Source organism: Mesoplodon bidens (genome assembly GCF_964165515.1).
Source record: "Mesoplodon bidens genome assembly, chromosome: X".
Taxonomy (NCBI): domain Eukaryota; kingdom Metazoa; phylum Chordata; class Mammalia; order Artiodactyla; family Ziphiidae; genus Mesoplodon; species Mesoplodon bidens.
This window is the reverse complement of record NC_138163.1, coordinates 1,219,778-1,276,505: the sequence shown is the minus strand read 5'-3', so window position 1 is coordinate 1,276,505 and position 56,728 is coordinate 1,219,778. Positions and strand designations below refer to the sequence as shown.

At 55.2% G+C, this 56,728-nt stretch overlaps 2 protein-coding genes across 4 annotated transcripts; one reads left to right on the top strand and one right to left on the bottom strand.

Moving 5' to 3' along the window:
* Positions 1 to 14,644: 14,644 nt before the first annotated feature.
* HAUS7 (HAUS augmin like complex subunit 7) lies at positions 14,645 to 34,440 on the bottom strand. 3 transcript variants are annotated; one of them, XM_081222388.1, is made up of 11 exons: positions 33,925 to 34,018; positions 33,097 to 33,212; positions 29,011 to 29,078; positions 26,484 to 26,545; positions 23,265 to 23,356; positions 22,687 to 22,845; positions 22,476 to 22,572; positions 21,848 to 22,072; positions 21,262 to 21,360; positions 20,674 to 20,788; positions 14,645 to 16,244 (listed from the first exon to the last, which is right to left on the bottom strand). In XM_081222388.1, the coding sequence occupies exons 2-11, from the start codon at positions 33,105 to 33,107 to the stop codon at positions 16,174 to 16,176; spliced, it is 999 nt and encodes a 332-aa protein (XP_081078514.1). In that variant the 5' UTR covers positions 33,108 to 33,212; positions 33,925 to 34,018; the 3' UTR covers positions 14,645 to 16,173. The 3 variants fall into 3 exon arrangements, with proteins under 3 accessions (XP_081078514.1, XP_081078512.1, XP_081078513.1); XM_081222386.1 differs by lacking the exon at positions 33,925 to 34,018 and adding an exon at positions 34,216 to 34,440 and having other exon boundaries at positions 15,671 to 16,244; XM_081222387.1 differs by lacking the exons at positions 21,262 to 21,360; positions 33,925 to 34,018 and adding an exon at positions 34,216 to 34,436 and having other exon boundaries at positions 15,687 to 16,244.
* A 12,657-nt stretch (positions 34,441 to 47,097) lies between these two features.
* LOC308608692 (extracellular matrix protein 2-like) lies at positions 47,098 to 52,154 on the top strand. The gene is made up of 5 exons (XM_081221978.1): positions 47,098 to 47,252; positions 48,388 to 48,545; positions 49,021 to 49,160; positions 50,961 to 51,287; positions 51,834 to 52,154. The coding sequence occupies exons 1-5, from the start codon at positions 47,123 to 47,125 to the stop codon at positions 52,012 to 52,014; spliced, it is 936 nt and encodes a 311-aa protein (XP_081078104.1). The 5' UTR covers positions 47,098 to 47,122; the 3' UTR covers positions 52,015 to 52,154.
* Positions 52,155 to 56,728: the final 4,574 nt, after the last annotated feature.

Below are 56,728 nucleotides of genomic sequence, written 5' to 3'. Positions count from 1 at the left end.
GAGAAGATGAGGAAGAGTGGAAGGTCAATTTGGGAAGGCTCTTTACTGGGTGTTGAGGAAGCACTCCCTTTCTCTAACCAGAGCACCTAGACTCCTCTGCACCCCTCCCCTCCCCCCACGTATCTTCAAGGGTAGTGCTTTGTGATGTCACAGCCACCCCAGCGCTACCATTGGCTGACCAATCAAAGCTGATGGGTGTGGCTCTTCATTGTCCTGGCAGGGTATATATAGAGAGGCCAGGAGCCTTGGAGTAGAGCACACTGTTGCTACTGACATGGCAGAGGAAACTACAGTCCCCCAGGAGCCTAACCGTGATGCACGGACAAACACCGAGAGGTCAGAGCAACAAACACCGGGGGGCCAACGCAGAAGGGAGAGGGTGAATTCTCCACTCCAGGGCTATAAGATGGAAGAGGTCAGATTACCCGACTCACGTGCCTCCTCTTCATCCCCCACCCAAGACTTACCCAGCCCTTCCCTGGCACAAACCCCTTCTCAATCCACACCCATTCTCTCAAAGTTCTCCTTCCCATCCTCTTTCCCCAAATCAATATCTTTCTGTATCACTTTGTTTTCCGACCAGATTCAGGAGGTGGTCGAGTTAACAAAATCAGTCCGTCGTCAGAATTCGGGAAGAGGTTCTACACAGAAGAAGTCAAAGATGCTAGCGTTATACTACCGGCGGAGTACAACAATGACTAAAGAGCCAGAGGAGGATGAAAACGTCCCAGAGGGCTCTTCCAGCAGTTCATAAAGTGCTGCCCTGGGTCTATCAGGTGACTGAGACCTTGCTGTCTCTGTTGTCTCTCCAGAGAAAGCACTGGAGACATGGTCACCTGTGTAGAGACCAAATAAAAAAGCCCTCAGCTATTGATGTACAAGCTGTTGTAGAAAGATGTGTGTGTATCTCTGTCTGTTCTTCGGTGATGGGGACTGAAGGAAGGCAGGAAGGGGCAGGCGTGTGAGAAGGGAGGGAGGTAGTATCCTGCCAGTTTGGGGCCCAGACCAGCCAGTCCATAGTTAGCCAGACACCGGGAATAAGGACTGGGTGAGGACTGAGCTCTGAAGACAGATTTCTTCCTGAACACTTTATCCTGCTGGTGAGGAGGAAATGGACTTGGTGTTTCCGTGTGTGTTTGGGAGGTCCCAGATGGGGAGAGGGGTGCTGTATGGGTGGTGGCAGTGTGTGTCATAATCTGATTCCACTTTTGATGTTTGACAATTGACAGTTTTGAAGCCTCATTAATTCCCCTTCCCCTTCTGGCCCACATCTGGCCACACTTTATGTTCATCCACTCCCAGCCAGGGAGTAGGTGAACATAAAATAGAAACAGATATGCCTAACCTGAACCATCCGAATTATTTCCGTGCCTAACTTTTCCATAGCCAAGACATCCATTACCCTAAAATATCCTCTAGTGCACGTGGAGAACCTGACCCAATAAGTAATAAAGTTAAGTCTCTGGCCCTTATAATCAGCTTGAAAACTATGGGACCCTATGGACCTTTCCCCCTAGTTAAAATAATACATTTCACCTCAGTGTTTAAGAAAAGGTTCAATCTAAATGAAAGCACGGTTTTCACAGATTGAAACCCATTATATAAGACCTGTTTAGAGAAGGTGTGGTTATCCCCACTTCTGCTGCATTTAACAGCCAAGTTTTACTTGTTCTTAAACCCGGGAAAACAGGACCGGTGCCTCAGTGTGAATTCGTACCCTTGGCGTCATGGCCCCACCTATTGAAATGACTGATTCCACCCAATAATAAATAAGTAACTGGTAAATACTTTGCAGTTAGAGCAAAGTATTTGGCTAGCATGTTCTATTCAGTGCCTAGTTCAACAACCTCTCAGCTGCAGTTAACCTTCACCTTTAAAGGGACACAATACACCTTCACCTGGGTACTCAATGGGCTCAGTCTCCACGCCTGCCATCTCACATAGTCTTCACAGGCAATATTTTAACCAGCTCTAACTTTTTTCGGGTACACAGTTATGACATCACACTAATGACATCCTCCTTTGAGGAGATTCACATGAGACACATAGTACAGGGCCCCACCACTTCAGTTAAGCTCCTGAAAATTATTTAGTAAGTTGAGGGCTGCTCCAGTCCTGACAGTGTCAAGAAACAGCTTTTAGTCTTCTTAGGACCCACATTGTTAAAACAAGCCCAACATGTTTTCGACATGTTTGGATTCTGGAGGCAACACTCCTCATTTACAAAGCTTTTTTTTTTGTTCTGTAACTTGCAAATAGGCCCAACTTGAATGAGACCCCCTGTAAAAAGATACTAGAATCTGCCTGAATGGCCATAGAACAGGCATTCCTCTTACGGCCCCCCGGGATTCCTTCACTCTGGGAGCTTTAGCAACCTTCTCTCATATATCTTGGAGTCCCTCTACCATCAGTGATGGCCGTTAGTTGCATGGGCTTCTGATACAAGGAACTACCTTCCTTGGCCCAATGCTGTATGCCATTAGTGTAGCAATTGGTGGGTACATACTGGACTTTCCTGGAAATATAGACTATCTCAGGTCCTGAACCTGTGACCCTCAGTATACAGCTGCCCGTTAGGCCTTTGATCATGGAAACAGCACCCTGCAAGCCCAGCACAGCTAGTGAGGCCTCCTTGCTACAGGATGGAGCTGAACCTGGGCTCTCTGCATACCCTACTTTCAGGAGAGGGTAACGTCCCCTGTGCTGGGTCCCTTGCCGGATGCCACAGTGCTAGAGGAGGTCATCTCTTAGAACACTTGGATACCTGGGGAGCCCCTTAGGCTCAACACAGTGAATACCAAAGGGGGTTCATTCACTTAACCAGTGGCATTGCCACTGTCACACTTAATGGAGCTTGCTTGACTCTTGCTTCTTTTCATCTCTTAATCAGAATGTTCCTGATAAAGGACAGGACACAGGATCAGCTCAGTTGGCCAAACTTTAGCCAGTTATCTTAGCACTTGGCCATGTCTTAGCCAACAATTGGCCTCATCTTCACATTTTTATAGATCTTTGGGCCACTGCCAGCGGTCTGACCATCTGTTCTGGCCAATGAAAACAACTCCTTCTCCAAGGTTGCCTCATTTGGGGTAAAGAACTCATAGAATCTCTTGCCTCACGGATACCCAAAATATAAATCAAGGTCACACATCTTCTGCACATATTAAAGCCACAATACAATGTCTCACCATAGCACTCTTTACCTTCTTTGAAGTTCTGCACATTGATAGAGAGACTAAGGCACTCATTTCACTTCTCAGAATATATAGTACTAGCTCTTGATAGTACTAGATATTCAATGGAACGTTCACCTTTCTTATTGGTCTCATGCTGCAGGTGCCATAATGGCTTACATAAACAAGTCCAAATTAAATTAAATAAACCACGCAATGTTTTAGTTATCAGACAAACACCATGGGTAAGTTGTCATTGAGACTGATCCCATTTTTTTCAGTTTTATTGAGGTATAATGGATAAATAAAAATTGTATATACTTAAGGTGTAGAACTTGATGTTTCGATTATTTCTATATCTATTCCTATATCTATAGAATGAAAGAATCACAACCATCTAATTACCCATCACTTCACAGTTACCAGTTTTTTCTTTTTTCTTTTTTTGGTCTAACTGCATTTTTGATGCATAACTCATTATGTGAGTAATAATCCTTTTCATACCTTCTTGGTATATGTGTGGCATCATTAGTCTTGACATTCAAACCAAATTTTGGGTGAGGGATGTACATTCCACTTCTGTGAGGTGACAACAAGCTCACATATCCATAAATATATATATATATGTAGATATACTCATAGGCATATGAGTATGACACTTTAAAATGATACCAGTATTTCAGGAAACAAATATGTCCTGAGTGCCTAGTAGGTGTCAGATATTACTCTTGGTTCTGGAATTAGAGTGAAGAACATGAAATCAATAGTTCCTGTCCTCAAGTAACTTCTGTTTTCATGGGCAAAGGGGTCGTTCTTGTTGTTGGTGTGGGGAACCTTCTCTAAGGAGCTGATATTTGAATCAAGATCTGAATAATGAGGTCGAGTCAGCTGTGTGAAGACTTTGAAGAAGAGCATTTTAGGTAGACTAGCAAGTAGCAATGCCGTGAGGCCAGAACGAGAACAGTGTGTTGAGGAAGAGCAGAAGGGTGAGTGGCTGGAGTGCAGTCAGAGAGGGGCAGAGCAGAGATTGATGACCGAGACTGGAGAGGCTGGCAGAGAAGTGGTCACATAGGGACCTGCAGGGTAAGAACTCGGATTTTATCTTACGTGCAGTGGAGGGCCACTGGACGGTTTGATAAAGGAAAGTGATGTCGTCTGATGTATGTTTTAGAAAGTTCACTGGATGTTGTGAACTGTGTAGGACCAGAGGGGTGACAGGCTGTTGGGACAATACAGGTGTGATATGATGATGGCTGGGACTAGGCTTTAGCAGGGGGAATATAACTTAGTGTCTAGTTGAGCAGTTGGGAGCATAGGATTTAAAGTCCGATCTCAATTTACAGCTTCACCACCTAAAAGCTATTTGACCTTGAGTACGTTTTTTAACTCCTGTAAGACTTAGTTTCCTCATCTGTAAAAAGGGAATGATAGTAACATGTATCTAGATCTTAGAGCCATGCTGGGATTAAATGAGGTAATTTATGTAAAACACCTGACATTATATTAGGCCAATAATAAGCATTTGATTAAATGGCTTCTGTTGTTATCATCTATGATATAACTACATACATGCATAATCCTTGCTTCTTTCTCCCCCACTCCCCAAAAGCTAGTGTGTCTTATGTTAACTGCTGCTAACCCATGAGTACTGAACCCTTGTGTTTTCCTTGAAGACACAGTATTTTGGGGCACCTTACCTCAATGGTCAAGCATTCTGGTACCTTGAGATACTTTATAATGTGTCTGTATATGGCTTATGATGAATTTATTCAGTAAGTGGCAGTAGTGTCTGATTTCTAACATTCTCTTCTTTCTACCTAATGAATCATTGCTTGAATACCTATCCCCTTTTCTCCAACCTCTTCCACAGGTCCTAAATGAACAGCAACCCATATTTCTTCCCCAACTGCAAACCTAATGTACTGAACTTAGTCAGATTGCTTTGACAGTTGCTTCCTTTCATTAAACGCAGCTTTGAGTTCTTCTTCCCTCAGAAAAACCTGCTTGCATGTTTCAAAGCAGGTTCTCATTTTATTAGTTCCTGATCAGGACTCTTCCAAAGTCTCTTGTTCCATTTGCCCATCTTCCACACATTACCATCATTTGAGACTATAAATAATAAACTGTTTACTTCCTCCTCCACATTCTTGATGAATGAAATAGGACTAGATGTTGATTCCTTCCTCTTTGAAGGGATTGCTTTCCCTTCCCCACCTAAGGCTGGTGAGTGATGAAAGCATCCTCAGTCTTTAAGGCTAAGCTCAAATGGTTCTTTCCCTCTGAAGCCTCTCTACCACCAATGCCTGCAGAGTTCATTGCCCCTATGGTCCTACAAATTCTTATATTAAAGCAATAGCCATATTGTATTAGAATGGTTCATTTATATGTTTGTCTTGTTGTAATATACAACAAGAAGGAGCATATTTCATTCATCTCTGTAATCCCAACCACTTTAACACACCTGACACAATGTCACGGTTGCTGCTCAATGTAGTTTGATGAACTGCTGGAGGACTGAACAATCAAATCATTCTGTAGATACTGGGTCATTTCCTTAACCTGCTCTATAATGTTTGCTTTAGAAAATGTTAAACTTAAAATCATGTAAAATTTTTATTTTGAAAACCTCAAAGTACAAGAAAGAAAGTTAAAAAAAAGATCCCTAAACACTAAAAACTCAAAACACTCTCTATGATATGCACACTTTCAGCAACTATCTCTTTGTACATGGCTTTACACATATGTAATTTACATGTGCATTTACATAAAGCAATTATATATAAATGTTGAGAATTATATATATATATATATTCATACATATACATAAATATTGAGAAAGACTGTACATCTATAGGATTTTTACACTTCATTAGCCACTCCTCCACTGGATAAGCAGTGTTAAAAGCCTGGTGTGAATCTTTGCATATCTTTGTCTATGTTCATAAATAAGGTAACATACATATGTATGCATAAAAACATATAGGGGCACTATTTTACTCTTTACTGCACGTAGTTTTTCTCACTTAGAAACATTTCAGAGAAATGTTTTCCACATCGTCTGGTATAGACTTAACACACTTTTTAAACTAGTTATGTAAAGTGCAATGGTTTGAGTGAAAGACAACTTATTAAACCATTCCTCTATTGAGGACATTCAAGTTGATTCCAGTTTTTTGGCTACTAGAAAAAACGTTGCAATTAATCTGAATATATACGTAAAATTTATCTTGTTCATATTCACTGTTATATACCCGTGCTTTTATCTTCTATGGAAGAAGGCCCCGGAAATGGAATTGCTAAGTTAAAGTTTATGTAAATTCTTAATTTTAATAGGGGTTGCCAGATTGACTTCCAAATGGCTTTAATATACTGCACATTTCCCTCGGCAAATGTATGAGATAACATATTAACCTCCACAACTCTCCAGCAATGTGTGATAACATGTTTAATGGTCTTAAAGTGATATTTCCTTGTTAATTTAATTTCAATATGCCTGATTGCTAGTAAAGTTGAGTAATTTCACTTGTTTATTGGCAAGGGGGTTTTCTGCCTCCTTGAACAGCCCTTTTTACCCTTTTTAACCACTTTCAATTAGGGTGTTTGTCTTTTCTTATTAATGTGTAGGAAATTTTTTATATGTTGGATATTGAACCCTTTATCTGTCGTGTGTCTTACAAATATATGTTCCTCTATTATTTGTCTTCTGGTTTTATTTACCTTTACGTTTGCCATATGATTACATTTTAAGTTTTAAGCACTCAAATATGTCAGTCATTTCTCTAGAGTGTCTAGGTTTTCCAGCTTGCACAGAAATTTTTCTTGACTCCTAGATTATACATACGTTTTCAAAAATATATATATTTTACTTCAACATTTTTATCTTTAGATCATACAGAACTTCATGTTGTGTGAGAGAGGAGTCCAAATTTATTTTATCCTTTTTAATACATATAAATAATAAATGTATGCAGTACTACTAAGAAGAAAATAGAGTCAAAAAACCAAACAAAGCCCACTTTATTTTGGATACAAATCCAGCCCTGAAACTTACTAGCTGTTGCCCTGAGAAAGTCATTTAATTTATGTGAACCTCTTTCCCCATTTGTAAAAGGGAGATAATAATGTCAACATGACAGAAGTTTTATGAGAATTAATGTATGTCAAACACAGTGACTGGCATATAGAGTCAGAGGTCAACAAAGATAGCTATAATGACTGTTGTTTAACTCCCTCTGAAATGCTTTCGCCTTGAACACGCTTAGGAATGCTGATAGGCCCCATCGTGTCTTGCTTCATGGCTCACTTTGGTTTTGCATCTTTAATGGAGTTTTTATTATACAGTGCTCCTAAGGTAAAAAAAAAAAAAGAAAAACATTACAGGAAGTTGGCCTCAAAGATATTATCAACCAGGTAGAGTGCTACTGAGGTGAACATTAGAGGACAGACTAAGGTGGCCTAGATCCACCTCACACAGAAATACATCCTTTCACAAAGGGAAAAGATCTGCTAGAAGCTCCTGCTTCTAGAAAAATAAGACAAGGATGTTAATAAATGTGATGACTTGGGGGAAGGTGGCAAACATATTTGAGGCTCCGAATTTCCAGAGAGTATTTGAGAGAACACTTTGCTCTATATGGCCCAGGGAAATTAACCAAAAGCTCCCTAACTTGGGTGCCCCTCATGCGCCAGATACCATCACTGACAGAACTGGAATTTATAGTCAATACTAAGTGCCCTTATAGATCATTTTTCATTTCATAGGAAGGAGAAATAACTTTCCTAAGCAGTTAGGAAAGTTATTTATTTATTTATTTTGAACAAACACACTTTTTTTTTTAACATCTTTACTAGAGTATGATTGCTTTACAATGGTGTATTAGTTTCTGCTCTATAACAAAGTGAATCAGCTATACATATACGTATATACCCATATCCCCTCCCTCTTGCGTCTCCCTCCCTCCCACCCTCCCTATCCCACCCCTCTAGGTGGTCAAAAAGCACTGAGCTGATCTCCCTGTGCTATGTGGCTGCTTCCCACTAGCTATCTGTTTTACATTTGGTAGTGTATATATGTCCATGCCACTCTCTCACTTTGTCCCAGCTTACCCTTCCCCCTCCCCGTGTCCTCAAGCCCATTCTCTATTAGGTCTGCGTCTTTATTCCCGTCTTGCCCCTAGGTTCCTCATGACCATTTTTTTTTAAGATTCCAAATATATGTGTTAGCATACGGTATTTGTTTTTCTCTTTCTGACTTACTTCACCCTGTATGACAGACTCTAGGTCCATCCACCTCACTACAAATAACTCAGTTTCGTTCCTTTTTATGGCTGAGTAATATTCCATTGTATACATGTGCCACATCTTCTTTATCCATTCATCTGTTGATGGACACTTAGGTTCTTTCCAAGTCCTGGCTGTTGTAAATAGAGCTGCAATGAACATTGTGGTACATGACTCTTTTTGAATTATGGTTTTCTCAGGATATATGCCCAGTAGTGGGATTGCTGCGTCGTATGGTAGTTCTATTTTTAGTTTGTTAAGGAACCTCCATACTGTTCTCCTTAGTGACTGTATCAATTTACATTCCCACCAACAGTGTATGAGGGTTCCCTTTTCTCCACACCCTCTCTAAGAATTTGTCCATTTCTTCCAGGTTGTCCATTTATTGTTTGTAGATTTTTTGATGATGGCCATTCTGACCGGTGTGAGATGATACCGCATTGTAGTTTTGATTTGCATTTCTCTAATGATTAACGATGTTGAGCATTCTTTCATGTGTTTGTTGGCAATCTGTATATCTTCTTTGGAGAAATGTCTCTTTAGGTCTTCTGCCCATTTTTGGATTGGGTTGTTTGTTTTTTTGATATTGAGCTGCATGAGCTGCTTGTAAATTTTGGAGATTAATCCTTTGTCAGTTGCTTCATTTGCAAATAGTTTCTCCCATTCTGAGGGTTGTCTTTTCATCTTGTTTATGGTTTCGTTTGCTGTGCAAAAGCTTTGAAGTTTCATTCGGTCCCGTGTGTTTATTTTTGTTTTTGTTTCCATTCCTTTAGGAGGTGGGTCAAAAAAGATCTTACTGTGATTTATCTCAAAGAGTGTTCTTCTTATATGTCCTCTAAGAGTTTTAGTGTGTCTGGCCTTACATTAAGGTCTTTAATCCATTTTGAGTTTATTTTTGTGTATGGTATTAGGGAGTGTTCTAATTTCATTCTTTTCCAGGTAGCTGTCCAGCTTTCCCAGCACCACTTGTTGAAGAGGCTGTCTTTTCTCCATTGTATACTCTAGCCTCCTTTATCAAAATAAGGTGACCATATGTACATGGGTTTATCTCTGGACGTTTTTGGGTGGAACGTCCTATAAATATCAATTAAGTCCATCTTGTTTAATGTATCATTTAAAGCTTGTGTTTCCTTATTTTTTTTCATTTTGGATGATCTGTCCATTGTTGAAAGTGGGGTGTTAAAGTCACCTACTATGATTGTGTTACTGTCGATTTCCCCTTTTATGGCTGTTAGTATTTGTCTTATGTATTGAGGTGCTCCTATGTTGGGTGCATAAATATTTACAATTGTTATATCTTCTTCTTGGATCGATCCCTTGATCATTATGTAGTGTCCTTCTTTGTCTCTTGTAAGTCTTTATTTTAAAGTCTATTTTTTTCTGATATGAGAATTGCTGCCCCAGCTTTCTTTTGATTTTCATTTGCATGGAATATCTTTTTCCATCCCCTCACTTTCAGTCTGTATGTGTCCCTAGGTCTGAAGTGGGTCTCTTGTAGACAGCATATATACAGGTCTTGTTTTTGTATCCATTCAGCCAGTCTGTGTCTTTTGGTGGGAGCATTTAATCCATTGACATTTAAGGTAATTATCGATATGTATGCTCCTATTACCATTTTCTTAATTGTTTTGCATTTGTTATTGTAAGTCTTTTCCTTCTCTTGTGTTTCCTGCCTAGAGAAGTTCCTTTAGCATTTGCTGTAAAGCTGGTTTGGTCCTGCTGAATTCTCTTAGCTTTTGCTTGTCTGTAAAGGTTTTAATTTCTCTGTCAAATCTGAATGAGATCCTTGCTGGGTAGAGTAATCTTGGTTGTAGGTTTTTCCCTTTCATCACTTTAAATATGTCCTGCCACTCCCTTCTGGTTTGCAGAATTTCTGCTCAAAGTTCAGCTGTTAACATTATGGGGATTCCCTTCTATGTTATTTGTTGTTTTTCCCTTGCTGCTTTTAATATTTTTTCTTTGTATTTACTTTTTGATAGTTTGACTACTATGTGTCTTGGCGTGTTTCTCCTTGGATTTATCCTGTATGGGACTCTCTGTGCTTCCTGGACTTGATTAACTATTCCCTTTCCCATATTAGGGAAGTTTTCAACTATAATCTCTTCAAATATTTTCTCAGTCCCTTCCTTTTTCTCTTTTTCTTTGGGAACCCCTATAATTTGAATGTTGGTACGTTTAATCGTGTCCCAGAGGTCTCTGAGACTGTCCTCAATTCTTTTCATTCTTTTTTCTTTATTCTGCTCTCCAGTAGTTATTCCCACTATTTTATCTTCCAGGTCACTTATCCGTTCTTCTGCCTCATTTATTCTGCTATTGATCCCTTCTAGAGAATGTGTAATTTCATTTATTGTGTTGTTCATGATTGTTTGTTTGCTCTTTAGTTCTTCTAGGTCCTTGTTAAACTTTTCTTGTATTTTCTCCATTCTATTTCCAAGATTTTGGATCATCTTTACTATCATTATTCTGAATTCTTTTTCAGGTAGACTGCCTATTTCCTCTTCATTTGTTAGGTCTGGTGCGTTTTTACCTTGCTCCTTCATCTGCTGTGTGTTTTTCTGTCTTTTCATTTTGCTTATCTTACTGTGTTTGGGGTCTCCTTTTCGCAGGCTACAGGTTCGTAGTTCCCGTTGTTTTTGGTGTCTACCTCCAGTGGCTAAGGTTGGTTCAGTGGGTTGTGTAGGCTTCCTGGTGGAGGGGACTAGTGCCTGTGTTCTGCTCAGTGAGTCTGGATCTTTTCTTTTTGGTAGGCAGGTCCATGTCTGGTGGTGTCTTTTGGGGTGTCTGTGACCTTATTATGATTTTAGGCAGCCTCTCTGCTAATGGGTGGAGTTGTGTTCCTTTCTTGGTAGTTGTTTGGCATAAGGTATCCAGCACTGTAGCTTGCTGGTTGTTTAGTGGAGCTGGGTCTTGGTGTTGAGATGGAGATCTCTGGGAGATTTTCACCATTTGATATTACATGGAGCTGGGAAGTCTCTGGTGGACCAATATCCTGAACTTGCCTCTCCCACCTCAGAGGAACAGCCCAGACACTTGGCTGGAGCACCAAGAGTCTGTCATGCACACGGCTCAGAATAAAAGGGAGAAAAAAAGAAAGAAAGAAAGAAAGAAAGAAAGAAAGAAAAATATAAAATTAAATTAAATTAAATTTTATAAAAGTTATTAAAATAAAGAACAAAAATTTATTATTAAAAATTTTTAAGTAATTTAAGAAAACAGAAAGAAGAGAAAAACCAAACGAAGAAACAAATTCACCAATGATAACAAGCACTGAAAACTATACTAAAAAAAAAACAAAAACGGACAGACAGAACCCTAGGACAAATGGTAAAAGCAAAGCTATACAGACAAAATCACACACAGAAGCATACGCATACACACTCACAAAAAGAGAAAAAGGGGGGAAATGTATATATATCTTTGCTCCCGAAGTCCACCTCCTCTAGGGATGATTCGTTGTCTATTCAGGTATTCCACAGGTGCAGGGTACATCAAGTTGATTGTGGAGCTTTAATCCGCTGCTCCTGAGGCTGCTGGGAGAGATTGCCCTTTCTCTTCTTTGTTCGCACAGCTCCCGGGGTTCAGCTTTGGATTTGACCCCGCCTCTGCGTGTAGGTCTCCTGAGGGCGTCTGTTCTTCACTCAGACAGGACGGGGTTAAAGGAGCCGCTGATTCGGGGGCTCTGGTTCACTCAGGCCGGGGGGGAGGGAGGAGCACGGAGGCGGGGCGAGCCTGCGGCGTCAGAGGCCGGCGTGACGTTGCACCAGCCAGAGGCGCGCCGTGCGCTCTCCCGGGGAAGCCGTCCCTGGATCCCGGGACCCCGGCAGCGGCGGGCTGCACAGGCTCCCGGAAGGGAGGTGTGGACAGTGACCTGCGCTCGCACACAGGCCTCTTGGTGGCGGCAGCAGCAGCCTTAGCGTCTCATGCCCGTCTCTGGGGTCCGCGCTTTCAGCCGCGACTCGCGCCCGTCTCTGGATCTCCTTTAAGTGGCGTTCTGAATCCCCTCTCCTCGCACACCAGGAAACAAAGAGGTAAGAAAAAGTCTCTTGCCTTTTCGGCAGGTCCAGACTTTTCCCCGGACTCCCTCCCGGCCAGCCGTGGCGCACTAACCCCCTTCAGGCTGTGTTCACACTGCCAACCCCAGTCCTCTCCCTGCGCTCCGACCGAAGCCCGAGCCTCAGCCCCCTGCCCCCGCCCGCCCCGGCGGGTGAGCAGACAAGCCTCTCGGGCTGGTGAGTGCCGGTCGGCACCGATCCTCTGTGCCGGAATCTCTCCGCTTTGCCCTCCTCACCCCTGTTGCTGCGCTCTCCTCCGTGGCTCCGAAACTGCCCCCCTCCGCCACCTGCAGTCTCCGCCAGTGAAGGGGCTTCTAGTGTGTGGAAACCTTTCCTCCTTCACGGCTCCCTCCCACTGGTGCAGGTCCCGTTCCTATTCTTTTGTCTCTGTTTTCTCTTTTTTCTTTTGCCCTACCCAGCTACGTGGGGAGTTTCTTGCCTTTTGGGAGGTCTGAGGTCTTCTGCCAGCGTTCACTGGGTGTTCTATAGGAGCAGTTCCACGTGTAGATGTATTTCTGATGTATCTGTGGGAGGAAGGCGATCTCCACGTCCTACCCTTCCGACGTCTTGAAGTTCCCTCCAGTCTATTTTAGAACGTTTTCAACACCTCAGAAAGAAACCCTTGTATCTTGTAGCTATTAAGCTATTAATCCCCTATGCTCCCAGCAACTTCTGCCTCAGCCTTAAGCAATTATTGATCTATTTTGTATCTATAGATTTGCCTGTTCTGAGCATTTCATATGAATAGAATCACATAATGTGTGGTCTTTTGTGACTGACTTCTTTCACTTAGCATAATGTTTTTAAGGTTCAGCCATGTTGTAGCAGATATTAGTTGTTCATTCCTTTTGATGTCTGAATAATATTCTGTTGTATGGATCTGCCACATTTTGCTTAGCCATTCATCAGTTGATGGGCCTTTGGGTTGTTTCCATCTTTGAGTATTATGAATATTGCTGCTGTGAATATTTATGTACAAGTTTTTGTATGGACATACATTTTCATTTATCTTGGGAATATACCTACCAGTGGGTCATACAGTAACACTGTTTCACCAAACTTTTCCAAAGCAGCTATACCATCTTACATTCTCACTAACAGTGTATGATGGTTCTGATTTCTCTAAATCCCCACCAACAGTTATGATTATCTTTTTGGTTCTAGCCATCCGAATGGGTATGAAATGGTATCTTTCTGTGGTTTTGATTTGTGTTTTCCTGATGAATAATGATGTCAAGCATCTCTAATGTGCTTGCTGGCCATTTGTATATCTTCCTTGGAGAAATGTCTATTTAGATCTTCTGCCCATTTTAAAAGTTGGGTTATTTACCTTCTTCTCACTGGCATGTAGGAGTTCTTTATATATTCTGAATAAAAATCCCTTATGATACATGATTTACAAATATTTTCTCCCATTCTGTAGGTTGTTGTGATCTATTCTTTACATGAATTACTTGAGTTGATCTTTGCAACAGCTGTATGAGATATTATCCTTCTCTTTTTTTTTTTTTTAGAGATCAGAAAACAGGCTCAGAGTGGTTAAGTACCTATCCTAACTCACAATGCTAGCATGGGATGGTTCCAGGATTTGCGCTTAGATCTCTATTGGAATTTCAGTTAAAGTTCTCCATCCTCTTGCCTTGATGCTCATATATACGGTTTGTATTTGATGAAGGAAATTGAATCTTAGGATTGTATTGCCCTGTCTGTTCTTCACTCCTAGACATTCCAGTGGATAAACACTGAAAATGAAAACACTTTGGCAATACTCCTCAAATTGATTCTCTGGGGACGATGCTGATTCCCAGCAGGAAGGTGTAGCCACAAGGCTCCTGAGGTTGGTTGAATTGATGTTCTGAGTCTGGATTTATAAGCATGGGGAATTGTTCTTTTAAAAGACAATGACCAAGAGAACCCTTTTTTTGTAGATGTATTTCTGATGTATTTGTGGGGAGGAAGGTGATCTCCACGTCTTATTCCTCGGCCATCTTGAAGGTCCCTCTCTATATATTATTATCTTTGGGACTCTCTTCACTTCAATGCAGATAGAGTGTTCTGTGCACAGTTCTAGGTACCTGTTATTCATCAAAAAACAATACAGAATCTAATTTTCTGTCTTCATTGATTTTATAGTTTTATAGGCCCTGCCTCCCAGTCTGACTTAGGTTCAACACCCAGCCCCAGGCTGGGGCATCTCCCACAGGAGCATCTCCAAGGCACAGCTCCCCCCGTCACTAGGGAGCCAGTTGCCCCTGGTGAAGCTGAACTGAGCTGTAAGGACAGGCCTTGGTGCGGGCTTATCTTCCACCAGGAATGGGAGATGGTATATGTTTCTCTGATATAATGACCCAGAACTTCTCAGGAGCCTTTAGCGGAGGCTGCCAGGGAAGGAGCAAGGGAAGCAAGGCAGGCGGGAGCAGTCCTCCACCGAGCCCTGTGAGAGCGGCGGCGGGGGCAGCCCGGAGGCAGCCCCAGCCCCAGCCCCTCCGACCCCAGGCTCCGGGGCCTTCCCAGCCCGAATGGCTCAGTCAAGGGTGAAGGACACAGTCAGAACAGGAGGGGAATGAGAAGGCCCTCCGTGATCCAGGAAGGTGACATCATCCCCGGGACCTCCTCCCGAGGCAAGACATGTCAGCACTTGGCAGTGGGCACTCACAGGTCCAGTCTCCTGCCGCAGGTCCTCCAGAGTCCCCTGGTCTGGAAGCTGTCAGTGAACCTGGACTGTGGTGCCCAGGGGCCTGCCCGTCCTCCCTCCTCCCACGGCAGCCATCTGGGGGATGCCCCAGGCAGGCAGGGGACCAGGCCCGGGGGCTCTGGCAGCCCAGGTGGGAAGGGGCCTGGCGCCCAGCCCCTGGAGGCTCCTTGTCTACAGCAGCCACAGGGGCCTGGGGGAAACAAAGGTGCAGATGCAGGGGCAGGACAGCGTGGGCACAAGTGAGGCGGCGACCAAGCGCTGAGGGAGGCCCCTCCCACACCGCCTTCTGCCTGCCGCTGGGCTGAGGGAGGCGGGGCCCCACCAGCTGTGCCCGCTCTTGACGGGAGGGAGGTGGCTATGAAGGGCGCCCTGTAGAGAACAGCTTGCTGGCCAACCAGTCAGGCCACCGGCAAAAATCCCCCAGGCCAGTGCCGGGTGACCTGGCGAGGAAGGAGGAAGAAGCACACGCTCCACTGGCCGCGACCCAGATGCAGTGGGCGCCAGCGGCCAGGCCGTGGGGCAGCAAGGAGACCTCACAGGGCATCCCCAAGGCCGGCCCCAGGTGGGCAGCAGAACAGGGTGGGGGGCCGGGCGGGGAACTCTGGTGGCATTCAGCCAGGGGTCGTGACGAGGCACCACCAAGCTTAACAGGCAGTGGCGGCAGCTCGTGGGACAGGCAGGATGGGGCAGACAACTAAGCAGCCCAGGTCGTGATACAACAAAAACTAACACACCATTGTAAAGCAATTATACTTCAAGAAAGGTGTTATAAAACAAAAAAGGTAGGCTGGAGGCAACTTCTTAGAACCTGAGCATTCTTTTGTCCCCAGCTCACACCGCCCCGCCCCACCTCCGGCCCCTCGTCACAGCCCCCCCCAAATCGCTGAAGGCACGGAGCATGTGGAGGGCAGCCCGGGGAACATGGGGGCTGACCGCTGCCTGGCTCTTCGGGGCAGAGCGCCCTGCTCCCAGGCTACTGCAGGCCATTGGGCAGGCCATCGTTGAAGACCTTGTATTTCCAGATTACCCGTTCCATTCTGATGGCTGCAGAGAAAAGAAAGTAGCAAAGTCAATCCAGCACTTCCCAGCCCGTCTCTCCACTGGCCTTCCTCAGGCCCCAGGCCCCCCCACCCCCCTGAGCCAGGAGCCGTGAAGGGAGCCAGGGGCTGGTGAGCACGGCTGGAAGCCCCCGTGGGCGCCAGGCCGAGCCCCAGGCCGGGGTCCACTCGCTTGGCCGCGTCCCTGCCCACCCCTGTCCCCGGAGCCCAGGAGCGAGGGGCTGTTCTGATTTTGATGCTGTGTGGATTTTAGTCAGACCAGCAACCGGTGCACACCCGTCCTCTGCCCTCCCACACGGCAATGTCGGCAACTGGCATTTGGTCGCGCCCACCCAAGGGTGACTCTGAAGTCAGGAATCATGCAGTGGGCCTCAGCCACCCTCCCTACTCACCATCGACACTCCCTCTGGGGACGATCACATCTCTCCACAGATAGGATTTGGGGGTGTCATTTGCCTTTACTAAATCCTTAGATTTTCCCAACCTCTAGACGCCCCAGCCCCGCTCTGCTCCTGGGGCTCCCCCGACCCCAGGCGCATCCTCAGGTCACACGTCTCTCCTTTGTTCCAGGCCCTCGTCGCTGCCTTGCCTTCTCTTGGCTCAGGGCTTGGCTGAGTCGTGTTGTCTCTGGAAGCCTGGGCCCTGCTGCTGAGTCCCTGCTACTCCAGATTGCAGGAGACTAGGCCTGAGGATGTGTCTTCGGGGTCCGTCTGCTCTGTACTCAGCCCTCAGCTCTGCGACCTCCGCCCTCCTCCTTCCTTCCTTTCTCTGCATCAGGCCTCTGTGCTGCTTTTCTTTGTCCTTGTTTTGTTTATCTGCCCCCTTTCTCTCTATTCTCAAGATCTGTTGCCTCATCCGTTTTCTACTCTTTGCATGGTTTTCCTGAACACTTTGACAAGCATTCTTAACTCCTAAGACTGCCTGCTTGCATTTCTCCTTGTTGGTTCTTCCTAGTTTCCTAGGTATGTTTGGACAAGATACTATGTTAATTCAACTTGGTTGGAAAGTTCTGTTATCTGAATGACCCATTAGGCCTACTTTTCCAGGTCTTTCTTCTCTCTTCTGTGGTGTTGGTCCAGGCTGGGGAGAGGAGGCCTGGGTAGCAGGAGCAGGCAGCGACCAGCCCTCACGCCGTGGACCCTCAGAGGCCAGAAAGAGGTGGGTTTCACCTGGCCACCAGCCATGTCAGGAGCCCGAGCTTGCCATTCATGTCAATCATTTTCCTCACAGAAGAGCAGGCTAGTCTCCCTGGGAGCGCCAATCTGTACAGACCTGCTCTGCTTACACCCTCTGCTTCCAGCCCACCTGCCACTGTCCCCTCCCTGGGACTGCCGGCCACACAGCCCTGGGACTATGGTGGTTCCACCAGGCAGCCTGGCCCCTGCATTGCTCCTTCAGGCTGTCCTCTTGGTTGCAGCTTTTCCCCCCCATTGCATCCATCAAATTGACTCCATGGACTTTCCTGCTTCCAGAAACCTGTTTGTTTTCAAAATTCATTGATATTTTGATGGCCTGGGAGGCAGAAGGGGCTTTGGGTCCGCCCAGTCGAGCCGGTGACGGGTGAATGATGATGGGATGAGCTGCCCACCCACATTGCCAAGGCCCTGCCCACACACTGAGGCCACGGCTCTGGGTGCCAGCCCTGTAGGTGCACCTGGTCCCCTCACTCAAGCCCCTCACTTCAGGCGTGGGGACGTGCGACCAACATAGCCTGGCTACTGACACCCAGATGGGTGGCCTAGCTTCTTATACCGGGAGGTGAAGTAGCACAGACACACGGACCTCCCACAGTGGCGGGCCTGAGGCCGCAGAGACCAAGGCCCTTACTCTCTCAGGTAGATTACAAGGGAAACGCCAAGGCCCTTCCAACTGGCCCCTGGTGTGGAGTTGCCAGGGGTCATTTCTCTGCTGTGTCTATAGCCCAAGAACGAGTCTCAAGCAACACGAGGAAGCGACACAGACCACAGCTGGGCTGGAGGGCTGAACGAGAACAGGGCGCTCCCCGCTTTGGTGCAGCGCTTGCGCTCAAGACTCTCTGGATTCCGGGGCAAGCAGACACTTCTCTGCAGGCACAACACAGAGGGGAAGCGGAGAGGTTCACACAGCTCAGACGGGAAAGGCGAAGGCTGCCGCTGTGCTGTGAGCCCGGGGCAGGTGGCACGCCGTGGAGAGCACTCGGGGTCATTAATGTCCTAATGAGAGCATGGGCTGCAAGCACAGTACTAACAACTACACACACAGGGGTGAGAGTCACAGCAGCAGCGGTGATGAGGAGAAATGTTAGGAAGGATGTTTAAATGGAGGTTTCTGCTGCAGTTCAGTCAGAAAGGAGAGACACTCCTGGGTGCCCAGGTACACATGTGGCGAGTGTGTGCACGAGGCCAAGAGCGGCGAGAAGGCCAGCGAATTCACGCAGACAGCCCCCCAAGGGAGGGCTCGGGGCTATGTGGCCTGAAGCCAGTCCTTGGGGGTGCACTGGATGGGGGGGATTGACAGGCAGATGCTGGAGTCGCCGTTGCCTCAGGCAGTGGGTAAGAGTTGGGGCAAACAGTAGACCAACCAGAAGGCGCAGAAGGGGAGGATGGGAAAGGAGATGCCCACGAGGGCTCTGCAGAGCTCTGACAGTCCTGGGAATCTAGAAGGCCACGCGCACGCCCGGGGCTGTGCGGGCCCCCAGGAGAGCCCTGAGAAGGCCCTGAGCCGGTGCCTCTGCTCGGCCTCTAAGAGGGTGGGAGCAACGAGAAGTGCGGAGTGTGGACGAGAAACACGAAGCTGCACACTCAAGTGGCTCAAAAAACTCCAAATGAGAGAGACGCAAAGCGACCCGCACCGAGACACACTATAATCAGACTGCCAAAAGCCGAAGGGCAAGAGAGATCGGAGAATGGAAGACAGAGGGGACTGTGCAAGGGCCTCAGCTACGTGCTGATGGATGTCAGCAGGTCACAGACCCCCACGTGGGCGGTGGGAGCACAGGGAGAAAATTCTCAGCGGGCAGGGACAGCGCTTGGCCGCGGGCAGGCAGAGGCGGTGGGAGTCTCTAGCGTGCGAGGCGTGTTCCATTTCTTAGCCGGGGTTGTGGTTACACAAGTACTGGCTTTAAAGTCATTGGAACTGGATTGAAAGGGAAATATGCAACTTTTCACTTTTCTCTCTCTAAGACTCAGAGAGAGAAAGGGCTATTTTTCTTATCACAAAAGAACAAAAACCTTTTCTGAGTGTTTTTTTACATAAGAAAAATAGACTTACTCAGAAAAAAAGTTTAAAATTAAATTCAGATACAACTTTGCCCCTATCCAACAGCAGAAAGGTTGGAAGGTTCAAAGCCAGCGCTGACGAGGATCAGTAAGATGGAGACCGCTGGCCTCACAACAGTGAGAAGCCTGGCCTCACTGACAAGACGGTGGGAACCCCGCCGCCAGGACGGAAGCACAAATGTCGAAACATGTTCACTGCAACCTTTTTTAAACATTGACAATCAGGGGAGAAACTCTCTGCGTGATACATGTTCACTGGGGAATATGTGAAGGCTGCAGAGCAGGATGAAGAAAGACTAAATGAACTAAAACGCCTCTGACTCCAACACAGAGCAAGCCAACGTCCGTGTTCTAGCTGAAGTCCTACGAGGGATTCTTCTACATTTTTTTCCCTTTAGATAAGTGAAATCATACCGTATATTTCATTTTTAACCTGCATTTTCCTTTTAACATTACATGATACACATTTGCTCATGTCACTGTAACCAAGTTTTGAAACAACCAATACCGTCCCACCATATTCATATACCAGTATTTACCCAAGCATTACCCAAGGGTAAAACCTTGGGTTGTTTCCATTGGTCACTATTGTAAATCCTGCGACAGCATCATGTGTAACAGTATAAAACTGAAAATGACCTACAGGGTCAGTAGTAGAAAACATTAAGTAAATTATAGCAAATACCTGAAAGGAAGTGTTTGATGATTAAAAATGTGACTTCGAGAACATGGGAAAACGCTTAAAATGAGATCCAAGGGAAAGAATATAACAGTGTTCACATGTTGTAATTCTACTCACCTTACACAAAGAAATAAAAAATGATGAGAGGAAACGGAATAGAGGGAAACAGACCAAAATATTAACACCGACCATCTCTGGGCCACCACATTATGTAATGTTTTTAGTTTACCTGTGCACGTCTTTACATTATCCCAATTTCCTACAGTTAATGTTTTGATTTTATAGTCCGTCAGAAGCGTTTTCAAGGGAAGGAAAACCTTACGCATCGGGAAAAAAAGAAAAAATGCAAGGGGCCCATCCCCAAGTGCGGGTCGAGCACAGAAGGAGGCAGGCACTAACCCGACGTGCACTGCGAAGGCCGTGTCCCTGACCACCAAACGGGGGACCAGAGCCACAGAAAAGTGGCGACCACATACCTAGACTCATCACAGAATTGTTGCTGCCCCAACAGATCTGCTTGCCCTGCTGCTGCTTCGCCATCTGCACGGCTTTCACCGAGGTGTCAGTGACCTCCACGACCGCTTTCAACAGCTGGGAGGGAGGGAGGGAGGGAGGGAGGGAAGGAGGGGACTTGTGGGCTTGAGTGCTGGTGGTCTGACCCACAGAAGGCATCTCCTGCTTCCCAGCCAGCTTGATGCTGAACACCTGCATCCACCCACCAGCCCAGGTTGAGGGCAGGCCTCCCAGCTGGAGAGTCACCCATCAGAGCTCCCCAGACTAACTCCCTCCCCCCTGGCCCGGCGGGGACGCCACACTATCACGGACCCCATCCCACACTGAGGCCACGCAAAGCCAGGGTCACGGTGGGAAAAACACTGCCCCAAGGTAAAAGGGCATTTCTGATGGGAGAGGACGGTGCCCTAACTCAGGCTGTTGGTAGAATCGCAAAGGACAAGCTGGTCAGAGGTTTGGAAGTCGAGGAGCTTTTTTGTTAAAAAACCAAGGCCAGCATCATGGCAGCCCTGAGCAAATGTCAGACTTCCACGCATGGCAACTGTACTCACAGTCATAACCAAACCTAGCATTCCAGGCCAGCCTCTGGGGATCTGAGTGAATACTGATGTAGTCAGCGCAGCAGCGTGAGGCCACTTTTTCTCATCTGTCTAAACCGGGTCAAGGGCACAGACAGGCAAACATCTGTCTACCTGTCTGGCATAGTTCTTGGCCACACAAGAACGAACAGGCTGTGATACATTTGGGTGTTTCGTGAACACAGAGTGAGGCCAATACAGGGACAGAAGCTGGAGGCGGGACGAGGGTCTCCCACATTCAGGTAGGACCCAGTGCAGGCCGTGCACAAACCTCTTCTGCACCCGGGGTCTTGGCTCAGTTGGCACTCTCCTGAAGGCAGGGGGACCCACAGGGGAACATCCCCATCAGCCCTCATCCCCTCCATGGCACCGCAACAGGCGCCTGCCCCAACTCGCCCAAAGTCCCAGACTGAGGCCTAGGGCCCAGAGCCCAGAGCTCAGCGCGCCACCCACTCGCAGGGAGTCCAAGCCTGTCCAAGCCTCTCCAAGCCCTCAGGTCCCTCACTGGGGGCTAGAGTGGCACCTGGGAGGGAGAGGGAGGGGTGAGGGTGATGCTTACTTGGCTGCATGAGGTCAGAGTCTGGTACACGGCCTGGATGATGGGGCCGCACGGGCGGAGGCTGGGGCCTGGGCGCTGGCAGCACTCTCCCAGCTCATCGTCATAGACTTGCAGGAAAGCCACGATGAGCTGCCGCAAATCAGAGATGGCCAGGCGCAGCTTCTGGTCTAGGGTGCTGGCGTCGGCCCCGCCCACAGCGGCTCCTTGCTTGTGCTGTGCAAAGCACTGCAAAGCCAGAGGCGGAGGGTCCCTTGAGGCTGCCCTGCCTGTCACAGGGCACCAGGTCCCTAACCCACTTTGTGACAGACAGAAGACCAGAGGCCTGCATGGGCCTCAACGTCCTCCTCGCGACCTCAGTAACGAGGCTGGGTCCAGGGCTGTGGGGAGGGCCACACGCCGAAAGCCCACCCGAGGACGGTCCTGTCCACTCCTCAAAAAGCCTCCCCACTCCTGCCTTCACGGAGCCTGAGCACCCATCACATTCTAGAAACTGGTGGGCATCCATCACCTCGCTTAGGCCTCCCAACACACTCATCGTAAAGACGGGGTGTCTGAGGCTGGGGTGGGCGACATGCCCCACCTTAGGACACGTAGCGGGGCCCCTGCGCCCCTACGGCCAGCGCCTCACCTCCATCCTGAGCGACTGCAGCTTCGAGGCACGCTCCTGCAGCTGCCTGGCCAGCTCTGCCACCCTGTCCTCCTCTGACTCGATGGAGGAGCTGGACCTGCAGGGAGAGAAGGGGGGACACTTCTGTCCTGTGCCATCACGGGCACTGGGGCACCTGTGGGCCACACACAGAAGGCTCTGTCCCAGGTAACAGACGGAGTGGGGCGTGTACCTCTGCCAGGCATTGCTCTGCTTGTCGAGAAGTGGCTGCACGCCCAGGGGCCACGCATCACACTCGGGGCTCAGGAGCATCTGCAGGCGGGGGCTCAAGAAGAACTCCCCCAGCAGCGCCTCATTCTTCTCCCTGGTGTCCTCGAAATGCTCCTTCACACTGCAAAGGCAGCCCCGGGGCCACGCCGTCACCGGCCAGAGACCCAAGAGGCCAGATGAGACCGGGCAGAGAGGCCAGGAGAAGGCATCTCCTCCAGTCTCCGAGAGCCCACCCACGTGCAGAGACGCCGCGGGTGCCCACCCTCCGCCGGGGTCAGCCCGTGTTCTCCGAGGCCCACACCACACCTTCATGCCGACAGCCTGGCACCTCGGGCAGCACCCCGGGGTGGGGGTGGGGCTTCCTGCCTAGGCTTGCGGCCCACAGCTCCTGGGCCAGGGAGCAGCCGCCTCTACGGGAGCGGGGAGCGGAGCCGCAGCCGGAGATGTGCCCAGGGCTGGGCCCCTAGCCCCGCCAGCTCCAGATGGAGGACCAAGGGCGCCCACCAGCCATTCCAGGGAGGGCCCGTCCCGAGCCTTTACCTGCGGCAGCTGGAGCCTCCGACAGTCAGGTTCCGGACCACGTCCAGCAGCTGGTCCATGAAGCACAGCTGCTTCTGGGCACAGGCCTGGCCCTGGGCAGGGAGGGCCACATGCACTCACTGGCCAGGCATGCCACGTGCCCCCAGCCCGCAGCTGGCCGCACCGGGCCACTAGCAACCTGGCCCCTACCCAGCAGCGTCGTGGACTGGCTTGGGGCCCCTGGCACAGCAAGACAGGCCATGGCTGTGGCCTGCACCGAACCCACTCCTTGCAGGGAACAAGGACTCGTCCCCAAGGGGCGGCAAGCAGCCAGGCCTTACAGCCAGGCTTCCCAAGCGGCAGCTGACTCAGCCCCCTACCCCAAAGGCGGCTGGGACTCCCAGCAGGGAGCTGTCCGGCCAGGAGCTCAACTCCTTCCTCCTTCCAGAAAGGGGAGAAGGCTCACGGCTGATCCCCATGAGGTAAATACAACCTGAGGGGCCCAGCCTGCTCCCGAGAGCCCTGCATAAGCAAGGATGCTGGGAGGCAAGCTGGGCCCGGCTCTCCGCTCGAGCTCCTCGCTGGCCTGCCCTGACACACCACTGTTCTGGGGAATGCACCAGAATCATGCGCTCAGCCAGCATCACTGGTGACTCAGTATAAAGCCCTCCAAGAAGCACCTGCATTTAAAGTGGGCTGAGAGTTCGGTGCTTTGTGTCCACCTAGAGGGGTGGGAGAGGGAGGGTGGGAGGGAGACGCAAGAGGGAGGACATGTGGGGATATAAGTATACGTATAGCTGATGCACTTTGTTGTAAAGCAGAAACTAACACACCATTGTAAAGCAATTATACTCCAATAAAGATGTTAAAAATAAGTAAATAAATAAAGTGGGCTGAGAGGGAGAGGGCTGAGAGGCTCCTGGTGGCATCTCAGGCCGGGCAGCCCTGTGTGGGGAGCAGATCTGGGGACAGGGCCACATTCTGCTATCATGTTTGCAGCTCAGTTCCCCGTTCACGAGTCTCATGGCTGCGGCTGCCTGGCACTCCCGGCAAGCCTGGCTCTCGGCTGGGTAGCCACGTTGACAGGACCAGTGCCTCTGGAAGCTTCTGGCATCTCCATCTCCTTGCCCTCGGCCTGCCACTGGCTGCTCATCACTACCTCTTGTTGACGCATTCTCCCAACCTGCCCAAACAACACTGAGCCTGAATGATACACCTGAGGGGCAGCCTGGGAATAGGAGGTGGGAGGTGGGAGGTGGGAGGTGGGAGGTGGGACAGTGTCTAGACAGCGGAAATCCTGGGCTGAAACATGAGACCAAGTGCCACTCAGCATCTCACAAAGCCTTGACCAGCGGCCAGGGTTGCGTGCCGTCCCCTCCTCAACAGACCTGGCTCCAGGAGACCCCTCCCGAGCCCAGGAAAGGGAAAGTGCCCCTCACAGCCTGTACACTGAAAGCTACAAAACATCTCTAAGAAAAAGAAAACCTAAATACGTGGAAACACAGCCCATGCTCAAGGAGAGAAAGAGTTAATATGGTTGACGGCAATACCTGCCAAAGTGGTCTACAGATTCAACACAATCTTCAAAATCCCAATTGGATTTTTTGCACAAATTGACAAGCTGATTCTAAAGTTCATATGCAAATTCAAGGGGCCCCTAATAGCCAAAACAACCTTGAAAAAGAGCAAAGTTGGAGGATTCACATGTCACAATTTACTACAAAGCTACAGTCATCAAGGCAGTGTGGTACTGCCATGAGGACAGACATATAAATCAATGGAATAGAATAGAGAATCCAGAAATAAACCCTCACTTTTACGTTAACTGATTTTCCACAAGGATGCCGAGGTCTTTTCAATGGTGCTGGGAAAACTGCACAGCCACATGCAAAAGAATGAAGTTGGATACATACCTTACACCACACATAAAACTAACTCAAAATGGGTCAAAGACCTAAATATAAGAGCTAAAACTATAAAACGCTTAGAAGAAAACACAGGTGTCAATCTTAACGACTGGATTTGGCAATAGATTCTTATATATGAAACCAAAAGCACAAGCAACAAAAGAAAAATAGATAAATTGGATTTCAACAATGCTAAAAACTTTTGTGCTCCAAAGGACACATGGAGAAAGTGAAAAGACAATCCACCGAATGGGAGAAAATATTTGTAAATCAAATATTTGATGTGACTTATATCCAAGATATATAAAGAATTCCTACAACTCAATAATAAAAAGACAACCCAATTAAAAAGTGGGTGACAGAAGTGAATAGAGACTTTTCTCCAAAAAAGATATATAAATGGCTAATAAGCACATGAAAAGGTGTTTATCATCATTAGTCATCAGGGAAACGCAAATCAAAACCGCGAGGAGACAGCCCTTCACACCCACCAGGATGGCTGGTGTCAGAAAGATGGACAAGAACAAGTGCTGGTGAGGATGTGGAGAAACTGGAACCCTCGTACATTGCTGGTGAGGATGTAGGATGGCACAGCCACTTTGGAAAGCAGTTTGGCGGTTCCTCAAAAAGTTAAACGTATTCGAAAAATTCAAAAAGTTAAACAATTCCACTCCTAGCTATATACCCAAGAGAACTGAAAACATGTCTTCTGTCAAAAACGTATAAAGAATAGTCACAGCATTGTTTATAATAGCCAAAATGCAAAAATAATTCTTTCAAATATTCTTTTTAAATTTTATGGGTAGGTGGCAGGGTTTCTTTGATATGGGGGTGGATTAGGCCTGCCTCTGCATGGAAACCCACGGGTGGGCAGCACGTGGGGGAAAGTGCATGGGCTCAGGAGCCAGAAGCCTGGGTTTGAGGCCAGGCTCTGTCACTGGGTAACCTTGAGAGACTTGTCTGTCACCTTCCCCATGAGATGGGGCTAAGACAAGTACCTCCTGCCAAGTGTGGGTGTGACAATTACTGGCATGGAAAGTACTTACCATGGTGTCGGTGTGTATGAAGTCATCCACCAAGGACAGGATGTGCTCTCTGTCCCTTCGGGCATCAGAAGCCAAAGATCCTTCTCAGCCTCCTCAGCCACCCTCCCCTCTCGGCCCTAGAGATGGCGGGGGTCTACCCAAAGGAATCCTATGGGTTCCTGCCCCAGGGGGCTAAGAAGCGGGGACTGTGGGCGCTAGCTCCTGGGCCTGAGGGAAGAAAGCCCTCCCATGCCTACCCCAGCGTCACCGAGGCCCCCAGCCCATGGGGACAGAGGGCCTTCTGTTACCTTCAGGAGCTCGTGGTCATCCAGCCCACACAACATCAGCTCATGGCCCAGTTTCACCATCTCTGTTGGAACACAAGGATCCAGTTACCGCAGACACCCACCCAAACAGGCAAGGACACCACACACCCATGCAGGGTGCCGAGTGCTTCCCTGGTAAGGGTGCTCCTGCTCTAGCGTCAGCAGGCCCAGCACCCATGAGGCTGGGCTGGGCCTGGAAGACCCAGGTAAACAAGGACGCAGGTGGAAGACACCCCAGGTGCCAGGACTGCGTCTTGCTGTGTGACCTATACCCAGTCACTGCCCTTCTCTGGGGGCCAGTTTCCTCACCTGAAATAAGAGGTCGCATTCAATGCTCTTCCAGCTGCCTGAGGAGCCCACAGAGGCCAGGGAACCTTCCAAACATGCTGTGTGCCACGGTTTCAGAGACCTCACCAAGCCAAAGCAAAAGGAATCGTCTCCCATCTGTCAATGTCCTACACACCTTTCATGCCATCATGGCCCTTCATTTTGCTGGCAACCCTAGGAGGTGGCAACCCTTTCATTTCACAGGTTGGGAAACTGAGTCCCTGCATGGTGCAAGGAATGCTCGGCCATGTCTTCCAGGGAGCCCTGGGCATTTTCTGAGTAACCATCTGGTATACAAAGGAAGGCCAGAACTTGGAGCCAGAAAGCCTGGGGTCAATGCTAGCTCCATACCCCCTCCCCCCAGCCCTGCAGCAGCCTGGGTCAATGCTAGCTCCATACCCCCTCCCCCCAGCCCTGCAGCAATGTCCTTACCCTCACAGCTCCCACCCTCATGTGCCTCAGTGGCAGAACACACATCTGCTTTGGAAGGTTTGGTGCTAGAAGCAAGCAGAGCATCTATGTGAAAGCATCAGTCATCCTGGAGACACGGTACAAATGCCAGTTATACCCCCAGCACATGTGCTCAGCCCACATCCCTTCACCCCAAATCCTGGCGTACTCCCTGGCCCCCCTCTCACTTAGCCCACATCCGAGTCTCATCATGGCCGGACTCGTGCCCTGTTAAACGCAAAGGCAGGCTGCAGCCCTCCTCAGAATGAAGGCCAACACCCTTCTGCGGCCCACAAGGCCTGGCCTGATCTGGCCCTGTGGCCCCTCTGACCTCATCCCACCCCTTGCCCTCACTCTACACTCGACGTCAGCCACCCCAGCCTCCTGGCTGCTCCTCCAAGCTGCCAGCCACACACAAGCCTACCTCAGGCCCCTTGCACTTGCTGTTCTCTTGCCCTGAACACTAATCTTCCTGATACCTGCCTGGCTCCCTTCCTCCCTTCCTGCACGGCTCTGTTTTTTTTAAACAAAGGCCTTCCCCAGCCACCTTGTGTCAACAGCTCCACCCTTCTCTCTCCCAACCCACCCGAGCACCACCTTGCCTTCACCCGTCACGGCGCTTCTCACCATCTGATACACTGAGAATTTGGCCGCCTTCTGTGCATCACCCGTCTCCCCCAGCTAGCAAGTGAGCTCCTAAAACAGTGCCGGGTGCACAGTGGGTGCTCCATAAATACCTGTCACGTGAATTTGGGACTTCTACTTCCCCTACCTGTCCCGGTTTCTCCCAATTATACTCTTTCACAAGCACTCGTGTCTACCACCTGCTCTGCCACTCAGCGCACTCCCGTGGGGTGGGCAAGGCTGAGCACCCACACTTTACAGAAGAGGAAACTGAGGCTGGGAACGGCAAGGGCCAGGGTCGGCACCCATGCGTGTATGTGTGTTAGAGGATTCAGGTGTGGCCTGATGACCAGGCTCGCCCGGCCTCAACACGGTCCCATCAGGAGGAACGTGCCAGACATGACAGTGCTGGGGAGAAGGGCAGCGCCTCTGTGCAGCCCAGGCCGGCCCCGCAGGCTCCAAGACACGACCCCTGTTCTTCTGGCCCATTGCAGCCTCGGGGACAACTCTCCCCAGATAACTAACTTGACAGTGCCAGCAGCGGCACGGGTCAGGAATCTGGGGTCCAGCTAACCCACCCTGGAGCTGGGGTGGGGGAGGGAACACAGGCCCCTGGAAAGATGGACCTTTGGAAACACTGTTGTGTGGGCAAAGAGCCAGCCGCCATCTTGAGGACTGCAATGCACTCCCCTTTACCTAATGTTCACTGCTGGGTTAAGGACAGTTTCTGCCAAAAAAGGATCAAAAAGAAGCGGTTCCAAGATAAGGCCCCAGAGACCCGCAGAGAGCTGCCCAGCATGCTCCCAGGAATGTCTCGTGTCACGTGCACACACACACACCAGTGCCACGTGGACGGGCCACTGGTGGCGTCGGCAACAATGGCTGTCTCTGCCCCCAGCACCTCAGTGGATGGGCTGGCAGGGTCTCCTTCACGTGTGCAAGGGGGGGCGGATCCTAGCAGGCTCTAGTAATATCCACGGAGTGCGCACCATCCAGAAGAAAACACCAGTCCAATGGGAAATTCGCAACCTGCTAAGGAGGCTGTGCACCGGGTGAGAATGGCCCCGAATCCACTGTTCAACAGCAGGCTCCCACAGCGGAGACCCACCTTGGATCTTCACCTCGGCTGAGGCCCCCTTAGGTGAGCTGAACCTGTCTTGCCAGGAGGGACAGACCCTGCAGGGAAAGAGCAAAACCAGTCAGGCCTGGGTGGGCTGCAGGGGCCCCTCACACCCCTCCTTACTCATGCTCCTAAAAGTGAATCTCTGTACCTAGGTGCTAAATGCCACTGGAACACTTACTTTAAAATGGCTAATCTTATGATTTCAACTCCATAAATTATCAGAGAAACAAAAAACCAAAATATTTCTGAAAGCTTACCTCAGAAATGTGAATGTGAATACTGAAATTAAAATTCTCACAATAAAAGAGATGAAATGACTGCCCAAGAGAAAACACTGAATTCCTCAGAGCACTAAGCTCTTTATCAGGGGCTGGCTTTCCTTGAAATCATGGCGCAGGTCTGTTTGGAGGATGTCCGAGAAGGCCCTCCTTGCTCTGGCGTCCTTGCGGGCCTGGCTTGGGCCCCCTCTCGCACCTCTACGTGTGTGTCTGCCCTTCTCCGCCTGCAGCGCTTTCTTCCCGTCCAAGCCAAGCACACCGAGTTGGCTCCAACTCACCATGAAGCCCACAGCTGACATCACTGCCCCAGGGAAGCCAGGGGCGGGCTGGACATGCCTGCAGCCAGCTTGGCATCCCTCCGTCGCTGCGGGGCCTGGGAGCTGTCTTTCCACTGCGCTCTCACCTCCCAGACTTCAGGCTCACCGAGGCCAGGAGCTGACTTTCTGTTCTGTATTTCTAGGCCCTAACATGGCAGCCAGCACTGAAATGGTGGCCAGTGGGCATTAACGAATGGATGACCACAGCCCCATGTCACGGAATAATCTGCCATTAGTAAATGCCCGTGCTTAGCTCTTTTAACAGCGGGAATGTTTTTAAACTAACATAAGTTAACAGGAGATGATGCTACCCCAGGTCACAGCTTTGAGCCATTCAAGGGCTCCTAGCATGGACTCTGGGGTCACAGTCCCAACCTCCCAAGTGGGGAAGCAGCAATCGCAGCTGTCCCCCTTGGCTTGGTGGAGCCCGAGCCTTGATGATACCACACAGATAAACGGGACGGTGGCCACCTGTAACCATCCTGCCTTAAGATGCCAAGCTGATGGGCAGAACCATTTCCAGACACAGACCACATCCAAAGGCAGTAAGGGGTGCAATATACCGGCAGGCGTCACAAGCGACACACAGCACAGGCTTCCCACTGTGTCTCTTCCATGAGAGGGGCGCAGTCTGAGCACCGCGTCCCCAGCCCCAAGCTCCACGCCTGACACAGCACCGAGGCCATGGGAACTTCGCTCCAGCTGCTTGCCAGGGAGCCCCAGGATGACTGGGGCCAGGACCCCGCCCTGCTATGGCAGTATGGGGGACCAAGCCTCAGCCCCAGGGACCTGCTGACTCACTCATCATGGTCGGAGAGGGCAGGGTCAGTGTTCGATGGAAAAGGCTCACTGTTCCTTCCCTGGGGCCATGCCTCCGAACGCCTGCATCCCAGGTCACACCTGCCGCAACTATGCTGGGGCCCTGGGAGCTAGTGGAGCCACCCTGACCCGACCTGAGGCACCAGCCCCCGCTCCCTTGCAGGACTGCAGGGAAGAGGGGGCGGGACAGCCACCCATTCTGCCAAAGAGGGCGGGAGGAGGAGCCCCTGCTGTGTGAAAAGCTAGGAGGCTGGCCCTGGGCCTGGTTGCCAGGCAACATTCCCACTCACAAAGCACCAGAGAGCAGAGAGCACTCAGTGATCCATCAGGCTGGACCTCAGCAAACCACTTCAACACGCTAAAGAATAAATCCCCGAAAGCCTGAGTGATCTCACTCACAAAGGGCTTTCATTAAACTTGATTTTCCTGAAGCAGCAGGGAGCAGGGCAGAAACTAACGGTGCTCAAGGCCTTGAACGCAAGTACAGTTCAGGAGCCAAGGGAACCCATGCGCCTTAACCTCAGCAATCTAGGGGCCCCACGGCTCTGCCCCGCCCGTGCTGAGGGCCAGCTTGGCATAGAGGACCCCAAGAGCCACCACGCCCAGCCCCCTAGCCAATGCTGCGTGCAGTTTCCAGGTTCCGCCCAGACAGGGGTGAATAGGCGGCCCTAAAGGAGGCTGAAGTGGTGAAGCCACGTGCAAAGCCAGCAGGAAATTGGGAGAAACTGGACTCTGTGCAATCCTCTGGCCATCGAAAGGCCTACGGCACTTTTGCCAGCTTGGGATCATAAAAAGCAACTGGACATTCCCTGGTTGCTTCTTAAAAGGATTCTGTTTCTTGTATTTAAAAAAGCACTAAAAGCATTTGAGGACTGCAGCCAGAGGCTCTCACCCATGCCCCCTCTGGCCAGCAGAGGGACCCAGTCCCCAGCTTCCACCTGGGCCAGGCAACTCTGGCCTCCCTCCCACGAGAGCCTCTCTAAGACCTGACTCTGGCCTCCCTCCTCCTGGGAGCGTGTTCAAGATCCCCGAACTAGCCCAGGCCATCCCCACTACTACCTCTCCTCCCAGGTTCCTGGACCAGGCGCTGGTACCTCCAGGGCCAACAGTGCCTGTCACGAGAGCCATTGCCATTACAAGCCAGGCTCCTGCCATCTTTTCCCAGGGCTGTTGCAGCAGCCTCCGTATTGGTCTCCCTGCCTCCAGCCTCTCCCCTCCAAATCCATCCACCACAGGACTCCCAAGTCACCCTGCCAAAAATGCCAATTTCAGTATGTCACTCCCTGGGTCCCGTGCCCGTCCTGCCCAGAGCCTAAAGTTCAAAGGCCTTCACGTGGCTTGGAAGGCTCCACGTGAGCTGCCCTGGGCTGCCATTCAGGCCACTGCTGCCCGGCTCTCCCTCCCACACCTTGACTCCCCACTCCTGTGGAAACGAGTGCCCACCATGACTCGTTCCCTCCCAGATCAAATGCTACCTCCTCCCTGCCAAGGTCCACAGCACTCAAGACTGCAGAGGTGCGCCCAACACTGGGATCAGTGCCTGAGCCTCTGTGGCCACTGAAGTCCCAGCTCCTTGAGGACACCCATCCGTGTCTGAGGCATCTAGAATGGAATTCCGGTAAGCATGTGTCTGTGTGCCTACTTGTCACCCCACAGCCTGGAGCATGTCTTTTTTTTTTTTCTTTTTGCGGTACGCGGGCCTCTCACTGTTGTGGCCTCTCCCGTTGTGGAGCACAGGCTCCGGACGCGCAGGCTCAGCGGCCATGGCTCACGGGCCCAGCCGCTCCGCGGCATGTGGGATCTTCCCGGACTGGGGCACGAACCTGTGTCCCCTGCATCGGCAGGTGGACTCTCAACCACTGCGCCACCAGGGAAGCCCTGGAGCATGTCTTAAGTATGTTCAACGCTGCACTGCAACCTGGGGCTGATGGCGGGGGTGGGGGTCCCACATGGTGCCTGCCCTCCAGCAGCTCCCAGTGCTCTGGAGAGCCAGACAGGACAGCAGGCCAAGACCCAACCAACAGGCTGAGGGCTCTGGCAGGGGTGCGCTCAAAAGGCTGTGGGTGTCCAGAGGAAGGAGGAATACGTTTTGCCCTGGGAACTGGAGACTTCCTAAAAGGAGACAGGATGTGTGAGCTGGGTCTTTGAAGGCTGTATAGGAGTATGTGTGACATGCAGACACCTGGGCAGGCTTTGCTTCCCTTGCACGGTGCCAGGCACACACACCCAGCTGCACCTTGACCCAAAGGACTGGGAAATGGGGTCTTGGCCCTGCCTGCCACTTCTCGGTGGCAAGACCTGAGACAGTTCTCAACTCCAGCCTGACGCTCAGCTTCCCAGTCTGAAAATGAAAGGACTGAAGTACATCATTTCCCAGGTCCCTGCCCGCTCTGAAACTAGTAGTTACAGCAAGAAAAAACGCTCAGAAGCCAAGCTCAGCTTCTGTGAGGCGGCAAACAGAGGAGCTGAAGCACTGCCCGGGGCACTTTCTTCCCAGATCTGAGCACGGCTTCACTTCTTATCTAGGCAGCTGCTCTCACAGTGACGGGGGATGGAGGACAGCTCCTCAGATAAAGAACAAACCCCATCTTCCCCCCAGTGGGTTGAGTGGTGCCCGTGTACCCCAGGGGTGGGGGAGGAAGAAACCAGGCTGTTACCGTGCACACATCCACTCCAGGATTTCCAAGCGGTACTTCGAGGGGCTACACAGCAGTTCCTGAATGGTCTTTGGTTCTGTGATATAAAGACCCTGGAGGAAGGGGCAGCTGAGGTCCTAAGCAAGGAAAGGGAAAGCCAGGAAGCTTTAGAAAGCCAACATCAGCGAAGGGCTGAAACGCACATCTGCAAAAACGCTCTCAGCGCACCTCCGTTCACGCACGTTCCCGGCCGCCCAGCACCCACCAGGCGGGTCACACACACCCCACCACCCCCGCCGGGCGCGCCCGGCACACTGGCAGCGCTGTCGATCGCGCCCAGAGTTCAGTCCCCCTCATCCGCGGCTCCGGCCGCGCGCCACTCCGCCTCCTTTACGGACGCCCCCTCGGAGCGCAAGCGGTAGTTTGACGTGGTAGCAACTAGGGGCTTCGGAGAGATTCCGATGCCGGCTCCAGGCTGGGCGCAAAGGTAAAGAGGAGGGAAAGGGCCGACGGGGCCGATCGCGGACGGGAGGGAGGTGTCGCGGGGCAGGGGAGAGGAGAGGGGGTGAGGGGAGAGCCGGGACGGGGTGGGAGAGGGGAGAGCCGGGACGGGGTGGGAGAGGGGAGAGCCGGGACTGGGTGGGAGAGGGGAGGGGCGCGCGGGTAGCGGCCCCGGGACCGCTGCCTGACCTCGCGGGGCGGGCCTCCTCACCACCGCTGTCACGGGCATTGGCCGCTGACTCGGAGGGGGAGGCATGGACCCCGCCCATCTGTCTCCCCCGGACCCCGCGAGCTCCTCGAGTCCCAGGCCTGTGGGCCCCGACCCCCGCCGCCCGCGCCTGCACTCACTCCGCGCGCCCGGCCGGGTCTTGCAGCGACAGAAGTTCAGGTGCGGTAGGCGCACGGCGCCTGCCTGAAGTACCAGGCACGGGACGTGGACACAGCGAGAATGAAGGCCTGGGGCCGCCCAAGGAGCCGAGAAGGACGCCCCACATACCTTCCCCCGCAGCAGGACCCAGGGTGCAGCCTGCAGCGGCGACTGGGGCGGCGCGCCCGGCGCCGCCGACTTCCGCAGCAGGCCCTGCCCGCCCCGCCGCCCGGCCCCAGCCGCCCCGGGGCGGCTCCTCGGCCCCGCAGCACCTTCAGTTTCGCGAAGACCTCCACGGCCGCCTTGAACACGCTGTCTCCCCCCTCCTCCTCGTAGCCTCCGCCGCCGCTGCAAGCACCCAGCAAGGCCATGTTTCGCGCTCGGAGCCGCGCCCCGCCCCCAGGCCCCGGGCTGACTGGCCGGCCCAGCTGCCAATCAAGCGCCAGCTGGTGCTCCTCCTGCCACCCGCCTGCACCGGGGCCCGGGAGTGGCCCGGAGACGCGGCCCACCCCTCCCCCACTGCGCCTTTCCCCTGGGCCGCGGCTCCGCCCAGGAGGCTGACCTCAAGGAAGGGGGCGGAGCCGGGGCTGGCGCTCAGTAGCCCGCTCTCCCGCGACCCTCCCGCCCGCGGCCGGGTCGGAGGACGCGGCCGGGAGAGAGCCTTCCAGGAGAGGGCGCTCCTACCCTAGTCGGTTTCTCCGCGGGAGGACGAAGCGGGGCCTGGGTGACCGGACAGAACTGGGACTTGAGCGCCCCATCTCCCAGCGCGGGGCTCTGTCTCCGGTTTCCCACACTCACAACTGTAGTTAGAGGGAGGTTTCATGGGTTCGAATCCGGCCCCAGCTGTGTGACTTTGGGCGGGTTACCTAACCTCTCTGTGCCTCCTTACCCTCACCTAACGTGGATAATGAAACCACTTCCCTCCTTGGCTTGCTATGAGGATGGAATGAGGTAATAATTCCTATAAAATACCTAGAACAATACCTGGCATGTAAAAAACACTATGTACATGTTCACTGTTATTATGCTGGGCCCTGCTCCTTCCACCTACCCTTCCTCCCGTCTGTCTTCGACCTTCTGGAAGGTTCTGTGCCTCCTTCCTGCCCTGTCCACTTACAAATGTCTTTGCACCTCTCATGCCCCTCAAACTCAATGAGTCTGAAATGACATTTGTTAGCCTGTTCTCCCCCCACACCTCCAAAACCCCCAGCTCAGTGAATGCCCCCATCCCCCGGACCTGCTGATCAGATGAGGTGGGAAGGAGCTGGAGGGTGGCTGGGGCCCAAGGAGTGGGGAACCAGCAGCGGGAAGCTGCTGCCAGCCCTCCTTGATCCTCTCTGGAGTCTGTCCCTGCTCTGTGCCCCACCCTGCCATCTCCTGGAGGGTGGGATCAGGGGCAGGTCTAGAGGCGAGGAGACCTAGGGACCTGGCAGGAGGCAACTGCAGTCCTCTGAGTGACAGGAGAGGACTTAGCCCTGTTCTGGGAGAAGGGGATGGGCAGGCGTCTGGGCTAACAGGAAGGGACCCCAGCCTGGCCTTGCGGGGCAGGGCCTGATTCCCTACTGAATGGTTTGGAATTGCAAGCTATTCTGAGGACACAAAGCCTCTGAACTTGAGCTGCAGGGACGCCCCAGCTCAGGGACCCAGGGACCCAGAGACTTGCAAAGCACCTAAAGATCCCTTCCTGCTCCGACGTGGCTGCTGACTTGGGCCCTTCTGGCAGCTGAAGGCTGTAGGGGTCTCTGGGTTGTTTTTTTAAATCTTTTTTTTTCCTTTTTCTGTTTTTGTTTTTCTTTCTTTTTTAAAAATTTCATTTCCATCACAGCCCCAGCTCAGACGTTCAAATTCTTGTGGGTTTTCCTGTGGATCTTTCCTAGGACTAGGGAATTTGGCGGGAGAAACCATGGCAGTGTGGTGGCCTTCCCCACCCTCCCCATATCCTCTGCTCCTGAGGATCGGGAAAAAACCAGCCCCTGTGTATTCTGGAAGAAAATTCCCCTTCTCCACCCAGCTCCACGGAGCCAGTAGTCTAAACAGCCCTTCCCCGACTCAGCAGCTCTGTCTGTGGCCCAGGGTGGGACGTGGAGGGATTGTCAGGGCCTTGACGGGAGAAGACCATCTTAAAGGGTCATGGGCTTCGTCCCGTGCATGGAGAACCCGCTGGCCAGCTCTAAGCTCATGGAAATGGCAGCTGAAGACGCAGCAGCAGGCCGCAGCCTCCCCACCCCCGAATCGTGGTGCCTCCCAGGCGTCCTCCACCGGAAAGACTGGAGGCTGGGATGGGAACAGAGACTACTGGGCCTCTCTAGGAGCGGGGGGAAAGGGCTGCCGAGTGGTAGAAGCTTGTGGAAATGTGGACTCAAACTCAATACAAAGAAGTGCTTCTCTCAGAGGGTACTGTCTAAACACTAGCTGGCTGCCTGGAAAGGGAGGAGGAGCTCTCTGTCTCGGGATGTATGCAAGCTCAAGGAGGCAGGGAGGGATGTGGGGTGGCTTGCTACGGCGAGCAGGGTGTGGACAGCTCTGTAGGGTGCATCCCTGCCCAGAGCCCCTGGCTTCTGTGAGGGAGGCCTGGGCCGGTCAGGGGCTGAAAATGGGGCTGAAGGACAGACAGGTCCGCCTGGGAGGGGATGCAGCTGGGGGGCAGATGTCAGCAGAGGCTGTGGGGCCCTGAGCAGACCCGAGCACTGAGCCAACCTCCTGCTCATGGGGGAAACTTGGCCATGTATCAGTGCTTGGAAAACAGGTTGGAAAATGAGACCAGTTGACAGGTACTGGCCTCACTGTGTCAGGGATGGGCTGGCAGCAAGCAGTGGTGGCTGAGGCAGCCAGCCACGTGACGCACCTCGCCTTGTGCCTCGGGCACAGAAATGTATAGCCAACCAGGTGGCTTCACCCCATGGCCTCCCTGCCCTGGAGCAGCGGGCTGTTGGCCAGAGGTGCGCAGGTCATCGGGCAAGAGGAAGGGTCCCTAGAGCATCTCAGCCCCGACGTTACAGCTGCCTTTAGCAGCAGACCCCAGGGTGCTGGGGGAATCTGACCCCCCAACAGACAGTCAAAGAAAGCTGAAGTTCAAGTTTTACCTCTCCAGCAAGGAAGAGAAGGCAGATTGGCTTCTGCTGCATCTGACAGGGGTTGAAGGCTTTGTTTCAAAAGAGGGGAGCTTTTGAGGGATGGGGGGATCCCTCCAGCCCCCACTTTCCCCACCCCTGAGATTCCCCAGTAAGAAAAGGAGATTAAAGGACTCACCACATCCTCTGGTGAGCACCAAATGCAGGCTCCTGAAGAAAAGGCAGGTGGAGAGCGTATGTGTGAGAGAGAGGGACAGAGGGAGAGAGACTTCAGGGGAAGAATTCTGTTAGTTATGGGATGAGAAGCTCTATGGGAGAAGTAAGTGGCAAGGCCTGGCATTGGATCTGGGGGAGAAATGATACAGGGTAATGAGGCCAGGCTGAAGATGGTCTGAGTTCAAGGTTCTCCAGGAGAGGCAAAGTGAGAGGGCTGTCTCTCCCCTCCCTCTCCCCCACTCCCCCTTCCCGAACCTCTCTCATCTGCTCGAGACTGAGCCACCAGGCTGGGCTGTTGGTCACCCATCCACCCAGGTGCCCGGGGCTTGCAGCCAGCCCACGCCACCTGTGCCAGCTGGAAGCCCACTCAAAAACAAACCATCTTCACGCAGATGGGTGGAGGGGTAGAGAACAGGAAAGTGGGGGGCGCTTGCAAATGAGATTGGGAAGCGCCTCAAGGCTGCAGGGACCCCAGACTTTGACCTGAGCAATGAGACCCAAAGGGTTCCGGGAACAAGAATGACACCAACTTTCCTTCGGGTGGCTGTCATTCAGCCTCCCAGAGGCCCTGGGGACTGGCCTGGCCAAGCACAAGCTACTGGGGTGGCATAAGTCTGGAGGGCCCCAGAGCTGCCACTATGGGCCTGACAGACGTGGGCCTGCCACGAGGGTAGGCTTGGGGGGAGTCTAGTGGTCTCTGGTCCTAGCACTGGGTGGATAAGAATGTCAACCTAGGAGCTGCCTGGTGACTGCCAGTTCTGGAATGCTCTCATTCTAGGCCTGTGTCCACATTGAGAGACTACCGGCACAAGAGGATGGAGAAGCTGCCCTGGGACCTTGGCCTCCTGTTCCTGTCGCTTCTGATCCCTATGCTGGGGCAGGGACCACAGCAGCCCAAGGCAGGGGCAGCTGAAGAGCCAGCCCTTGAGAGGGGCAGGTGGCTCCCTGCCCATGGGACACCTAGGCAAGGCCGCCCTCACAGCAGGTCAAACCCTGGACCTCCTGCTTTAGGGCCCCACCCCCATGTCCTGCTGCTGAGGGGCCCTCGGGAGCCCAGAGGACCCCACCCGCTCCCAGGCCACAAGCTCCTGCAACAGCACGTTTCGTATGCCCAGGACCCGGATCGGATCCCAGCCCGCTCCGATGGCCTGCGAGGGTCTGCGGGTCCGCTTGGAGGCCCGAGGCGCTTGTGGGGTGCGCGGACGCAGCCAGGCTGCGTGGGCGGGGCTGTCCCCACCAGGGCGCTCCCAGCCCGGGTGGAGCCTGGGGTGAGCCACCAGGGAGGGGGTTGGTTCCGAGGAGGGGGTAGCGCGGGCCGAACCTCTGGGGGTTTGGGGGCTCCTCGCTCGCTCCTTCGCGCTCAGGGTCTCCGGCGATCCAGGCGCACGCGCCCAGCGCAGCGAAGGGTGAACAAGCCGGGGCGCGTGCACGCGGCGCGGGCGAGGCGGGGACGCGCGGCTGCACATGCGCTGGGGGCTCGGCGGCCCCCGGGCGGCGGCGGAGGAAATGGCGGGCGGGACGGCCCCCTCCACGGGGAGACGCTCGGGTCTAGACGGCTTGGCAAGGCCGGCGGGGCTGAGTCACATGCGTCTGGAGCTGGAGACGCGGGCGCCAGGACTGGAACGTGAACGTGCCCACTCGGGAGGGCCGGCGGCCGGCGGTGGACCTCGCCTTCCCTCTCCCTCGCGCCCAGCCCTCACTCGAGCCCCGGTGTCTGCCCAGACTCTGTCCCATGTCTGAGGCCCCTCCATGCCCACCTGGAGGGGCAGAGGCAACTTCTACAGGGAGTCAAGCAGGGCCCACGTTATTGGCAAGAACCATCTGGAATTCCAGACAGGAAGGAGGATGGGAAAGTGGCCTTCACGTGCCCCTATCCCAGCCATGTCCCTGCTCCCTCGACCCAGTCACATGGGCCACCTGGGACCTTTTTGCCCCCAAACCACTCTTGCTGCTTTCCACCTCCTCCGGCCCACCTTCCACTGGCACCCTCCCCAGGGATGCCCACAGCCCAGCAGCTGAAGGCCCCGGCTTCTCTCCCCTGACCGCCAGGACTTCTTACTACCCACCACTGCATCCCCAGACATCACTGGGGTTCGGTGTTCCCTTTTCCTCCTTCTTTCTCTCTGCCTTAGTGTCTCCCCCCGCCCTCCCCCCCCCATTGGCTTGCTCCCTCAGGAGTGCCAGGTCTCAAGCAAGGAAGCATGACACATGAGTCCGGAACGCCTGATGTACTTAGTTTTCACAAAAGCATCTGCAAGAAAAGTTGTTTAATTGGGACCAGATCCTCTGAGGTTTTAATGGCATTAAAACAAGATGGGTTTTCTCTAAGGAAGCAACTGCTGGCAACAGGAAGAGGGCATGGAAAGTTTGGCTTTCTTCTTCTCCAAGTTTGAAGAGGGAAGAGGCCACTGTACCTTTATTTATATACAATAGATGCCCAAACACGTGCTGGAAGGACCCTCCCACATACCCCCCCATGGGTAGACCTGGCATCCATGTGCACATCCATACACACACACACGCACACATACACAGGCTTTGATGTTACTGGGACACATTGTGGAAGGCACAAGAGCAGGCCTGTTCCCTTGCTCTGGGGGTCACCCCAGGGTGTGTCTTTGGCTGCAGAGTCACTGTTCTGCCCTGGGCCCTGGCAGAAGGCCTGGTACATAGGAGGGGCTCAGTGAACTTGTCAAATGACAGACAGCAGGAGGGCAGGACTGGCAGCACAGACCTTGGCCCTGAGCTCCAGATTCATACACAGAACTGCCTTATAGATGTTACCGCTTGGCTGTCTAATCACCAACCTCGCACCTGAGAGGTCAGGAGCTGGTCTCCCCAGCTTCTGCCCCAGGCTCACTCCACCCACAGCGTTCTGGCTCCACCCACTTCTCCCACCAGTCCGCCCCACCCTGGGCCAGACACGATGACCTCTCCCGTGGAGGGTGCAGCTGCCTCCACACTGGCTCCTTCTGCCCTTGTGCCCCAAACAAGTCTGTGCTCCACCCTGTAGCCCGAGGGACCCTTTTACAATATAAGTCAGATCACAACCTATGGACTGGGAGAAAATATTTGCAAATGATGCGCCCGACAAGGGCTTAATATCCAAAATATACAAGCAGTTTATATAATTCAATAACCAAAAAAACCAACAACCCAATCGAAAAATGGGCAGAAGACCTAAATAGACAATTCTCCAAAGAAGACATACAAATGTGCAGTAGGCACATGAAAAGATTCTCATCATCACTAATTATTAGAGAAAAGTAAATCAAAACTGCAATGAAGTACCACCTCACACCAGTTAGAATGGCCATCATCAAAAAGTCTACAAACAGTAAATGCTGGAGAGGGTGTGGAGAAAAGGGAGCCCTCCTACACTGTTGGTGGGAATGTAAATTGGTGCAGCCACCATGGAGAACAGTATGGAGGTTCCTTAAAAAACTAAAAACAGAACTACCATATGATCCAGCAATCCCACTCCTGGCCATATACTGGAAAAGACAAAAACTCTAATTAGAAAATATGCATGCACCCCCCATGTTCATAGGAGCACTATTCACAATAGCCAAGACATGCAAACAACCTAAATGTCCATCGACAGAGGAATGGATAAAGAAGATGTGGTACATATATACAATGGAATATTACTCAGCCATTAAAAAGAATGAAATTCTTTGCAGCAACGTGGATGGACCTAGAGATTATCATACTAAGCGAAGTAAGTCAGAAAGAGAAAGACAAATACCATATGATATCACTTATATGTGGAATCTAAAATACAACACAAATGAACATATCTACGAAAGAGAAACAGACTCACAGACAGAGAACAGACTTGTGGTTGCCACTGGGGGGGGAGGGGAGGGAGGGAAGGATTGGGAGTTTGGGATTAGTAGCTGCAAACTAGTATATATAGGATGGATAAACGACACGGTCCTACTGTATAGCACAGGGAACTATATTCAATATCCTGTGATAAACCGTAATGGAAAAGAATATGAAGAAAGAAAGAATATATATATACATATATATCTGAGTCACTTTGCGGGACAGCAGAAATTTACACAACATCGTAAATCAACTAGACTTCAATACGAATTTTTTTAAAGAGTCAGATCATGTGTGACTCCTCTGCTCAGAAGTCCACAGTGGCTCCCTGCTTCCTTCAAGGTCAAAGGCAAAGTCCACCCGCCACCCTCTGATGTCCTATCAAGCTGGCCCTCCTGCCCTTCCCTACCCTCACCCCTCACTTAGCCCACTCCGCCACACTGGTCTCTTTGCTGGTTCTCAAATTGGGCCAAAGCCTTTCCTGCCTCAGGGCCTTTGCACTGCTGTCCCTCCTTTTCGGAGGGCTCTTTATTGGAGCCCTTTTTGCGCAGCTATCTCCTTTTCACTCACGTCTCCACCCAATGTCACTTTCTCACAGTCCTCATCTGATCCCCTGTTGAAAGTGTTTCTTCCTGCAGTCACCCTGACCAGCCCGTTTCCTACTGATGGGGTCCTCGTGCACCTCACTAGATGGCCAGCTCTGTGAGCACAGGGGAGCTGGCTGTGCAGTTCACCATTGTACTGCACGCTGTGCCGGGGAACAGTGCCTGGCCCACCACAGGGGCTCAGGAATGTTCTGTGAGCAAAGAATCCATTCTCCAATCCTCCCTTGACAGGAGGGGAGCTTTCCGCTGTGCAGTTCTAAGGAGGCTTAAGGGACGAAGGGCATTGCTTTGGCATCCTCCGGGCTGCCAATTGTGAGGGGACGTGTCCTGACTTGTGAGTGTATGTGTGTTCTTGGGGGGCAAGTGTGTGTGGACAGTGGGCCACATGTAAGGGAAGGACAGGAGGAGAAGGGGCAAGAGTCCCTTCCTAGCCCTCAGAACCCTGCGATTGTGCAGCCAAAAGCGACCGTGATCATCTTATGCAGCTTCTCTAGGCCCCTTCCAGTTCTCAGATTCTAGAACTTTCTAAGGAACCCATAGCCACCACATTGAGATGGGGAAACCGAGGCCCTGAGCAGGGAGGCTTCCTCCTGACGTCACATGGCCAGGCCGTCCAGGGCAGAGCTGGGAGCCCAAAACCCTTCCAGCAACCCCCAGGCTGCATCTCGGCTTCCTGGAAAATCCTGACAACCCTCCCGCCCTGCGCTCCAGACACCAAGCTCAGGGTTAGTATTGGCCAGGGGCCCTGCTTGTCTCAGCCCAAGTCCACGACCAAACTCTGTATGCAGGAGGGGTGGGGCAGGAGGGCACCTCTGGTCCTGCTGAGCCCCTGCAAGCTGGCTTTGCTCTGTGCGGGTTCTTTCAAGGTCCCCATGATGGTCAGGCGCCCTGACACTGGACAGAGTAGGTGGCCAGGTGGCCGCGGGGCCCCTGGTGGGGGAAGGGCAGCGAGGACAGGACTCCACAGGACCTGGGGAACTGAGAGCACTGCAGGCCTCGCCCCTTCCTGCCTAGGTGGGTAGGAGCGGGGGTCCCTCCCTCCTCCAGGCCACTGTGCCAGAGAAACCTGGGAGCAGGCCTCCCCCACCTCCAGCCCTGCTAATGGGAACCAGATGGCAGGATGTTTAGTCAGCGCCTGGGGAGCGGCGCGAACAGGGGAAATGGGTTGGGGGCCAGGATTCCAGAATCCATCCCTAGGCAGGGGGAGGGTCAGAGCCAGGGCTCCCACCACAGTCCATCTACAGGGTCCCGCATCAGGCTGGGTCCTACCCCCTCCTCAAGTGACGCCCGACCAGGAGGCAGGAGGCAGGAGGCCTGGCCTCTGGCATCGGAGTTGGGCGAGCCCTACCCCCTCGGTTCCTTTTGTGTGAGGGGGGTGGGGGATCGTGCTCGGTCGTCCAGGACCCCTGGGCAAACCCCAGCCTCGCGCGCCTAAGTGCTCCCCCTCCCCCAGCTTTAGCAAAACATTAGTCCAGGACATCCTGTGTCACGCACGGGCACACAGGCAGACGGTGGCTTCATCCTTGGCTCCCAGGGCGCTTGCTCACAAGCCCCAGCCGGTCTCTGTCTCTGGTCTGTGTGCGGCGCGGTCCCAAATTCAGGCCTGAAACCAGAGACCTGGACAGGACAGGGGAGGGGGGTGCCGGCAGACCCTGTGTGTCCCTGCCACACCCCGGCCGCAATACATCTGGCACTGGGGACTCGGGCTGATCCCCAGGCCCACATGGGCAAATGCTGAGGACCCCAATGAAGACCCACTTGCGGGGGACTCCGTGCCCTGACCCCAGCCCCGTCCTGGGTCTCACACATTCCTCTGTGGCCCCGGACGGATGCCTTGAACCCCAGATGGCTACGGGACACTCTTTCTCCACGAGCTTTCCTGGCCCTGCTGCTCACTCCCCTCCCCCTCTCCCCTCCACCCAAGCCTTGCCCACAATTAACTCATTTTTTAAGATCGCTTCCAAACATAAGTCAATGCTGGACAGAGCTGTAGGAAAAGCTTCCTCAAGGCTGGCCCCAAAGAGCCATGTGGTGAGACCCGGCCTCTTTGCCAGACCCCGCCCGCCCTCGGCTCCCACAGCTGGGCCTGGGGCTGGGGCCCTCTGAAGGCGGGCCAGGGGGCCTGTGGTCAGACACCCCTTCTTTGCCTCTTGCTCCAGCCCACATCCCCTGTTCTCAGGCCCCATCCCGACCCACAGGTACCCCTCTGCCTGAGAGGGCACCCGTGAGGCATAGGGGCGTCCCGGGCAGCGGTCACACTGAGGTCTGGAACTCTCAGCCAAGAAGTCTGGGGGAACCGGTGAGGTGGCCTCACCCAGGCCACTGCCAGGCCACCCCAAGCCAAGTGTGCCCGAGGACCCCGGCCGCCCCTGGCCCACACACACTCCGCTGTGAGGGAGGGAGCATGGGTGGGGGCATTCAGGACGTATACCTGCTCACCATTTTACAGAGGAGAAAGTGGAGGCCTGGAGGAAGGGAAGCTGCCCAGAGGTGGGCAGGGAGCCAGTGGAAGGAGCACGGGCTCAACTGCGTCCTGCAGCCCCGTCTGAGGCACGAGGTCCGTGCCCGGGCGGCCCTGGGGCCCCAGGGGATGGGGTCTATGCTTGCTACCCTAGCTCTGCCCCCGTGTTCTGTTTCCGCTGGAATTGGAAGGCATCGGCATCGGCGCCTGTGGTGGAAGCTCACAGGCTTGGCCGGCTCCAGAGGGGCCGGAGTCGCCGTTGTCCAGGTGGCCCTGGCACCTGCCCCCTCTCCCGAGGACCCTGGAGGTCCTGGGGCCTGTGGCTTGCTCTCGGGGCCCAGCGCCTCTCCTTTCCCAGCCGCCGAGGTAGGACCTGGCAGCCTGGGGTGGGCAGCCTGCTCTGTGGTGGGCCTCACAGGTCCCCTGTGTGCGGAGACAGAAGCCCCATTCACGGGGGCCACTGGGCCGGTGCCAGCGGAGAAGGAACATAGGCCTCTCAGAAAAGGAGCGAGAGAGCTCGGGTCCAAGAAAAAAATCAATCTCTCTTTCTCCTCAGGTGGGAGCAGGGGACCTTGGGGGGAGTCGGGGGCCAGGCCTGGGGAGGCGTTTGTTGGGGGGAGCCTTCCTGGGGAAGGGCCGGGCTGGGTCCGGGAGGCTCCCAGCACTGTAGCTCAGGGATCCAGACTGTCGCTTGCCGCCCCCCTGGTGTCCCATCCTGCCGCGGCCGCCGCTGCCACCCCTCCCAGCCCTTCATCCCCTCCGCCGGCCCGGGCGGCCTGCGCACGGTGGCCATGCAGAGCGCGCTGCTCCCCGTTCTGGCTCTCTGGGTGGGCTGCTGCCCTGGAGGGGCTCTGGCCAGGCAGGGGCCGGGCCTGAGAGAGCCCGCAGTGCAGCCAGCCTCCACAGGGCTGCCCACCCTGCGGCCGCTGCCGCCCAGCCTGTCTGGGCCCCCCGACGGTGAGTAGGGGGCACCAGCAGGGAGGCTGGCAGGACGGGACCCTGCCCCGCTACCGGGACCCCCCCCCCGGGGTGGGGGCAGAGGGAGGGTGAGCAGGTCACCCTGAGGCTGCCCACGCGGTGCCCCCCATGGGTGTTTGGCTCAGGGCCAGGAGGGACCCATGAGCTTCAGGGAACCCTCCCTGGGGGGCGAGGGGGGACTGCAGACTCTGGGAGGCCCTCGCGCTGGTTGCCCAGGGTGGGGGCGGGGGAGGCGAGACAGCCCCCTAGGAGGGGCCGCTGCAGCTGACGCCGGAAGTGAGGGCCCCGCCCAGGGGTGGGATGGTAGGGGCCGGTGGGGGGACCCAATCCCCCACCCCCTGCAGACGGCAGGCCCCTGGTCAGTGCTGCTTAAGGAGGGCCTCCATTCGGTGGAGGGGAGCCCCGGGGCGGGGAGCCGCAGCCCCTCCTTTGCAGCAGCTGAAAGCCCCTCAGAGCGGCCCTGGGGCTCGCCTGGCCCCTAACAACCTGCCCTCGCAGCAGCCACTGGGGCCGTCACCTCCACCAGCGCACTGCGCCAGGTGGCAGCGACCCCTTCATCTCCCCAGAGGCTGCCCACCCCTCCCTGCCCAGGAAGAACCCACAGGGAACTGGGGGGCACAGGAACAGGCCCAGCCCCTCCGCCTAGGGCTACTGAAGCTCTCCTGGGCCCACCCTCATGAGCCAAGGACCTGCCGCTGCCTTGTCCCAACAGGCCTGAAGGGTCCCCAGGAGTTCTGAGAGGCAGGCAGGGCGACTCATCCTGCTCTTGACATTGAGCTCTCTCTGCTCCCCCTCTCTCCCGCTCGGGGTCCCCCACTCTGGGACCATGAAAAATCGGGGAGGAGATCAGGGAATCTCTGACACTTGGTGGCCTTCGGGGTCGGTGACAGAAGGCTGAGAGCTCCTGAGGAGAGAAGAAAAAGGCAGAAGTGAGGCCTGGGCGGACAGAAGGAGGGAGGTGGACCAGCCGACGGCTGATCCCCCGCTCGGGAAGGAGGTGCTGCCTCTCTGCCACGCAGCAGTCCAGGCACCCCAGCCCACACTGGCTTCTTCTGCAGGTCGAGTGCGACCCACCCCCGGGAACGGCGGCCCGGACAGGCCTAGTGACGGGCAGCTGGACAGGCCATGGCTGCGGCCCACCTCCGAGGAGGGAGCCCACAGAACCCCCAACCAGCCCCCAACCCCGCGCTGGAAGGCCCCCGCCAGACCTGGGCTGGCCCAGAGGAAGGCGACGCCGCCAGCAGCCTGGGGGCAGGAGCAGGGTCACAACCACGGGGCCGGCGCTGTGCAGTCCCATCTCCAGGCCACAGCCGCCGCGGGGCCTGGGGCAGCGAGGCCCCGGGCTGCCGAGCTCAGGCCCTTGCAGGCAACCAGGACCCCCCGAGCCCAAGAGGGGGCAGTGGCTGCCAAGGAGGGCCAGGGCAGGCAGGCAGGGGGCCAGGAAGCCAGGAAAAGGGGCCCAAAGCCTAGGAGGCCCCCCAAAGGTGAGGACCAGCTGGGACAGGCAACCCCCATATGGGCCCTGCAAGGGGTGAAGTGGCCGAGGCAAGCGCCAACCTCTGCCAATCATACTAACGTCCCCAGCCACTGAGACCCCACCCCGCTCTCAATGTGCCCAAGCTGAGCGGCCCCGTGTGTGGGCAAGTGGGGAAACCTCCCAGGGCAGGTCCCCTCCCCCAGCCTCAGGGCCCCGATTTGGGCCTTTTGCCCTTGGTGCCAAGGGAAGGAGGCCTAGTGGCCTGTTGTTCCAGCTCAGCTGGCCAAGTCACCGGCAGGTCCAGGGAGCCCCGGGCAAGCCCCTGACCCTCGGCGGGCCCCTGTTTCTATGTGGCCAGGCTGGGGCCTCATCTCTCATCCTCCAGGGGCCTCCCAGCAACCCAGCCCTGGAGGCTGGCGTCAAAAGAAAGATCGCAACCGAGGCCAAGGTAGCAGCAGCACCTCGGAGACCACAGGTCGCGGGCGGAAAAGGCCTGGAAGCAGGCAAGGGCATGGCCATGGGCTTGCAGACCCTGGCGCTATGGAGCAGGCCATGCCCTCCCTGCCGGCCTCCTGCCTCCTGGCCCAGGCAGCCATCGCCTGTGGCAACGTCAAGATGAAACACGTTCCTGCCCTGTCCGACCCCGGCCTGACCACGCTCTACCTGGCAGGTGGGTGTCCCCTCTTCCCTGAACCCACTCCCACGGCAGTGGTGAGAAGGCCATACACCTTGGTCCCTTGGCCACTGTGGCTGCCACGCCACCGCGCCTGGGGACGGCCCACCTCCCCCCTGACCTGGGACAGTCACAAGAGCCAGCTCCGTCAAGGAGTGTGTCACTGCTGCCTCCGGCCCGTGTGGGAGAGGTACAGAGTGGCAAAGGGGAGGGGGACAGAGGGCCACAGAAAATGGCTGCCCGATGTGTGCACAGAGAATGAAATTGCCAAGATCCCGGCCCACGCGTTCCTGGGACTGCCCAACCTGGAGTGGCTGGACTTGAGCAAGAACAAGCTGGATGCCCTTGGCCTGCACCCCCACGCCTTCAAGGTGCGCAGCAGCCCCTCATCCTGCTCTCCCAGGGGTTGGCGCAGAAAGAGGGCCCCGGGCATCCTCTGCTCCCCCCACCCTACCTGGAGTAGGAGCTGTGCAGAAACCCAGCACCGCGGGCTTTGATGATTTGGGGTAACACGGCCCATAGCTGTGAGCGTGGGGAGCAACACAGATCCTTGGGCCCCACAAGGAAGCAGCACTCCTGGGAGAAACTTAGGGGAGTCCCAGAAACCCCCAGACAGGCCTGGTCCAAGAGGGAACCAGGAAGCCACAATGCAACCAAATAGGGGGGGTCCCTGGGCAGGATGAGCCCAAAGCCATGCCCGGAAGGCCTAGCGCCAGCCAGCAGCACCCCAGTCTCCAGCGCCCTCTTCTCCCCCAATCCCCTAGAGTCTGACGCGGCTGAAGCGTCTGAACCTGGATGGGAACTCACTGTCCACGGTGCCGGCCTTGCCTGCCTCCCTGCAGGAGCTCAAACTCAACGACAACCTTCTGCAGGGCCTGCGGCGCGGCAGCTTCCGGGGTGCGGGCAGGCCCCAGGGGACAGGGGCCAAAGGGGCTGGGCCTGAGCAGCCACGGAGGCTGAGAGCAGGGGCTGTCCAAGCAGCCTGGCTGGAGGGCAGAGGTGGGAACACCAGCCCAGGAAGGCGGCCCCGGCTCCGAGGGCCGGGGGGTCTCTGGAGCTACGGTGGGCAGCTCCCAGCAGGCCTTCCGAGCTCGGCGGTCAGCTCACCTGCCCCTCTACCCGCCGTCCGCAGGGCTCGGCCAGCTGCTGACACTGGAGGTGGAAGGGAACCGGCTGCACGATGGGAACATCTCCCCCCTGGCCTTCCAACCCCTACGCAGCCTGCTCTACCTGAGGCTGGACCGGAACCGGCTGCGGACCATCCCGCCCGGCCTTCCAGCCTCCCTACAGGTGAGCTGGGAGCCCCGAGGCCACAAGAGGCAAAGCTGTGGCTGAAAGACTGGAGCGTCTGCCCACGCCAGCCGGGCCGGCGGGTAGAGCTGCCCATGGTGGGGGGGGGGGGATTTTGACGATAAACCCACAAGGCCTGAGCACCAAAGGGCCTTTCCTCTGCCTGACCTAACCTTCCTGGAGCCCAAAATTGAGCCTCGAGGACGGTCCTGGACCCGCTGGGTGTCCCTGCACACGGCTCATGGCCTCTCTGGGCCGCATGATCCCCCGTGCTTGGCGGTACTCCCTGAGCCTGTGTCCTGTGGGGCTCTGAAGAGTCATGACAGGGCTTGCGGGTGTTGCTGGGATCCTTTGCACAGCTGGCCATGGCCCTGAGAGGGGCAGGGACGGAGGGCCCCAGTGGAAGGGGGCAGGGGACCCAGCCAGGCTGCCAGCGAGTGGTGGGTGGGCCGCTCACCCCCAGCCCTGGCCCTAGGAGCTGCACTTGGGCACCAACGTCATCGAGGAGGTGACAGAGGGCACACTGAACCGCAGCCACAGCCTCAGCGTGCTGGTTCTCAGCAACAACCGGCTCCAGGAGGATCGGCTGGCGCCCCGCGCTTGGATCGATCTTCCGTGAGTGCTGTGGAGTCCAGAGAGAGAGGATGCTCCCCAAGGAAGCAGAGAGTCAGGAGGGAAGGCGGAGAGGGCTGAGGGAGGGCGCTGTTGCTCAGGCCTGGTCTCTGGTGGGTCACCTGGGTCACCTACCTCCCTGCCCAGGGCTCAGGGTGGCCTGGGCCCTCAGCCACACCTGCTCCTCCAAGATTTCCTTCTGTCCCTCCCACCCGACAGAATCCCCAAGGCCACAGAAACCCCCTCCCCTGCCATGCCTGGAGGTGCTGTGGGCCCAGATGGAGGGACAGCCTGGGTGGTGGGAAGCCACATGGGCAGGAAGGGGCATGGAAGAGAGATGGCAGCCATGGGAAGAAGGCATGTGAGTTTCCTAGGGCAGCCATAACAAACTACCACCAAGTGGGTGGCTTCAAACAACAGAGATTTATGGTCTCACAGTTCTGGAGGTCAGAGGTCCAAAATCAAGGTGTTGGCAGGGCAATGCTTCCTTTGGAGGTTCCAGGGGAGGGTCCTTCCTGCCTCTTCCAGCTTCTGGGGGCTCCAGATGCCGCTTGGCTTGTGGCCACATCCCTCCAGTCTCTGCATTTGTCTTCACGTGGCTTCTCCTGTGTGTCTGTGTCTCTCCTCTTCCATCTCTTATAAGGACACCTACCGTTGCATTGCCCATCCTAAACCAGGATGATTTCATCTCAAGATCCTTCACTTACATCTACAAAGACCTTTTTGCCAAATAAGGCCACATTCACAGGTTCTGGGTAGACATATCTTTGGGGGGGGGGCACTATTCACCCCACTACAGGAAGAAGGGTCCAGGATGAGTCCCCATGGTCTCATTTGGACGGCTGAGTTGGGTCGCTGGCAGGAGGGGCCCAGGAGCAGACAGGGCCCTTAACAGGCACTGCCTAAGGAGTCAGGATGTGACCCCGGGAGCAGCTGAAGGGCTGGGGAAGTACAATCCATGGGATCTGAAGACCACCGAGGCAGGGCAAGAGTGGGGGGCTGGGGGGAGGCAGGGGTTGACAGGCCAACCTGCCATTCCAGGGACTGGAGCCTCCCACCCTGCGTCCTCGTGTTCCAGGAAAAAGTTAGCAGGATGTTTGGGTTTAATTATTCCTCTTTCCTCTCCCCCTGTTGCCAAGGGGGCAAAGGAAAGCAGACAGCAGCCTAGGGAGGGGCCGCCCAGCCGTGTTCCCCTCCCGCTGCGGGGCCTGGGCAGGGGGCTGGCGGCCAGTCAAGCCCGGGCTGGCGCCACCCAGCTTTTCTCCAGCTGGTAGACGGGGAGCAGGCTGGTGGCTCGGCAGGCTTGGGAGGCACCGGAGCCCCCGCTCCCATGGACTGAGGATGGCTCCCATCCCAAGGCCCAAGGGCTGACCCCACCCACAGGGGCTGGGGGATATCACTGAGAGAAGTCACTTTGCTTGCTCGGACCCGTTCTAGAAGCATCACCACCCTCTGCTCCTGGTTTCCCACCATGGAGTGACCTGGGCTCACTGCCTGCCTCCCTGATCCCTCAGGGTTCCCTGGCCCTGACCCCTTGGAGCCTTATTTTTCTGTGGTGAGCTAGGTAGGACCCCTCAGACCCGCTTTTCCCAGCCTCAGCGGACAGACGAGGGCACAGCAGCCAGACGGGACCTGGCCCTCGCCAGCCGTTGGGAGCCTTGGTGGCAGCTGCCATCTGGGGGCAAATCCCCACTCTCCCCTTGGGCGTGGACCAGGGACCCTGACTGTGGGCTCCAGCCGTTGCTGTGGTCTCTGCTGGGCGCCACTAGCTCCCCAGCCCACCCCCGACCCCTGGGCCCACAGGAAGCTGGAGGCCTTGGACTTGTCGTACAACCGGCTGGTGCACGTGCCCTCCTTCTTGCCCCGGGGCCTCCGCCGCCTGACGCTGCACCACAACCGCATCGAGCGCATCCCCGGCTACGTGTTCGCGCACATGAAGCCGGGCCTGGAGGTCCTGCATCTTTCCCACAATAGCCTGCATGAGGACGGCATCCACGGCGTGTCCTTCCTGGGCCTGCAAGCCTCCCTGGCCGAGCTGCTCCTGGACCACAACCAGCTGCAGGCCGTCCCACAGGGCCTCCTGGGCCTCAGGGCACTGCAGGTGCTGCACCTCAGCCACAACAAGATCAGGTAGGGCCGACGGCCTGTGGCCATCCTGCTGTCCCACCACCCCACCCCACCCCACCCGCGTCCCTACCGCCAGCCCGGGAGGGAGCTCGGCTGAGGCCCAGAGGCCCAGCCTGGTGGGTTGGCCAGGTGCTCTGGCCTGTGGGCTCGTCACCCAAGGGCCTCAGAGGCTGAGGGCGGGACTGTGGAGGGCATCCTTCACTGCCCCCACCTCCCCATCTTGGTTGCCATGACTGGAGGCTGTAGCCAGTGGCTGGCAGGCCCAGGCAGCCAAGGTGGACGGCTGCAGACAGCAGAATCTGGGCAGGGGGTGGGCGGGCGGAGGTTGGGAGGGCTCTGGCCCAGAGCAACAAGTGCCGAGCCCCGAGTGGGCAGGTGGCAGGTGGTGGCAGCGACCCGCCTGACCCTCCACCCTGGGTCTGGTGTCTGTGTCTCGGTCTCACCACCCCCTCGCTGTCGGGCCCTTCTTTCTCTCCTCTCACCTGAGGCCTCACTCTCCTTTCTGGGGTCTCTTCTCCTCTGCCCCGCCCTGCTACCCCCATTCCACAGGCACGTGCCCCTGAATTCCATCTGCGACACACGCGTGGCCCAGGACTCCAACCTCACCTCCACGCACCTGGAGAACAACCTTATAGACCGGCGCCGCATTCCACCCACCACGTTCTCCTGCATCCGGGCCTACCACAGCGTGGTCCTCCAGCCCCAGCAGGGGGAGGGGGAGTCCGCCTAGCCCCACCAGCCTTCCCCACCCCACCAGCTCTTTGGGGACTGGGTGGGTGGCGGGGCATCTTTGCACCACTGGGAGAAAGATCCGGAAGACCCTGCTGCTTCAGATGCGCCCATGTCCCATTGACTGCTGAGGCCCCTTCACTTAGTAAATGACCCAGCCTGGCATGGTGCTGGTTTGGACTTGAACGTAATAAATGCATCTCACTCAAGCCCGCTTGCCTCCACCAGCCTCCTTCCCTCCTGGATCTAAGCCGCCTGTGCACGCTGGCATTCCGTTGTGCATGGAGCCCCCAGAGCCCACATCCTGGACACTGCTTTGTCAGCAGGGGGTTAAGAGGACCTGGTTCTAGAAGTTTCTCCGAGAGCCTCCCCACCCACCCCCACCCGCCCTGGCCAGGGTCCTGAAGTCCCAGCATCACTACCCTCTTGTCCAGGAAGCATCCCTGTCCCAGGAGTGGACGCACGCAGGGTGTCACCACCCGCTGGCTGGAGTTGCTGACTGTCCGCTGAGCCCTAAAGACAGGACCCATCAACTGTGCTGGGTGGGGACGCAGGAGCTGCGGAGCCCCCTGAGGTCCCTGGAACAGTTGTCCTGCCTGTGTGAGGGGCCCCCAGGAACGGGGCGTGGTCAGTGTGTCAGCCTCCGCAGCTGTCACCGCGCCCAGTGCTGGGGAGGGAGAAGGACGGTGGTATGGGGGTGAGAAAGACACAGCCGAGTGACAGGCATGGAGGATGCGGCCGAGCGGGATGGGCCCCGGCCTTCAGTGCCGCTGGATGTGGGCGCAGTGAAGGAAGCAGGGCCCCAAGTGCCCACTGCCGAGACCTTGTCCCGCCAGCGCCTCGGGCTGGCGTCTGGGCCTCGGAACCATGAGTCTCGCTTCGGTCCTATTCTGTAGCCAGTCCCCCCCACCCCCCCCCCTCCCTGGGTTCTCAGCAGAGAAAAGGCCAGACTCTGGAAGGGGGCAGGGAGAGGCCTGGGAAGCTGGTGGAGTATTTGCTTTGGACTCATCCCTGCATTCCTTCTCCTCCGGGGCCTGGGCCCACAGATATGGCACTTCCTGTTTGGACTGGGTCAGAGGTCAGCAGCCCTGGAGGCGCTGGCCCTGATGGGGAGGGCCTGCTGCTTTCCCAGCTCTCACGACCCCTCCTCCCCAGTATGGCTGCCTGGCCCCAGCACTCCCTGCTCCAGGGCAGTCGGTCCCCAGCCCCCTCCCTGCACTCAGAGGTCAGGCCCCCCCGCCGGGAGGCACAGGAAGTTCAGGCTGGGTGACCCCACCCCCAGCTGCTCGCACTTCCCTTCTGAGCAGGCCCTCTGGGTTAATTCCACTGCAGATGGGGAGCTCTCAGCCCTTGGAGCTGCTGGCAGGTGGGCAGACAACACCTCAAGAGGGCCGGGAGGTCAGGGCCGGGGGTGCCAGCACCTTGAGGCCAGGGCCTCCAGTCCTAGCAGGGAGGTGGCGGTGGCAGCATGGCGTGCCCCCGGTGGGGGGCTGGTCAGCAGTGCAGCCAGTGACGTCCCCGGACAGACCCCCAGCCAGGGGAGAAAGTGCGGTGCAGCCAAGACTGGTCCTGGTGGTGGGACAAAGCCCACCCTGCCCCCTCTGCTCACTGGTACCTGCGTGGCGGTGGTGGCTGTGCCCCTTCTCAGGGCTGGTGCTGGCCCTATCGGAGGGTCCAGTGGTGGGCGTGGCCCAGTCAGTAACCCAGAAGCACTGGGCATCGCAGGCTTCCTTGTGGTGATCGTTGTGGTGGTGGGGGTAGGACTGAGGGTAAGAACACTGGGGACAGTGGGAGCCGGGCGCGGGTCACCGAGGCTAACGAGCGTCCCAGCCACAATCCCAGAGTCCCGTCCATTGACCTCCACCCAATTCTTCTCCAGCCCGCCTACTCCTCGTCCCGAGCGCTCCGACCCAAGGGCCCGCCGCCCACTCCTTCGAGAGGCTCCCTGCACAGCCGGTTCGAAGCCTTCCTCCTCTCATACCCCACGTGGTGGCCTGAAGGAGAAACAAGCCCAGGGAGGAGCGGAAGAGAGCGAGGAAGGCAAAGGATGTGTCAGGCCGCCTCTCTGTGAGCAGTGCCACCATGACAGGCATGCGGGGCCAGTCCAGAAACTGCCTGGCCCCCCCGCCCTGCACCTGCTCCCCCTCGTGGCCCCCACCGGAGCCTCCTGGCCCTGGGGCAGCAGGCAGATGATCCTGGCCCTGCTGCTGGAGGCTAGCCTCCCCCAGGGGAAGACTACGGGGCCCCGCGCTTCATGGCGTCCCTGCGTCTTGCTGGCTTCACAGGAGGCCCACATATGCCTCCCTGTGGCACAGCCCCCGGTCCAGCTTCCCTCGTCTGGCCACACCCAGAGCGTGCCTCTCTAAAGATAGCTAGACACAGGCCGGGCCTCCACGGAGCCCCCTTCGAGCCCTGAAATTACAGCCCTGGCGGCCCGGGACAGAGAGCCGCTGTGTGATTATGTCCTCAGGGGAAGGTCAAAAAAAGCTCTGGCATAGAGAGTGCCAGCTTTCACCGGCCCCGCCTCGGCCATCAGCGCTGGTAAACTTCCAGAGAGCGGAGGCTCGCCTGCTCCGCAGCCGTTCGGCTCCCTCTGAAGCCCGGTAGCGTGATTCTCATCCAGAATGGCCCCCTGCATCCAGAGGGTCCCCTGAGCACACGTTACACCTGCCGCCCCTTGGGGCTCCAGGATGTCATGACTCTGGCCTCAAGGAAGCAGTGAGGTGGGAGGGGCGGCCCCTAGTGACTGTGGCTCTGCCCCTGCCCAGCCCTTGAGGGTGCAGAGATGGGGGGTGGATGAAACCAGCAGGCCGTGAATTCGGGGGTGCCAGCTTGGGTTCAGGGGCTGCAGCGCCTAGGAGTCTCGAGGGCCCTCTCCAGGATCTCAGCTGAGTTCTAGGCAGGGTGGCATGCTCAAGAAGTGACCTTGATGTATGTGTGTGATGTGTCCCTGCCTGGAAATTGGTCCTGGAGGTGGAAGGGGGCTCCTGTGGGCAATGCCTTGCTCTGGGCTGGCCGTGCAAGAGCCCTGTGAGAGCCCTCCAGGGAGGGGACGGAAGGCAGCCCCAGGACGCCACTGCAGAGCCGCCTCCTCCCAGAATTCCGCCCTGCGCCCCATCTGGTGTGCTCCAGGACAGTGAAGGTCACCAGCAGAAGTTGAGGCTGATTGACTCAGTTCCCCGGGGAAGGGACAGACGATGCAGAGGGGAGACCTGAGAAAGGAGTGGGGAGCCCAAAACAGACAGGGGGACTGATGAGCAGAGGCAGAGGGGAGCGAGCAGGGCAGGGAGGCCAGAAAGGCCCTGGAAGGGGGCTGGCAGAGGGCCCCTGAAGGTCAGGGGCGGGCAGCTCTTTCTCGGCCCCAGAAACTCATGGGCCGAGCAGCTGGGTGGGCTGGAGCCCAGGGTGGGGGGGATCTCTGTCAGCTGCTGCCACCTCTATAGGGGCTCCCTCTGAGCCCCTGGAAGCCCTGCCCACTGGGCCACCTCCCAGACTCCCAGGCTCCCAGGCTCTGCCCTTCAGGAACCCGCATCAAAGGCAGGGTTTCATGCCCACAGGGGATCAGAGGCTTGAGGCCTGCCCCCTGGGAGCCCTGCTTCTGTCCTGGGCCTCCGCTTCTCACTTTGAAGCCAGGGCACCAACAGCTGCAAGCCAGGGGGACGGGCTGCAGCTGACTCCGGGTCCTTCTCCACACACAGGCCTACAGGATGGCAACAGGCTCAGATGGCCCTGCCTGCGGTGGACCCACAGCTGCTCACCAGCCCTGCCGCCCCTCCTCTCAGCCCCCTTCCGCCCTGCACGTTTCTCTCCCCACCGCCGCTGGCTTCTGCCTGCCCTGCACCCCTGCCCCACTACCTTTGAGCACCTGCCCTGGGCTCTGGGGCTCTGGGCTGGGCACCGGGGTGTTGGCAGGGGCAGCAATGACCCAACAAAGCCTAGGTGAGGGCTGGCTGCTCTGCACCGGGACACAGCAGTGTGGCCTGAGGACCCGGGCAGGGGCAGGGGTGGGGCCCCAGGGCAGGACGCTTTCCTGGGAAGCCCGAGCCGGCCACCAGGCTGCTTCTCAGGTCAAGAGAGCCACGTTCTTCGCTCCTTCTGGCAGAGGGGTCTTCTGCCAAGGGGCCTGCTGGGGTTTCTGGGCTGAGGGGCGGGCTGGTGCCGGCAGGATCACCCAGCCCTCCGAAGTACCTGGGGGGAAGTGTCCAGGCTGGGGCTTTGGGGGCCTGTCCAGCGGTGTCCCAGAGGTGCAGGGCATGCTGGGAGAGGGCGCTGCCCCCCCAACCCCGCCTCCCCCGGCCCCACCTCTAATCGCTTGGCCAGCCCTGTCTGCCACTGGTTCTTGTAGAGCTAAGACAGCTGTGCATCGGCCTCCTCCAGGGGCCCGGGGGCCTCAGGAAATGCCTGCTCTTCCTTCCTGCCTTGCCCCCCCGTGCCTGCCCTCCCCTGCCTCCTGCTGCCTCCTCGCAGCCCTGAAAGGCCAGAGGGCAGGAGGCTGCGGCTCCGCTGGCCAGCAGGGACGTGCTGTTCTCAGCGCTGCTCAGAGCTGAGGCCTGGGGAGAGGGAGGGGGAGGGGGAGGGGGAGGCCCAGGACTGAGGTGCCGGCCGACTGGTCTGGGAGTGGCCCCCAAATTAGAGGGCCAGGCCCAGTGACTCAGTGGGCCTTGGGCCGGGTGTGCAGTTATGGCTTATTGCAGACTGCAAACCACAGACACAAG

What these genes read in the sequence shown, in the direction of transcription:
- LOC308608692 (XM_081221978.1), top strand. Translation starts at nt 47,123, where the DNA reads ATGGAGCAGGCCATGCCCTCCCTGCCGGCCTCCTGCCTCCTGGCCCAG. An exon ending in GACCACGCTCTACCTGGCAG is followed by an intron (nt 47,253 to 48,387) that starts GTGGGTGTCCCC and finishes CGCCGTCCGCAG; the next exon opens with GGCTCGGCCAGCTGCTGACA. An exon ending in CTCAGCCACAACAAGATCAG is followed by an intron (nt 51,288 to 51,833) that starts GTAGGGCCGACG and finishes CCCATTCCACAG; the next exon opens with GCACGTGCCCCTGAATTCCA.
- HAUS7 (XM_081222386.1), bottom strand. Translation starts at nt 34,314, where the DNA reads ATGGCCTTGCTGGGTGCTTGCAGCGGCGGCGGAGGCTACGAGGAGGAG. An exon ending in AGGTCTTCGCGAAACTGAAG is followed by an intron (nt 33,213 to 34,215) that starts GTGCTGCGGGGC and finishes TTCCTTGCTTAG; the next exon opens with GACCTCAGCTGCCCCTTCCT. An exon ending in CAGAGCAATGCCTGGCAGAG is followed by an intron (nt 22,573 to 22,686) that starts GTACACGCCCCA and finishes CTCTCCCTGCAG; the next exon opens with GTCCAGCTCCTCCATCGAGT.